At 40.5% G+C, this 63,415-nt stretch overlaps 1 protein-coding gene across 2 annotated transcripts; it reads left to right on the forward strand.

The window, feature by feature from the left end:
• Positions 1-3,914: 3,914 nt before the first annotated feature.
• Positions 3,915-60,659, forward strand: rnf19a (ring finger protein 19A, RBR E3 ubiquitin protein ligase). Of its 2 annotated transcripts, none has more exons than XM_055634859.1 (10): positions 3,915-4,063; positions 35,218-35,947; positions 40,738-41,060; positions 43,251-43,395; positions 44,825-44,987; positions 50,540-50,654; positions 54,194-54,352; positions 54,792-55,005; positions 56,127-56,270; positions 59,031-60,659. In XM_055634859.1, the coding sequence occupies exons 2-10, from the start codon at positions 35,361-35,363 to the stop codon at positions 59,692-59,694; spliced, it is 2,514 nt and encodes an 837-aa protein (XP_055490834.1). In that variant the 5' UTR covers positions 3,915-4,063; positions 35,218-35,360; the 3' UTR covers positions 59,695-60,659. The 2 variants fall into 2 exon arrangements, with proteins under 2 accessions (XP_055490834.1, XP_055490835.1); XM_055634860.1 differs by having other exon boundaries at positions 43,254-43,395.
• The last annotated feature ends 2,756 nt before the right edge of the window (positions 60,660-63,415 follow it).

Here is a 63,415-nt window from a genome sequence, read left to right on the forward strand (position 1 = left end):
TCAAAGGAATGTTAGCAAGCAAGTTGATGCCTAACCTCAAAGGCTAGATGAAGAGGAAAATAGTCATCTTAAAGAAGGAATGTCGAGGGATTACGAGGAACAACTTTAGTGTGTGAGCTTTGGCCATCTAGGCGTTTTTTTGTAACTGAAGTCAATGTTAACACTGTTAAAAGTCTGGACGATTAGAGGCTAGGAATAGATGAGAGCAGGTAGTCTGGAAATTTGGGTAAAAAAGAAAGTGCTGCATGATCTCAACAGGTCAGTTAGCATCTGTGGAGGGAAATGGACAGACAACGTTTTGGATCTGGATGCTTCTTCAGATTCACTATTCTGAATATTTGTAGTGATGATGAGCCATAGAGGCCAAGAGGAGCAAATTTGGAATTATTTCAATCAATTGCTTTGTTTTTTTTTAATTCATAAAGATCTCTATCTAATTTTTCTTCTATCTTTCTGCCCCAGGGCAGATGAACATTTTTTCCCCATGTACTGTATTTCCTCTATACTTATGGTAACACTGTTCTTTGTTTAAACAATCTATTTAAAACTCACATTTCCTTATGACGAACAAAAGATGGGCTATCACATACTGTATATGACTCATCATGTATATGACTGCCCCAGAACAACTTTAATTACATTTCCCATTATTTTCTTTTGACACAATTGTCTCCCAGATGCCCATAAAACACCCTTTTGATTGGCCTACTATCCACATACACTATGAACCGTTTATATTAGCCATTTAACAAGTCAAGAGTGTTTTATTGCCATATGTCCTGAATCCTGAAACGGTACAATGAAATTCTTATCTGCAGCAGCATAACAGATGTGTTGTTACCAATCATGTCTTTGTGATGGGGGAAGAAACCAGAGTACCCAGGAAAAAACATCATGATCACAAGGAGAATGTGAAACTCCACACAGACTGCACAAGATATCAGAACTGAGCCAGATAGAGCTGTTGTAGTTGTAAGATAGCTACACTACCATATATGTACTCTACACTATATCTCTCTCTCTATATCACCGTCTATATTTCTCGTTTCCTTTTAGCCTTAGTCTGAAGAAGAGTCCCGGCCCAAAATGTCACCTATTCCTTCTCTCCAGAGATGCTGTCTGATCCGCTGAGTTACTCCAGCTTTTTGTGTCTTCACTGCCAGCAGTGTCGCTGTCTAACCTCCCTCTTGCACCCCTGAATCTTGTATTTGTGTCTGTGATCAGAATTAGGTCACAAAGTAATTGTCTCAATATGCTGCAGTTCTTTACAGTCCAGGCATTTGGATGGATATTTCCTTGCCAAATTTATTGTATGTTTACTTCATGTTTTTTTTACCTTGCTTCTTGTTTCCTTTTTTGCATGTATTTTACTAAAAAATGATTTATTCTTCCCAGATATTTAAGCACTTCTGAAATCTTGTTTCCTCTCTGTCTCTCTCCACCAATTGATCCATTTTCAATGAATAGTTATGGTAACCAAAGTGTTCCCTGCAAATTCTCTTGTTCCTTCTTTCGTGGTTTCTGTGCAACTCTTCTTCCTGTACCAAATATTGTTATTCTGGAAGCACTCCCAGTTATTTACGAAGGTAACAGTACCTTAATACCTTGGTGTCAGCCACTTATTTATTTCCTTAATGCTTCTCCTTTTTGAACATTGGCATCATATCAAAGAACATTACTTTGCACATTCTTTGAATTTCGTGACAATCCGAATACATGTGTCTTTTCAGACATATAATTCAAACTATATTTAAGAGGGAGTTAGATGTGGCCCTTGTGGCTAAAGGGATCAGGGGGTATGGAGAGAAGGCAGGTATGGGATACTGAGTTGGATTATCAGCCATGATCATATTGAATGACAGTGCAGGTTCGAAGGGACGAATGGCCTACTCCTGCACCTATTTTCTATGTTTCAAGTCAAGTTAAGTATATGTCACATACACATATGAGATGTGCAGTGAAATGAAAGTGCACATCTCATATGTGTATGTGACCAATAAACTTGACTTGACTTGTTTCTATGTTTATACTATGCAATTTTTCCCCATGTGTGATTTCTGTTGGGTGCTCTGGTTTCCTTCATTCCCAAATAATTGTTGGCAGTGATAGAAAAACACCCCTTAGCATAGATTAGTGGCACAAAAAATTAAAGAGAAATTGATGGGTAAATGAGCGAGAATGGATTGCAGGACTATAGTAGCGAGGGAATTTTCAGATATGAAAATATCTGAGAATGTGACAAATGAGATTTCTCTGCTGTTAACTGGCTGAGAACCAAGAGGCCAAATTGCATCCTTCTGTGTCATAATAAACAAATAAGCAAGTCTTTCTTTTTTACCCATAATCTTTGGAATGTTATAAACCGTGCTTTCAAAATAACTTTTAACATTTCTTCAGCAGTTATTGGTCTAGCTAAAACAGATGGTCACATGGTAATTTACTTTTTTGAACAAGAATAATCTATCACGTGAATATTATTGTAACCTGCAAATTTAATTTCTGTCCAAAATGCACTAACATTACACGTGTAATCAACGTGGAGAATGCAAATATGAACACATGGAAAGGGCCAATACAATTTCCTGATGGACATGATTTCATCTGGAAATAATGGTAACCCAGGTGAAATTCTGTTCACATGCAATCTGTAAAGGAAAAGGCCATTTCTTCCCTGCTGTCTTTGGAATGAAATATTAAACCTACGCCCCTGTCTGTTCCCTTGGGTGGATGTAAAAGATTCCATTGCACTATTATGAAGAATTTAGAAGATTGAGGGGGGATCTTATAGAAACTTACAAAATTCTTAAGGGGTTGGACAGGCTAGATGCAGGAAGATTGTTCCCGATGTTGGGAAAGTCCAGAACAAGGGGTCAGTTTAAGGATAAGGGGGAAATGTTTTAGGACCGAGATGAGAAAAACATTTTTCACACAGAGAGTGGTGAATCTCTGGAATTCTCTGCCACAGAAGGTAGTTGAAGCCAGTTCATTGGCTATATTTAAGAGGGAGTTAGATGTGGCCCTTGTGGCTAAAGGGATCAGGGTGTATGGAGAGAAGGCAGGTACAGGATACTGAGTTGGATGATCAGCCATGATCATATTGAATGGCGGTGCAGGCTCGAAGGGCCGAATGGCCTACTCCTGCACCTATTTTCTGTGTTTCTAAGAGCTGGGAGATTATTCTCGTTTCCAGTATTTCTATTTAAATGTTTATTTAGCATCTGTTTACACATTCTTAGTCATCCATGATGAACTGACTGTAATATTCCATCAATCGTCATGTCTGGAGAAAGGTCTCGACCCGAAACGTCACCCATTCCTTCCCTCCAGAGATGCTGTCTTGTCCCACTGAGTTACTCCAGCATTTTGACCTATCTTTGGTAATGATTATCAAATAGCTCCTTTATCCTTAAACTGTGGCCCCTTGTTCTGGACTTCCCCAACATCGGGAATAAAGTACTTGAAGACATCTTTAAAGCGACATGAAAGCCACCACCGTGTTGCATGTTAATTCCTTTCTCAAATGAGTCTAACGCCATTGATTTATTGTTTTAAAGTGACCCCCCCCCCACACCACTCCAAAGATTGCTCCATTCGTGCACAGTTTTCGCTTCTCCGGCTTGAGTAAACGCAGACTAACTAACACGTTGCCCGGGGTGGTATTTACTGTTCGGTGTGCGGCCAGGCTTGATGGAGATACTGAAGTGGGGAAGGCCGCCCGCCCGCCCTCTTCATTCCAAGCTGGGGCGTTGTATGTTCTTGGCGCTGACTCGGTGCTGGCGCGGCGCTGCGTCACGTCACGTCCAGCCGGGCGCAGAAAGCGGTGACGGGGTGGGGGACGGGACGGGACGGGACGCATGCGTCAGCAGAAGGTGCGGTGGGGGGGGGTGGGAGAGAGGGAGGTGGGACGAGTGAGCGAGTGAGCTAGTGAGCAAAGATTGAGGGGGTGAGAGTGAGGGAGTCGGAGTCGGAGTCGCGCCGAGGGGTGGAGTACAGGCAATTGTCGAGGCTCGCAAACCGCCGGCAACAACAACAACAACTCGACTAATGTCCGAGGCGACAGTTGGTGAGTGTGGGAGTGGGACTGGTGGGACTGGTGGGGGTGGCCGGGCCGGGTTGTGAGGGGAGACCGGCGGTGGGGCCTTGCCTCCTGGGCTGTCTGGGTCTGACCCGCTCCCCTCGTCTCCTCTCCCCCTGGGCCAACGTGAGGACCTGGGTGCTCGGCTGATCGCAGGCCAGCTCGGGGGGTGGGGAAGCGACCACCTCCCTTTCCATGCCTCTCTGCCCCGGGCATTGCACTCGGGCTGCAATCTTCTTTTCTCTTTCTTCTCTCTCTCTCTCGTCTATTTTTATTTCGCCCTTAACAATAGATAACATTTTTTAAAAAACCCCAGATGTTGTAAAGAATCGATTGGCGGAAGCTTTTACAAGATACTCTTCTGTGGTCACTGTCCCAATCTCTACTGGACTTGAAGGCATCAGTTATGTTCGCTTCTGTTTTCGGAAAATACTTAAAAACAAAATTAGAAACTACATGGGTCAAGGGTCACTTTGCTTTTTAAAAAATAACTTGCATTGATGTAGCTCGCTTCATGTGCATTTATTGATGTTGCAAAGTATTGCACAGAATTTTTGAAGTGGAGACACGGTTGTAGGAAATATGACGATCAATTTGTGAACAAATTTCGCAAAAGAAAATGATAAAGATCTAGTAACCCATTTTAGTCTTGTTGACTGCTGTGGATGACTCCTAGTTTGGTTTAATGGTGTGATGTTTGTTTTTAAATGTACATGTGAGGGCAGAGGATCTTCATTTTAACATTTCACCCAAAAGACTGCACCTCCAAAAATGCAACAGTCCTTCCATCCTTTGCAGGGGTGTTAGCTTAGCTTTGATACTGGAGTCTCTGGAGTAGGGCTTGCATCTGGAAACTCTGACTCGAGTAAGAGTGCACCAACTGAGCCACAGCTGTCACTAATGTTTTCCTTTTCGAATGGGAAATTGTTGCGGATAGAAAATGGCAAACCTCTTTTAAATCATTTGGTTTAGTTTTAAGGAGTGAATTTATTTTATAAAAATGTATAATGGAAGACAACTGATCCTGACGTCTGTTGGGGGGAGGATGTTGTGGGAAAGGACACTTGTCCTGTTGTTAAGTTACTTTGTTGTTTTTCTATTGCTGTTTTTTACATTAGGTTGCATCTTACTTTCAGCAGATTATGTATCGTTAATGTTCACAACAATGTAATTGTGTATAGCGAGTGTTACAGTAAAAAACAGGAATAATTTAAATCTAATTAATGTGAAATTTCAAATTTAGTCTTTTCAGTCAATATAAAGTGGTGTATTACTGGAAAGATTTGAACCAGTGTTATAGTGTTGATTACATTGTACTAAAAATATAAAACCCAAAAGATCCAGCAAGGGTACTTGAACAACTTAAATCTGCTGATGTGATTATTCTGATAGTTGAGGGAAACTATGAAGATAAGCAACTCCTACTTTTGACATTAAAATGATATGAATAATTAAAATGATATTAAACAATTTTCTTTCACATCACGACCATTAATTCTCATTATAATGCAAATTGTAACAGTGGTGCAGGTTTACGTACTGTACACTGTTCTCTGCACCCTTTTTGGCAATAGTGTCCAGAAGGATGTAGCTATGACGCTTAAGGTGAGAAGCTGCAGGCCTGAGAGTTTTTGGGGCAGTGACTTCTGCAGTATTTACATTTTTTTTTTATTGGTGGAACCTGTCGGATTTAAAGAAGTTTCTAATAGTCCAGATATGGATATATGGAATGGATATCTCAAACTTTTGTCATACTGCATCAGGCCGTTATTTTCTTCATGAAAAGTATTTGGGTCTTGTACAAAGTATGGACGATAAACATTTCTTACAACATTTGGCAAGGAAGATATTTCCTTTTCCCGTCCTGCTCCTTGGTTGTTCTTGTTTATAAGCATAGCATATTTTTAGTTGGGCAGAAAAGTGGCACTGCAAATCGCAGCATTCTTTGGTTAATGCAAATAGTTTCTCAAAGAAAGAATAGCTCTGTGTAGTCAGTGTCTGCTACCGTGGCCAGCTATGGTTTTAGCAGACATTTTCAGTATGTGCAGACATCCCCATCAGTACATGACATTTTCAAAACTTGTTTCCAGTCTTAACATGAGAAAAAAGGTTCTATGAATTTAGAAAAAGTTGGAAGAAGACCACTTCAAGAAAATATGTTGGCATAGGGGTGGAATTTACTATCATCTCCCAAGATGTCTGCATGGCCATTGACTCTCCTCTCATTTTCTGATAAAATTGACCTTAGCACATGAAGCAATTGAGGAGAAAATTAAGTCCTCCTTTCTTGGAAACTATGTAGGATAAATAAACAAAGGCAAAAGTATTTCTCAACAGGTTATAGCAGAGTACTGCCATATTTGGCCTGGGAATAAATGTTGATATAAGGGAAGGCAATAAATTTGATGTTTAATTTTCAGATTTGATTTAAGTATTGGTTGGAATTATGAGTGCAGAGAAATACAAATTGTTTCCATGGTTTTACTATGTGCTGTGGATGACAAATTAGCATCCACGTTTATAGCATTAAGACACACCACAGCAATTATAGTCGTGAAGAAAGGGAGATTGGACTGGAAAGCCTCAAATACATGTTCTTGTATGCTGTGGTCTACACACTGCAGTGTTTTTCTCTGCCTTGTATATTTGGCAGGTGAGAGTTCACATCATTACAGTAACGCCATTGATGGAACAAATATTTCAGCACCTCTGTAATGTCTGTAAAACTACATTTGTCTGCCAAAACCCTTTACTGACAGTTGCAGAGATATCCAGCTGTTGCAACTATCCTTGGTTTCAGTTTCTTTAGAAAAGATTGAAACGAGATAATTACTTGGTTCCTATCGTATGGATGTAATTTTGTTCACTTCCTCTTCATTCCTCTTCTAAGAAACTGCTTTGAATAATGGAGATGTTTCAGTATTTGAGATGGGTAAATGGCATGATGATGGTAGGCAAGAGGGAAGTTAACAAGGGGTTACTGTCGTCTTTGGAAGTGAAACTGGAAACAATGGAATATTATACTGCCCTCCATAATGTTTGGGACAAAGACCAATCATTTATTTATTTCCCTATGTACTCCATAATTTGAGATTTGTGATAGAAAAAAATCACGTGGTTAAAGTGTACATTGTCAGATTTTAATAAAGGCCATTTTAATACATTTTGGTTTCACCGTGTAGAAATTACAGCAGTGTTTATACATAGACCCCCACCATTTCACGGCACCATGATGTTTGGGACACAGCAATGTCATGTAAATGAAAGTAGCCATGTTTAGTATTTTGTTGCATTTCCTTTGCATGCAATGACTGCTTGAAGTCTACAATTCATGGACATAGCCAGTTGCTGGATGTCCTCTCTGGTGCCATCTTTACCGTATGCTTGTTTTGGGAGCTAGCCCCCTTCAGTTTTCTCTTCAGCATATAAAAGGCATGCTCAATTGGGTTCAGATCAGGTGATTGATTTGGCCACTCAAAAATTTACAATTTTTTAGCTTTGGAAAAACTCCTTTGTTGCTTTAGCAGTATGTTTGGGATCATTGTCTTGCTGGAGAATGAACCGCTGGCCAATGAGTTTTGAGGCATTTGTTTGAAGTTGAGCAGATAGGCTGTGTCTATGCACTTCAGAATTCATTATGCTACTACCATCAGCAGTTGTATCATCAATGAAGATAAGCGAGCCAGTACCTTCAGCAGCCATACATGCCCAGGCCATAACGCCCCCACCACCGTGTTTCACAGATGAGGTGGTATGCTTTGGATCTTGAGCAGTCCCTTCTCTCCTCCATACTTTGCTCTTGCCATTGCTCTGATATGTTAATCTTCGTCTCATCTGTCCACAAGACCTTTTTCCAGAACTGCGGTTGTTCATTTAAGTACTTCTTGACAAACTGTAACCTGGCCATCCTATTTTTCCTGGCTAACCAGTGCTTTGCATCTTGCAGTGTAGCCTCTGTATTTCTGTTCATGAAGTCTTCTACGGACAATGGTCATTGACAAATTCACACCTGACTCCTGAAGAGTGTTTATGATCAGTGGGACAGGTGTTTGGGGATTTTTTTTTAATATAGAGAGAATTCTTCTGTCATCAGCTGTGGAGGTCTTCCTTGGCCCGCCAGTCCCTTTGCGATTAGTAAGCTCACCAGTGCTCCCTTTCTTCTTAATGATGTAATAAACAGTTGATTTTGGCAAGCCTAAGATTTGACTGATGTTTCTAACAGTTTTATTCTTGTTTCTCAGTCTCATAATGGCTTCTTTGACTTTCATTGGCACGACTTGGTCCTCATGTTGATAAACAGCAATAAAAGTTTCCAAAGGTGATGGAAAGACTTGGAGGGAAGACTAGGCGCTGAGGACTCTCTTATACCTGCATTTAGGAGGCATTTAAACACAACCTGAGCAATTACAAACACCTGTTAAAAACATGTGTTTAAACATTATGGTGCCCTGAAAAGTGGGGACTATGTATAAACACAGCTGTAATCTCTACATGGTGAAACCAAAATGTGTAAAAATACCCTTTAATAAAATCTGACAATGTGCACTTTAACCACACGTGATTTTTTTTTTCCCTTTTCTTTTACAAATTTCTCAGAGGCAAATAAATAAATGATGAGTCTTTGTCCCAAACATTATGGAGGGCACTGTACAGTGATTTAGAATATTTTTTGGATATTGCAAAACGCTATAAATTTGCAACAATGCCATGAGCAATCAGATACTATTTTGCCGGGGATGGCAAAGTCATATTGGTTGTGAAATCTGAAACGCATCTGTAGCAAAGAGCAGATTAGGAAATGCAATTTCCTTTTTAATATATTTGTTTAGTTTGAAAGAGGTATTCAACATTTTTATAGATGTGAGTACTATTTTAATATTGCTTAACTTGCATTATATGTGAAGAAATCCCAGGGAACCCTGCAACCCTTCCAGGTGAGACAGAGGCTCGTTCACGTCAGCCACCTCATCGCCTGTATCTGTTTTTTTCCTGATGTGGCCTCCTGTACATCGACCAGACCAGATGTAGACCTGGCGACTGTTTCTCTGAATACCTACGCTCGGTTCACGAGGGTTGACTGGTGCTCCGAATTGCTAACCACACTTCCCATTCCCACTCTGCCCTTTCTGTCCTCCGCTTTCCTTATTGCCCGAGTGAGGCCGCATGTAAACTGGAAGAAGATCACCTCGTATTCAACTTGGGGAGCTTACAACCCAACGCTCTCCATCTCCGTTCTCCCCCACACTGTCCCCTTTCCTTCTCTTCATTCCTTTTGTCTCACATCTTTTTTCATCTCTGGCCTTAGGCAGATGATTGGACACCACCATCCCCCCCCCCCCCCCCCCCCCCCCCCCCCCCCTCCATTTGCATATGTTCACAGTGTTGCTGTGAGTCCTGGGTGAGGTGGTGCAAAGGATGTATGCCGTCCGATGGGGCCTTGCACACCAGCCTGTGTGTGAAGTACCCTCTGCGAAGCTTGGAAGGTGTGATACCTGCGAGCACCGGCAGAAGATCCGTTGGAGTAGGGTGTAGGCAGCCGGTGATGATCCCCATGGTGTCGTTGAGGATGGTAATTATTTGGTAAAAGCACCAGCAAAGCTGCTAGTTTAAGAAAGAGCTGCAGATGCTGGAAAATCGGTAGACAAAAATGCTGGAGAAACTCGCAACATCTATGGAGCAGAGGAAATTGGTGACGTTTCAGGTCGAGACCCTTCTTCAGACTTCAGACAGCTAGTAACTTTAACCATTGTGAGCTGGAGCTACATTGTTAGCCAAAAATTAAATACTATCTGATGCAAATATGAATGTTGGACAGTTGTCTAACATCAGCAGTTATCTTTAAAACAAAATTGTAATTAAAGTACACAGCAGTTACTTTTTTCACAGATTTTGTTTTCCCAAGAAGCTTCATTACAGGATATGTGATATTCTTTGTTATGGTCTTGCATCAATTTTTGGTAAATTGAAATTGATAATGACCGGGTGTGTCATATCACTTGGAGTTTAATGGAAAATTGCCCATTATAGTTGCCACAAATGTAATGAATCCTGAGAAGAAACATGACTGCAGAAGCTGCAGAGTAGATGAAGTTACCAATAAGTGGAAACTATTTAATGAAATTGTAAGTTAATATTTGGGTTGTTGCTACCCTTGAACTGGAGGGTTTAAAGAAAAAGTCCTGAAGTGCCTTACCCAGGGTGTTAGCATTGTCTTCATCTTGGATGTAATGTCATATGACTGAGTTGGATGATCAGCCATGATCATATTGATTGGCGGTGCTGGCTCTAAGGGCCGAATGGCCTACTCCTGCACCTATTTTCTATGTTTCTATGAATATCCCTTATTTCCACCTTGGTGTCTTAATATTCACCTAAATAGCAGTAATGACTGGAGAAATTTATTAGAAGGACATTTGGACTGGACAACTAAACTTTGACTTGATAGTCTTGAGAACTCAGGATATTCATTGAAAGAAGGTACAAGTTCCTTGAAACTCAAATCGAGACACAATCAGTGAGATTTCAATTAGCCAATCTAAATTTTTTTTTTTTTTTAAGTAAGGCAGATAACCCCTGTTATGGTTGTTCAGGTAATGAAAATTCACCTTGCAGGATTCATAAATCACAGCCTAAAAATTTATGACGGGCTAAAATTCACTCTCATGCAATTTGTATGGGGAGGAGTAATTAATTATCTTTTGTTCCAACTCGCATGTCTTAATACATGAGCGGTTGTTGTAGTATTGTGTTATGAAAAACTGTGATTATGGACAGTTTTGGGTACCTGTATTGAATCTTTTAAGTCCGTGAATTCCAAATCATGAATACTTCCTTCATGAAAACATTATTGTATCAATTGTTGCCCATGGAAACAGTTTATCTTTATTCGCTCTACCTGGACCAGTAAGCTAAAGGAATTGTTCAAAATTGTCTTTACATTTTGATTTCTGGCTCTGAAAGGAACAATTCCAGCTTCTCCAGTCGCTGAAATAATTTGGTTAACTGTTTTATTTCATTACAGAATCTTTACATAATCAGAATCTGATAATGTGACATTGCCCCCTCGTTGGGAGCAAACTAGTAATTTGTAATGATTCAGCAAAGCTTCTTTTGCTCTACTGTCCAGGATCCCAGTATAGGTACTACTTAATGTCATGACCTGCGGTGATAATTTCAAAGATTTATGGATATGTAAATATGGGTCCCTGTCCCTGCACGCTCTTTAGAATTGCACCCTTTATTTCCTTGTCCTTCCTAGCAAAATGTTACTTTGCACTTGTCCATGTGATTGGAAGAAGGTAATTAACCTGTAAATTATTATTGGCTGTGAATGGTTAGGAAATAATGCTGATATGGCATTGCCGATAACAGATATTAAATTCCTATTCCGCTTCTGAATAATATTGTGTAGTTTCCTCAAATACAACTAAGTTGTGTTGAGTTAGATCTACATATAAAATTAACTTAAAGGTTGTAATATTTTAACAAAATGATTAAATATATAAATTTTAAGTTTTTTTAATCTTTTTATTATAAGCCATTTAGAAGTGGCGGCGCTGCGGTCCGTCTGCCTTTTTCTTTCTTTTTTTTTGTTTTCTTTTGTTGGATGTATGTTTTAGTTTATTTTTAGTTGTGTATGTGTGGGGGGGAGGGGAAACGTGTTTTAGTCTCTTCCTTCGGGGGATGCGACCTTTTCTTTGTCGTATCTCCGTCTCCGTCTGCGCTGAGGCCTAATCGCGGAGCTGGTGGCCTCCAACTGGGGCCGACCTCGTGGCTCCCGGAGGCAGTGCCAGGGCTCACTATCGCGAAGCTGGCCAACTTCGGGGCTGTGGTGGTGCTGCGGCGGCTCGCGCTAATTACGCCCCTTGATATATTAATATTATTCATGTGCTCCTTTCACCCCATAACCACCCTATCTACTGACGCATAACCCCCAACTTGCAGTCACATCTAGAGAGATGGGGGGGGGGGGGGGGGGGGCAAGGGTAGAAAATGAGGGCAAAGAGAGAAGGGGCAGAGCGAGAGACACACAGAGAGAGGGGCAAGAGGGATAGGGGGGTGAGAGAGGAGGGGAGGTGAGGTGAGGGGGGGGAGAGGGAATGCTGAGAGGGGGTGAGGGGAGAGGTGGGGAGCAGGGAGGGGGAGGGGGTAGGGAAGAGGTGGGGGGGGAGGGACGGGAGGGGGTTTTGAGGGGATGGAGGAGTGAAAGAGAGGGATAGGGAGAGAAAGAGAGGGATAGGGAGAGAAAGAGGTGGGGAGAGAGAGAGAGAGAGAGTGCTTTTTTACTTCAAACCAAACAACCATTTGCAGGCAGTGCTTTTTTTACTTCAAACTAACCATATATTCATTTTCAAACCACATTAAGGGTACTCACAGTGATGTAGACATTTGTTCAGTGTCATTCAGAGCTCAGAGTGACAGAGACTAATTGACAGAGCTCCATCTTGCAGAGACTAATTGAGGCACACCACTTCCTGGTTTTATAGTCCCTCCCCCTCCCTCCAGCAGGGGCTGCAGAGAGAATGGTGAATTTTGTAAAAACATTAATATCTCTGTTATTTTTCATCGACGGGAAAAATCCTCGGCACACATGCGGCGGAGGGGGGCTCTGAGCGAGGTGGCCAAAAGTGACGGTCGTAGGTGGCGGTGTTCTCTCGGAAATCGCAGCACAGACGGCCAAAAGCTGTCAAGAACAGAGATTTAGTAATATAGATAGCACCTGTATAATATTAGTTTTATCTATGCTAGCGTTTTGGGAAAGACAGTAAATATGTATTATATTGACATTGCTTTATATGATTTAAATTATTCAACTATCTGGTACAATTCCTCTCCCCCCCCCCCCCCCCCCCCCCCCCCCCCAGAAACATAATCCATGACCATTTAAGTTTAAAAAGTGATTGCAGAGCAATTTGGGAGCCCTGGCTTTTTGCTCTTGCAGTATCTGCCTTAAATTATTATGGCTTGAGTTTGGGTTATCTGTGAGACATTTATTTAGTGTCTGTCTGGAATCTGGGCAAAGAGTTTTCCCATAAGGACAAGGGGTCATCTTGAACCATTTTTGTTTTACGTTACTTGGAGTATCAACATTATAAATACTCAAAGAAACAAAAACCACTCAAAAGAAGAACTGATTTGTCTCGTCTTACTCGGCTCACAATGTTTTGTTTGCTTTGAAAATATTTTTACTTCCTGCTGCATGTTCTCCATATAAGGAACCTCAGATTTGTGTGCTACAAGTCAGTGCGTCTTAAACTGGTGAATGGTTCACTCAAGGACGAATGAAATGATTTTGGGGTGAATTAAACTGGAAGGGCAAATGACTTAATTTGTTCAGATATTTATATTATTTTTTCTATACTTAAAGGCATTGCCATTAAAGTGGTTAGTAAGCTCTTATTGGTTTTAATGGCAGTTGAGCTGAAAATTTGATATGTTTTTTTTCTCTTCCTATGGTTTTCTAATTTCAAAGTAGCAGGATATTTCCCAAATCTATTGTAATATAACCTTTTAGGGAAGACCAGACAAGCTAGTGGGATCATAAATTTAGAAATGACAACACTGACGGATCACCGCAGGCAACTGTTGAACTGAAACGTTTTGATTTACCAGCATCTACAGTTCTTTCTTAAATATATATAGAATTCTAGTGTTGCCAATTTAGTCACTTTTCTGCTAGAATTAGAATACTATATATATTTAAGAAAGTACTGCAGATGCTGGTAAATCGAAAGTAGACACAAAATGCTGGAGTAAGTCAGCGGGTGAGGCAGCATCTATGGAGAGAAGGAATTGGCGACGTTTTAGGTCGAGACGCTTCTTCAGACTCGAGAAGGAATTGGCGATGCTTCCGTTCGAGACGTTTCTTCAGACTCAGAATTTTAGACTCGGGCTATATATATTTACTGTACTTCAATCTACCAGCACTTATTTGCATCAAGCAACATGAATTCTAGCTATATTAAGGAGATTTGAGCCTCGTTTTGAACCAATAATGAAATTAGATTGTGCCATTTTCTTGTAGTGATGTTCTGCATTTTCTATTCTAGCGATTCAGTATTTTGTGAGTTTGATTTTGGTAACCCTGGTTACACCACCACTGTTGCAGACATGGCCAGGGTAGTGCGGGAACAAAGCATGTGAGTCATTGTGTTCAAACATTAAGGTCAGCATATCGGGTATATCAGTAATGACTACAAATATGACAAGTTCTTTGGTGGTATTGTGAGCGTTTGTCAGGGAGAGTTATATTAGTTGAATACTAATATAGTAAATCACATACTCCATGGTTTTTTGAGCTACTTTTCCAAGAAGAAAACTGCAGTAATCAAAGCCTGAAAGGGTAGGATGGGGCTGCAGCCCAGTGTTTAGACATTGGAATGTTTTCTTATCATTCTAATAGAATGATTTTCCAACTTCAGTGGTAATTAAAAAAAAAATGTCACTCCTTGGTTTTCTTTACATTTTTAGGATGTGCAAAAAGTTGAGTAAAACAAAATGCTTAAGAAATTAGTTAATTTATGTTTTTTGCTCATGTGACAAAATAAATGATATATAAAATTATACACACTGGAGAATAAGATGAAAATTACCAAAAATCAGAAGAGAATTTAGTCGAGAGCAATGAAATTTTGTGATAAACTCAAGGGTGAATATCACTGTAATAGTTTAAAAAGCACTGGTGTAAATTTTGCTAACCCTTTATAATTAATCTCAGCATTTAACAACTTTTATTTTTGAATTTATGTTTCACTTTTTTTCTGGTTTATTTTCCTAGTAAAACATCAGCATTAAATGTAATAGTTATTAACAAAACTAGGGTGGAAAATGCAATTAATGGGTACAATAACACTTTGCTAATACGCATAGTAGCCCTGAACACCTGGATAAAGTCCTGTCTGAAATAGTATTCATACTTAAAGCAGTTTGATTTGAAAACTGCTGGATTCCTTTACATGGAAGGTGTGCCACATTATCAGGAAGATGGCAGGAATATTAGCACCAATGCAGAATAAAATTTGTGAGCATTTTTAATCTGGAATTCGACCAGGGAATGTTTCTAAGTAGGTTTGTTTCCAGGTGATAATTTGGCTGAATAGTGAATTACTAAAGTAACTAAAATAAAAGTTTAGACAAAAGTAATTTTAACTATGTTTGAGAACTGTATGGATAGGGCACAATACAATATTTAACCCTCTTTAGCCTATTATCCAACATGGCTACTTCAGCTTTCATGGCATGCCTCCATGTTTTATTTTAATCTCACTGTCAAAATTTTTAATATTTCACTAAGTTTGAGTCTTTGAAATAAAGAGTGGAGGTTGGTTTGGGTGGTTATACAGCTGCAATATAATTAACAGATTTGGATGATGTCATGCTCCACAAGAGCAAAGCCCATCTGAATCCCGTGGCTTTAGATGATTCAAGCCAGCTGTTAAATAATGAATGACTGCTTGTATTGTAAGGGATACAGTGAGGCATATGTTAGTCTGATTTTTATTTTTGAATCCTGCTGCTTGGATTTTCCAATTTAATGTAGAGTGCCATTATAATTGACCAACCACAATTTATTTACAGTTTGAGTCACTAGCTTATTTTTACTTTTTCCACATTTCAATTGTCTTAAATACTTTTAGGTCACTCTTGATTGGAGAGGTATTGAAGGTTTGTTGACAGTTAATACAACCAGTTTATTTTGTATTCCAACTATGTATGGTGGGAGGAATTTAAGAATATTTTTGCCTAACTATTTTAGATTGGTGTTGAGGCATTCCTGCCTAAGGTCTTTGGTTTCAGTAAACAATTTTATGGAGAGGAGACTGAAGGTATTTCCCATGCAAGATCAAAATAAATTGTGTAAGAAAAGATTTCCATGTTTGATTGCATGTAACCATTTCACTTTGCTGGTTTAAAAATGATGATCAGCTGTTTACTTTTGCTGCATCATTTACAGATCACTTGAAGGCTAAGAATCTAAAATGTTTATTTTTGAACCTTGTGTTTGTAGGTCACAATACACCTATAATCCTTATTTGAACCTATTTAGTGCTGTTGAGCATTGAACCATGAAATAAGCTTCCAAGTTAATTGACTAATGAGATTTTGAGGTGGTATTATGAAGACTTTTGTGGACAAATTTATAAAGAATAAGTACAACGCTACAAACTTATGACTGTAGTTGGACATAATTTAAGAAACTCATCCACTCCCATCTTGGTTTAGGAGCTCCAGAGAAGTCATGACCAGCAGCCTAAACCTTTTTCTCCCAGAGAGTTGTGAATTTATGGAATTTCCTGCCGCAGAGGGTAGTGGAGGCCAAATCACTGGATGGATTTAAGAGAGAGTTAGATAGAGCTCTAGGGGCTAGTGGAGTCAGGGGATATGGGGAGAAGGCAGGCACGGGTTATTGATAGGGGACGATCAGCCATGATCACAATGAATGGCGGTGCTGGCTCGAAGGGCCGAATGGCCTCCTCTTGCATCTGTTTTCTATGTTTATGGTTAGATTGTGCCCCAAAATGGTCAACAACAAAGTGCCTCCCATAGCATTCTATATTGATCAATCTTTCAAGGGCTGAATACCAGGTCTGAGTTTAAGCATTTAAAACAAATCCAGGAGAATGAGCTGATTAGCAGTCATCACTTCCATCTAAAATTTGCTAATCCTTCCTATTACCAGGATGTAACCTGCATTGTAGAGAACAATGTTCATGCTTCACAAACCCCTTGGAGTTTGCCAAATTGACTAAAATGCAGCCCGACATTAATATATGTTAAACCCTTGTTTTTATTGCTTTTTACAATGGACGCTTCCCTGGCCCGCCACCACTTACAGGCCGCACCTACTGCCGCCGCCACCGGCTGACACAGCTTCTTCTGCCATGTCTGCCATTGCCACTGCCCTGACCTTTACCTGCACTTTTGGCAAGCCATGACCAATGATTCTGTCGCCCCCTTGCCTCTCCACTGGCTGGCAGCAGGCCGGGGCTGTCAACTCACCTGGATTCTAGGCCCAGTACCAGAACGAGTGTCTGAAGAAGGGTCTCGACCCGAAACATCACCCATTCCTTATCTCCAGAGATACTGCCTTCTCTGCTGAGTTACTCCAGCATTATGTGTCTATCTTCGATTTAAACCAGCATCTGCATTTCTTTCCTACACAGTAATCTTAAGTTATCTGCCCAAATATCGACACAACAGATATATTTAAAAAAAAAATTATGTGCCTGGCACTGTTTTCAAAGTGAAAATGAGAATTGTACCTACCTTGGAAAATCAGTTGCTTGTGAACTAGATCAAAGGGAACATCAGAAATATAAATGAGTTCATGGAACATGGGAGTTTCTGCATGCTGGGAAGAATGCCTGTTGTCTTGCTGAACCTGTTTGAAGGACATTTGAGTGTCTTAATTATGCAAGCATGAGTCATTTTTGTGCAGTTTTGTTCACATGAACTTTGAAAGTGAATGTTAGTAGACTACCCTTCATTTCTGTAGCTTGGAATCCTTTCCAAATTGTGCTCATTCAGCTATGTTGCAAATTTCTTTATTATTAGCATGCTTTTAGTGGGTTGAACTACAATCGCCTTGTTCTGCTCTCATTATTCCAGTTTCTTGGCTTTATTTATTTCATCTATAATGTTTATATACAAGGTCGGATATCAGTTTTTCAGGCAAAGGTAGATTAGTGCTTAATTACAATGCTTAAAATATCTTCTTCTCCGTGATCAAAATTGGATCTGCATATGATGTGAGGACTAACTATTTACAGCTTGATCTTCTGGTCATAATTTCCTCTAACCTGCTCTCTGAGATGATCACATAATTGGATTTTGATTTCTGCTCTGAATTGGTTGAATGCACATGTTCAGATCATCCAAACTCTTGTCTTTGAACCGTATCCATGACAATTTCACATCTGATGTTGTTCAGCCAATTACTGCAGGAGATTGATGTTGTTTTCAGCAACTTCCTTGTAGTTGCGTTATCATTTTGGCTGATGGGTAGCAGGCAGGTGTGGGAACCCTGAGCATTTTATTCATCTTTCCTACACCAGGAACACTGGTGTCAGTTGGAGTTACTTTTATCTTTTGGATGAGAATTGTGTACAAACTTTGGTTGTTTAGATCTATGATATTCAGAGACTGAATAACCAAACTTTCAATTTTAATGAATGGCATTTTAATTTAGTTTATAGCATATTAATGCATTAATGACTAAATTTTATTCATGATATGGACCTATGCCTGTGGATTATTTGGGATAGCCTTGTTTCTAAATAAATTTGATTAATTATAGTATATCTTACAGCATTGAGATCAAGTTGTTTTTTTATCCCTTCACATAATTTCTGTGCTGCACAGGTCTAAATTAATGTGTTAGCTCTGACTGCAGTTTTAAATTCCACCTGTTTTATAGATGCTGTTATGTGGGAGGCATATCTAACCTTTCACCACCTGCATAAACTGCCAGGCAATAAAAGGAACCAAGTGCTGAAAATGTTTCTTGGGAGAAAAGATTAAATGGCAAAAATATAAATGAAAATATTGAGCCGTGTGTATATTAACAGATAATTCAAAATCTAAGCCTATAATTCCACCTCACAATCATGCTGGCCCTTGGTGGATTTGGAGTAAGAAATTACAAGGTGTAAGAATGAAGCAAATAACTTATTTTTTTATAAACATGAACCATTATTGTATCTTTTGAAATTAACGTATATAAACATATTAAAATGATTCTAATCGGAATAAATCTTCCCACTGATTATAGGTGTGTAAGAGCATGCAGTGTATATCATTGCATTAAAAAAAATGCCCAAATTGTATTTTATGGTCCGAATAATGGAACAGAAATGAGCTAACTGCATAATTACTTTGATTTATCCTGCAACTGACTGAACTATAAGTATTGAATAGATTGAAGGCGAGCCCATTCTCTTTGCAAATAGAGATGGCAATTGGAGTGCTGCAGTTTGGCTCATTCTCCCTGGGTGATTTATTTTTAAGGTTTGTGTAAAATTGGCAATAAGATCTTTGTATGCACAGAAAGGTGCAGGGGTTGACTCTCCTAACAGTAAACATTTGATTCCTGCTGAAAGTGAGGATGTGAATGAATAGCTTGAAACTGATGCTGACTAGTTTGTAAGAAGGAACTGTAGATGCTGGATAAAATCGAAGGTAGACACCAGATGCCGGAGTAACTCAGCAGGTGAGGCAACATCTATAGAGAGAAGGAATGGATGATGTTTCAGGTCTCGACCCATTCCTTCTCTCCATAGATGCTGCCTCACCCACTGACTGTAGTTTATTCACATATGGAAAAACTGTGTGTTTACTGGGGGATGGTTGGTTTCATTTGAAACAAATTCAAGGAGGAGGGAATGACAAAAATCAACTGAAATATTAACAAAAGATTGGTTGGCATGTTGAAGTAGAATAAGGATTATTTGTGGGATGTCCTGATTTGACTTTATCCTGTTATATGGAAAAGATTGCCAAGTTAAACTATCGCTGAGATTTGTAATCTTTCATTCGGCTTCTGGTCAATGGTCTTTCTGTTTTAAGGTGTGCAATTGATTTGGATGCACCTCAAAATGATAACACTTGTGGAGAGGAGTAGGTGTGGCCAAAGCAAATTTTATTTCATTCTTGTCGTCGTCCTTTTGAAATTCTTAAGTCAAAGGGGGACTGCAAGTAAAATTGTAACATGTATTTGAAAAGTGTTGATTCAAAGAAACCATCCAAGTGAATACAATACCTGTAAGTAATAATTTGCACTGAGGACGATATTTACTGCTTGGTATGGTGATGTAGTAATTTGTGGCCCAAGGAATGGAGAATGGTTTAACAAGCCGTAAAATTTATACCAAGAAAATAATTTAATAGTGGTGTCTGCGTAGAAACTAATTCTTCAATTGTCATTTGACGTAAATTGCGCTTAATGCTGATGTCTTTATATTTTTCCATGTCAATAATTTGACTGCTTTGTGAAAGCCCAAGAAAAGGCAACAGATACCACAATAGTACATCCTCCAAATGCAGAATAAAGTGAGGGTTATGGAAGCCATGACAACAGACTGGATAGACTTGGTTTATACTCTCTAGAGTTTAGGCGATTGAGAGGGGATCTTATAGAAACTTACAAAATTCTTAAGGGGTTGGACAGGCTAGATGCAGGAAGATTGTTTCCGATGTTGGGGAAGTCCAGGACAAGGGGTCACAGCTTAAGGATAAGGGGGAAATCCTTTAGAACCGAGATGAGGAGAACTTTTTTCACACAAGAGTGGTGAATCTCTGGAACTCTCTGCCACAGAAGGTAGTTGATCCAGTTCATTGGCTATATTTAAGAGGGAGTTAGATGTGGCCCTTGTGGCCAAGGGGATCAGCAGGTACGGGATACTGAGTTGGATGATCAGGATCATTTAAATGGCGGTGCAAAGGGCCGAATGGCCTACCTGCACCTAGTTTTGTTTTGAACATCATCGTTCAGTGGATCTTTGCTAAAATTGTGCATTGATGTATGCCTAGTTAACAATCCTGTTCAGTAGTGTTTACCCCCACCCAGTGAAGTATGTTGCTTCTTGTCCAGATTTGATTGTGAATAATAGCTGATTCGATGAGATGGGTGTAGCTAGGCAAGGCCAATGACAGCCTGGCCTCGGGCAAGGCCCCAGGCAGCGACGGGATTCCCCCTGACCTGATCAAGCATTGCAAGACTACCATACTGCTTCCTTTGTATGAAGTCCTCTGCTAGTGCTGGCAAGAAGGAGCTGTACCGCAGGACATGAGTGATGCCCTCTACAAGAACAAGGGCGAGAGAAGCAACTTGCAACAACTACAGAGGCATCTCCCTCCTCAATATCGTCGGCAAGGTCTTTGCTCGGGTCATCTTGATCCGCCTGCAGAAGCTGGCAGAACGTGTCTACCCAGAGTCACAGTGCGGTTTCCCAGCTGGAAGGTCAACAGTAGACATGGTCTTCTCCTTTCGCCAGTTCCAGGAGAAGTGTAGAGAACAGCGGATGCCCCTGTATGTTGCTTTCTTTGACCTCACCAAGGCGTTCGACCTCATCAACAGATATGGCCTATTTAAGGCTCTGCCAAAGATCGGCTGCCCACCAAAACGGCAGAGCATGATAGAATCCTTCCACATCAACATGATGGGGATAGTGCTGTTCAATGGCAGCTTCTCTGAGCCCTTCGACATCCACAGTGCTCCCACGCTCTTTGGGATTTTCTTTGCTCTGCTCCTGAAACATGCCTTCGGCACTGCAACAGAGGGAGATCTACCTGCGTACTAGATCAGATGGCAGGCTCTCCAACCTGACCCACCTCAGAGCAAAGACAAAAGTACGTGAAGCTCTCATCAGAGACGTGTTGTTTGCCAACGATGCCGCAGTTGTGTCCCACACCCAGCAGGAACTACAGTCACGGATGGTCTGCTTCTATCGGGCATGCAAGGACTTCGGGCTGACCATCAGCCTGAAGAAGACGAATGTCCTGGGGCAGGATACAGAGACGCCGCCTGTCATCACCATCGACGACTACGAACTCGACGCCGTCCATCAGTTCACGTATCTTGGCTCCACCATCACCGACAAACTCTCCTTGGACACAGATTGATAAGATGATCGGGAAGGCAGCTACAACTCTCGCTCGCCACACAACTCGAGTGTGGACCAACCCAAAGCTGACAGTGAAGACAAAGATAGCAGTCTACAACGCCTGTGTCAACAGCACGCTGCTGTACGGCAGTGAGACATGGACTACATATGCCAGACAGGAGAGAAGACTCAACACCTTCCACCTTGGAAGCATCTGCTGTATCCTGGACATATCATGGCAAGACAGAGTGTCCAACGTCGAGATCCTGTCTCACGCTGGCCTTCCCAGTATGTACACTCTACTAAGGCAGCGCAGACTGCGGTGGCTGGGCCATGTCCACCGCATGGAGGATGGCCGTATTCCAAAAGACACCTTCTATGGAGAGCTGACATCTGGGAGGAGAACCATCGGCCGCCCCCAGCTACGTTACAAGAATGTCTGCAAGAGAAATGAAGGCGCTCGATATCAATGTGTAGTCCAGGGAGAGCCTTGCCGCTGACCGCACGAGGTGGAGAGGCACCCTGAACCAACATCTCAAAACGGGGAAGAGGAACTGTTAAATGCAGCGGCAGATAAGCGGGCACGCAGAAAGGAGCGCAGCAACTTCAACAGACCAGAGACCACACACAAATGTGACCTTTGCCACAGAGACTGTCACTCCCGCATTGGTCTCTTCAGCCACAAGCGACGTTGCCCCAGCTGAGGTTTGGAGCAAGCAGCCAACAACTAGGATGCATCACCCATGGTCAGTCATGACCGAGGGGGGCCCACAAAGCTGGTCTATCTAACAACATCCTAAAGCCAAGGAAAATGATGTGCTACTAACTGTAATTGTTTGTGTAGATAACAGAACCAACCCCACCCCGTTCGCCTCGTGGATACATATATGCTGTTAATGGCAACCTTTCAGGACCCCATCCAAGTGCGCTCTTAAACTTTGAGCCCAGTTTGCAGGAATTAATTGTGCAGCTTTTCTTTTCAGATGAGCTCATTATATTGAATTGGGAGTGAATATCCTAAATTAAAGCGTTCCATTGCATATGCTACAAAACATTCCATGTTGCTTCACAAACATTTTCAAATAAAATTAACTCTGAGCAAATAGGAAATATTAGAGCATATAACCAGAATCTTGGTGAAATAGTTTTAGTCTTTGAGGAAAAAAGCGTGGTAAACTTTTCATTGTGTTACTGATCATTAACTGATGTAAGAATATGGTTTATGTTGGTTTGATATTGTATTTTTACCGTTAATGGGGCTGAAGGGGTTCAGTGGCTACAGGGGTGGTGTTGTGGGACATGTTGTTTGCAAGGATGGATAACATGGTGAAGAAGGTGCAAGTTGATGGAGTGCATTTTTGTGGTTGAGATTGTTACAATCAGCAATTAGGAAGCAAACTATCATGGGATTAACCACTCTGTAACTAATGTGCGGCACTGTGATTCAGCCATGGAATTGCTGTCTTACAGCACCAGCGACCCAGGTTCGATCCTGACTAGAGGTTGCCGTCTGTATGGAATTTATGTTCCCCCTGTAACTGCATTGGTTTTCCGCGGGTGCTCCATTTCTTTCCAGACTCCAAAGACGCGCAGGCTGTAGGTTAATTATTTTTGGTAAAATTGTCCCTATTGTGTAGGATAGTGCTAGAGTATGGGGTGATCCCTGGTTGGCGTGGACTCAGTAGGCCCGTGGCCCCGTATCTCTAAAATCAATGAAAAATAAGGTGTAAATTCCAGACCTGAACATTGCCGTTTGCCGATTCTGTATTGACGGCTTTTTGATCCAACCGGATGTCTTGCATGTGTCGGGAAGAACTGCAGATGCTGATTTAAATCAAGGATAGGCACAAAATGCTGAAGTAACTCAGCGGGACAGACAGCATCTCTGGAAAGAAATGTGTAAGAAGGAACTGCAGATGCTGGTTTAAACTGAAGATAGACACAAAAAGCTGGATTAATTCAGCGGGACAGGCAGCATATCTGGAGAGAAGGAATGGGTGACATTTTGTGCCGGGACCCTTCAGACTGATCAAATGTTTTGCATAGTCTGCAACTATCCTTTCATTACTTAGATATTTTTAGGATGAACCATTTGAGATTATTGCCTAGGAGCCAAGTATAAAAGTATTTAATAACATTTTTACGAACCACTTTATTTTTATTCTTGACATTGCTGAAATGCAACACTTGTTCATTTCTGGTCAGTGTTCGAGAGTATCTTAAACCTCATGTTTACAGTGCTCCTGTTGTGCCCTTCAATGGCTAATCATATTTAATCATTCTCAAATGCTACCAGAACCTCACCTGAAGAAAGCAAAAAGCTTTTAAGTTTGTCAAGAAATACATTGTAATCCCCAGAGAGGAATATTTACAAAGTAAACCCTTTAACATGCTATTATAATTAGCCTGATGGATGAATAGTGCAAGCAGCTGTGGAAGAAGCGACATTTCAAGCCTAACCTCATTCATTTGACAACTGTCCGAAGAATTGTTTGCTAACAGAACAATCTCTGAGCAGTTGTGCTATTTGACATAACTTGGAAATAAACAATCCAAAACTAGGTCTTGTTCTCTAGTGCTGTATTGTGAGAAACATCTTTGCCATCTTTCTTGGGTAAGATCTCATTGCACAATTTAAAAAAAGAGCATGGCATATTCTGTAGTGGTCTTTGCAATATTAAAACTATTAGTACAAGGCAGCACCTTAGTACAGTAAACCCCAGTATTGCACGAGAATTGGCCTAAAACGTTTTGCTCAACCCTCGAGGGTAGATTTGGCAGTCGAGTGTTTTCTCTACAATGTTGGATGGGTGTTTTTCAGCATTGGGTCCCACTTGAGCAAACAACCTTCACGTCTAGTTTTATTTTTTTAATTGTGTTAGGTGCACAGGTTCTTGCATAATATTTGCACTTTTGTATCGCATTAGTGGTCTGCATGAGTATAATGTACAGTGTAAACCCAAACACGAAGAGTTTAAATTCTGTCCCTTGTATGCATAGTGGGGTCCTGGTGGGCATGGGCTGTACTTGTAGCTTCGGGCTGCTCCTCATTGGGAAATACAAACTACCTCCTCTACAATACAACAATTAGTGTAGGAAAGAACTGCAGATGCTGGTTTAAATCGAAGATAGACACAAAATGCTGTTCCATTGCAGCAGATGCATTCAATGCAAGATTCTATCCTTGTCAGTAGGTGCTTTGTGTGGGGCCTGTCTTTGCTGTGGGGTCACAGTCGGTCTGGTTCATTCATTTTTTCAGGTTGTGTTCATGGTTTGCTGTCTGGAAACTGGGTGAGAAGAGCTGTTACCTTGGGGCCAAGGCAATTCAGTAGCAGCTTGTGGGTTTTTCTATGGATGATATGCTTTGTTCCCCTGTAATAAGTGCTCCTCCCATTCATGCTTATTTCATTTTCTCAAAGTCTTTGATTCCTTTTGTTTGCTCCCACCTTGTCAGTCCACCATGTCCCTTCCTTGACTGTCACGTGGACACAACTATCCAACAGACTGAATACTCTATCATTCCACATTCAGATCCTGGTGTGTTTGATGGACACATAATGAGTTGTCACTGTTAGAACTAAGACTCTGTGATTTTAGCAACCTCATCAATGCTCATGTCATTGCCCTGACTTCCAGCCACTTGCTCATTGTCATGAGGCACTGAAACCTCATCAGCTCCAGTTTAGCCATGTGCATTCTATCTGGATCTACAGTACCATACACCATCCAGTGGGATCAAGGATCTGAAGGGAGCACATCAGTCTTGGTACAATCTGGGTTTTGTGGGACCGTAGTCCAGTGGGTGAGTGATTAGGGATGGAGGGGCATGGTGCAATTTGCACTTTACAAAGGTATCAATGTTTATCAAGGATGTCAAAAAGTGGTAATTGAAGTTTGCAAGTGTCGGGTCTAACTTGAACCCATCATAGGAGTGTCCTGTCATGCTTCAGTTTAGTAGTTGGGATCTTGTTATGGCTTTGTATTGGGAAGGTTCTGAATACAGATCAATACTTTCAAAGATAAATTTGTGTGTTACGCTGGGGTCTTGCCAATAGGTCAACTCTACCCTCGACAGGATGATCAAGATAGGTAGAGGAAGCTAATTTAAAAAAAAAAACTGTTATTTCGTAAACAATTGCATTAAATTCCAGTAAAGGATATTCTGGGAAACTAGCAGGAATGATGACTCACAGGTTTAGGTCACACACTTTAGAAATCCTGCAATGTTTTGTCATTGCCCAGTTTTTGCCAACTTTTTGCTGTATTCTGACTGAAGGTTGAGAGTTCAGTTCTGCGGGTGAATAAACAAAATACCACCCCAACATGCATTTGTGCAGATCAAGGCAGAGCTGTCCTTGGAGTTCTTAACTGTTATAAAAGAGTAAAAACACAAAAGCTGGTTCTAATGGAGTTTGGGTATTACAGTTGTCTTTAATCACTTCTGCATTTTGTGGTTGTCTGGCATTGCAAATTGTGGTGAAGAATGATCAGCTGTATCCTGTAACTTCCATTACTTCTTGGCTTAACTATGTTTGATTCTTAATGGTTGTCTATAGCTTGTATGATTCGAATTGAATCGCCATTTTTTCTGTTTTTTACTCTCAGAGAGAAAATTGCCGGACGCTATTTTAGCTTAATTGATACTTTAAACTAAACGACAGAATTCTAGAACACTAGATCTCCCTCACTATCTCTCCCTTTACTTTTTTTAAATGCTCTCCTTAAAACTACGTTTTTTTTAAAAAGCTTTTAATCACCTCTTCTGATCTCCTTTTAATGGATTAACATTGTTTTTGGTCTAGTCATGACTTTGGGTGCTGTGATTTTCACAATCAATTTTTCTTGCATCTTGCAATTTTTCTTGCAAAGAACTGCAGATAATCCATAGCATCTTACGAATTTGGAAACAGTTGAAATCAACCCTTAAATTGAGAAATTTCTCTCTCTTTGACGTGGATAAGCTTTTCCCACTGAGAGTAGGGAAGATTCAAACAAGGGGACATGACTTGAGAATTAAGGGGCAGAAGTTTAGGGGTAACATGAGGGGGAACTTCTTTACTCAGAGAGTAGTGGCTGTGTGGAATGAGCTTCCAGTGAAGGTGGTGGAGGCAGGTTCGTTTTTATCATTTAAAAATAAATTGGATAGTTATATGGACGGGAAAGGTATGGAGGGTTATGGTCTGAACGCAGGTGTATGGGACTAGGGGAGAATACGTGTTCGGCACGGACTAGAAGGGTCGAGATGGCCTGTTTCCGTGCTGTAATGGTTATATGGTTACCAATCCGCAGATGCGGCATAGACGGAAGAATTGGGAGTAGGGGACAGAGTCCTTACAGGAAACAGGGTGGAACACATCTTGGGATCAGATGTGGCGGAGAAATTGAGAGTAAGAAATTGGGTCATGCAAGAGGTCGGGTGGTGAGGTTTAGTCAAAGTAACCGTGGGAGCTGGTGGGTTTGAAGTAGATGTCAGTCGATAGTCTGTCCCCTTGTGATGGAGACAGAGATCAAGAAAGGGGAGAGAGGTGCCAGAGAGCAGGGTGGAAATTAGTCAGAAAGTTGATAACATATAGAGTTCTGCACTTGACCTGAGTCTCTCCAGCAGTTTTATGTTTGATGAATGGTTGGTGTTGATAATGGAACTGGATTACTTAAGTTTTGTATGTCTGCGTCCATTGGGGAAAATCATATTAAATGCCACCTTGAGAATATTTGATCTACTGCTCCTTAAATAGATGTTGAAAAGTTGGAATGGGTTTCTCAATTTAAAAATAACCCAGGAGATTAGCCAAGATCTTTAGCTCATGACAGGGCATTAATACACAGAATCTACAGCACAGAAATAGGGCATTCAGCCCAGTCTCTGTTGGAGGTACACAAAAATGCTGGAGAAACTCAGCGGGTGCAGCAGCATCTATGGAGCGAAGGAAATGGGTAACGTCTAAACCCTTCTGCAGTTCCTTCTTGAACACAGTCTCTGTTGGAGTTTGTTTCAAGAGCCTTCTCACATAAAACAGAACTACCAACCCTGTTTGTGCGTCCTTTACCAAAATAGAGAAGATGACAAGCTATATGTGTCAGCACAGTGATTTGTTGCTAATCGGATATCGTTTTACACTCCCAAATATATTGTAAAACAGTATTCTGTCCAAGTTGATCAGAGTTAATGCTGAGTAATCAAAATGATCTAGTTGTCTAACCACAACTTGAGAGTAAAGGGCCTGTCCCACTGTAGGAGGTAATTCAAGAGTTCTCCCAAATTTCCCTGATTCAAACTCGGAGAATTACGGTAATAGCCACTCATAGGTACTCGGGCTCTCGTGGACATTTTTCAACATGTTGAAAAAACTTCACAAGCTTACCGCGTTTCCCGAGTACCTGCCGTTAGCGTTACGAGCCGCTAAGCGACGTCCCGAGCTCCGACGTACCCGCTACGTACATTCTACGTATTTACCACGAGTTTGATTATTTAACTCGGGAGAGCTCTTGGGTAAACTCGTATAGTGGGACAGGCCCTTTAAGTTTGATTTCAATTGCTCAGGTGTTCTGCAGAGAACTGAAAGAAACAGACCAGGACATTTGAATGCCTTTATGACTTAATGCTTGGTATGCTCAAATCGGAATTCCTTTTTGTTTCACTATGTTACAAGCTTGAGTAATAAATTACTATTCCGTAGTTCATTTCTAATCATGTTTTATTCTTGACTGATTTTGGAATTTGTAAAGAGGAAATATCCTGCACCCCTATAACTTGGATTGGTAATGCCTTTGATGCAGTCTGATTCATTTTTAATTTAAGGAAAGAGATGGAAAAGATTCCCATAGCTATCAAGACAACACTTCGGCCCGAAACGTCGCCCATTTCCTTCGCTCCATAGATGCTGCTGCACCCGCTGAGTTTCTCCAGCAATTTTGTGTACCTTCAATCTTCCAGCATCTGCAGTTCCTTCTTGAACACTTCTTCCCACTCTGCTTCCTGTAAAGACTATCCCCTACTCCCAATTCCTCCCTCTACGCCGCATCTGCACCCAAGATGAGGAGTTCCATATCAGGTCATCGGAGATGTCCTCATTCGTTAGGGAATGAGGGTTCCCCTCTTCCATCATAGATGAGGCCCTCACTGGGGTCTCCTCGATATCCCGCAGTTCCGCTCTTGCTCCCCCTCTCCACATTTATAATATGGTCAGAGTCCTCCTTATCCTCACCTTCCACCCAATCAGCTATCACATACAGCACATAATCCTCCGACATTTTTGCCACCTCCACTCCCTTGCGGAGGGTACGCAGAGACCCGTACCCTCAGCAACTCCCTGGTTAAAACCTTTCAACTAAAAACCACCCCCTCCCCAGGCACTTTCCCCTGCAACCGCAGGAGATGCAACACCTGTCCCTATACCTTCCCACTTGACTCTAAGGACTCCGACAGTCTTTAGTGGTGAGGCAGATATTCACTTGCATCTCCTCCAACCTCATCTACTGTATTTGCTGTTCCAGTTGTGGACTCCTGTATATCGGCAAGACAAAGTGCAGGCTCGGCGATCGATTCGCTGAACACCTCCGCTCTGCCTGCCTAAACCTACCTGATCTCTTGGTTGCTCAACACTTTAACTCCCCCTCTCATTCCCACACTGACCTTTCTGTCCTGGGCCTCCTCCATTGTCAGAGTGAGCACCTCATATTTCGCTTGCTCAGCGTATACCCCCGCGGTATGAACATTGACTGCTCAAACTTCAAGTAGCCCTTACTTTCCTCTCTCCATCCCTCCCCCTTCCCAGTTCTCTGACCGTCTCACTGTCTCCGACTACATGTTACCTTCTCCCAACTAACAATGATCTATTCTACATTGTCCTTGATCTCCATTCCCTTTGACCTGTTTTCACACCGTGCACTTCCTTATCTATACACTTCCTTATCTATGTACCACCCACTCCCCTGACATCAGTCTGAAGAAGGGCCTTGACACGAAACGTCACCCATCCCTTCTCTCTAGAGATGCTGCCTGTCCCGCTGAGTTACTTCAGCATTTTGTGTCTTATCTTTGATGGAAAAAAGTTGTTCAGAGGAACTTGGGTAAATCAATAAGGTTAACATGCAAGTAATGTAAGCAATGGAATGTTATCCTTTATTGCAAGAGAAATCGAGTACAAGAGTAGAGGTGTCTTATCCCAATTATTTAGGCATTGAGTTAAAAGAGCAGCCATTTTATTTAATGGTGAAGAAATCATGAACGACTAAAAGATCTATTATGTTAAATTTGCAAAACCAATTTTATCAATTCATAAAGTGAGATCGGGAGATGTTGAGAATAACTGAGAGAACTATATCGAGAGTGAGTTTTAGATCTTTGTACAGTTTTCATTCAGTTACTTTTAGAAAGTGACAAGTGATTTTACTTTGCATTATTTTCATGAATTAGATTGCGATGCTTGCTTAATTGTTCCTGTACAACATACACACACACAAAGTGTAATGATTAATTTCCCAAAGGGATTTACACAATGTTAATCTAATCGGGTAATCTGGGACCGTACAGTTAAAGGTACGTTCTCCGAAATTAATCAAAATACTGTTTAAGCATATTTGCAATAAAGTCTGTGTTGATAAGGGGATATTCTGCTTGCATTTTGTAACAAACATTACTTCACAGGAAGAAGTTTTTAATCGGGTTCTGGCAATGTTTTTTTGCTTTGAGCCTCTGTTCCTTTTTCATACAAATGACTGTTAGCTTGGCTCAGTGGCCTCACTCTGACTTTGAGGTTGCAGATTCAATTTCGTCCTGCAAAGCACTTTTATGCAGACTTGTTAGAGGTGGACAAGATATTAAACTGATCAACTGTTCTGTACAGATATCTCATGTTTTAAAGAGATTATGTAACTAGGCCGATATTGTTCTCTTAATCCCATTAAGACAAATTCATTGTTTATTCCTTACAATGAAGTAACTGCTACATTTGCATCTCCCCCACCCCACCCCAAATCCAATTCCCACCACATCAACACACATTTTTTCCACTTCCCCTGCGCCTGCCACCCAGTTCCCCTTCCCCTTATTCTCCATGTGCTCATCATCCACCCTCCCCTACTCTGGATATTTCAATTTTCTTCCATAAACTTAATGTGTGTAATGCAAAGATAGACACAAAGCTGGAGTCTCAGCGGGACAGGCAGCATTTCAGGAGAAAAGGAATGGGTGACGGTTTGAGACCCTACTTCAGGCTGGTTAGGGTTAAGGGAAACGAGATGTAGACTGTGATGTGGAGAGATAAAGAACTATGTTTGAATAACAGGCAAAAATGTAACCATGATAAAGGAAACAGGCCATTTGTAAGCTGTTAGTCGGGTGAAAATGAGAAGCTAGTGTGACTTGGGTGGGGGAGGGGTAGAGAGAGAATGCCGGGGCTACCTGAAGTGAGAGAAATCAATATTCATACCACTGGCATGTAAGCTGCTGCCCCCCCCACCCTCAGCTGTTTCAAACTTGCCTTTGTCCTCAAATATAATATCAAGGTTTGGATTTAACAAAGGGAGAATCAAACACCAAGGTTTTGGATTTGGCGAAGGCAAGCTTTGAAGAGAAAAGAAAAATCAACCATAGTAAATAAGATTTGAACCTCTTTGCCAGAAACTTTTCACGTGAAGTTCTCTTTTTAGATTGCCCTCTGAATTTGAGGATGACTTGCATCCTCTACAGCTCTGAGGGGTATAAGGTGCTCTGTCAGGTTAGTGTGATTGCTGGTACACATAGAAACATAGAAAATAGGTGCAGGAGTAGGCCATTCGGTCCTTCGAGCCTGCACCGCCATTCAATATGATCATGGCTGATCATCCAACTCAGTATCCTGCACCTGCCTTCTCTCCATACCCCCTGATCCCTTTAGCCACAAGGGCCACATCTAACTCCCTCTACACGCCTGTTATCAAGAGCAAGAGATCCCCACGATGATTGGGGTTAAGTAGATATAGTGAACAATTTGGGTAAAATTCGAGCCCGAGGAAAAAAAATCACAAATAAACAGAAATCAATGAACTAGGACAGCTATTAAAAGTCACACTTAAAGGACATTTATGTGGAGCACTTCACAAGATCAGGATGTTCTGGAGCACATCATGTTCAATGAAGTGACGTTACCTTTTAAAGTATAATTGCTTCCCTAATGTAAGCAATTTATACACAAATACTAATAGGAATAGAACAAACTAGATCATCTGTTGAATTATTTGAGGTGTTTGTTGAAAGATATTTTGATGAATCCTCTGCAATTCTTCAGATATGACCACATTACATTATCCTTGCTATTTCACAGAAGTCCCTGTCCTCCAGAGTTGGCCAAGCTGTTCCAATACAATGACAATCTTGATATATGCCTTATGATACTGAAAAATTGCCTGATATTCCCAAAAATAGGCCAGGGTTGTCAAACTCACGGGCCACGGGCCACAACCGATCCGTGAAGGAGTCCGATCGGCCCGTGGGATAATTTCCCCGATGCCAGAGCGGGCATGAAATAGCATTTTGCCTGTGACCTAAAATGAGTTTAACACACCTGTTTCGGCCTCCAGGAGGTAATTTTTCGGGCCTTACTTTAGAGTATAAAAATAGCGTCTTCATTACTAGGAAATACGGTAGATAGTAGTTCACGACTGCTCTCTAGTTGTTAGCTGATAACAGCTGGCAAAAAACTGTTGCTGAATCTGGAGGTGTGCGTTTTCACACTTCTATACTCTCATTGCTTTTCGATAATCTGCTCACCGATGTGCTTTTTTTGCCAGTACTATTGGGTTCCAGGCATCATCAGGACCTTGAGGTGTAAAGAGATATTTAGAGGTTTTGGAGAATTTTGGAGAATTTCACAGGAGTGGATATGGGTCGAATGCAGGCAAATGGGACTATTTTGGATGGACATTTTGGTTAGCATGGACAAGTTAAGTAGAGGACCCATTTCCATGCTGTATGACTCTGACTCTGAGATGAGGCAAAAGTGAAGGGCAGCATATGACAATACTCCCAAGAGTGATATCAAGGAATCCTAGGAAAACAAGGGGAAATTGTTTTGATGTTTCTGCATGAGTATGGTGAGATGGTTGTGATGGTGACGGTAAGACATGGCAGCAGAATTAAGCCATTTGGCCCATCGAGTCTGCACCGCCATTTCATCATGGCTGATCTATTTTTCCTCCTCAACCCCATTCTCCTGCCTTCTCCCTGTAAATCTTTGACGTCTTTACAAATCAAGAACCTATCAATCTCCACTTTAAAAATACCTAACGACTTGGCCTTCACCGCTAAAGAAACTTCTCCTGATGGTCAATCGCGCCAAAAACAAGTACAAGCAGATGTTTTTGGGGTAATGTGCTTGACCCAAACAATTGCCACTTCAGCAAAGACCTTCCATTAATTGTCAGGTTAGAAGTGGGATGTTCATTGATGTAATATATATAATTTCCCATGAACCTGCCCTGCCAACAGACAATATTATGGATAATCTTCTACTTCAGCACCTTTCTAACCCTATGCCTTGATTTCTGTAAGATATTGAAATCTGTTCCCAATTTTGAATGAAGTCAATCACTGATCTTCCACGGACAAATGAGGCAGAGAATTGCAGAGTCACTGTTCATTGAAGAAATCTCTGCTCATTTCAGCCTAAATGATTTTGAAATGTGATTCTTAATTCTTGACAACAATATTCTTCTTATGTCTTGCTGGTCAAGCCTTGAAGAAACGTGTATGTTTCAATGAAGTCACCATTCATTCTTCTAAACTCTCAAACTTTAGAAGGCTGCATTTAGAAAGTGGAATTGGTCTACTCTGTCTATAAAGTAGGTCTACCATTTCCAGAATTATCGATTTTGGTGAATTATTGCTGCAGTTCCTCCAAAGCAAGTATATTGCCTTTGAAACGGAGACTAACATTGTACAACATATTCTTAAGTGTGTTCTTAGCAAAGTTCTATATAATTGCAGTAAGTCATCTTGATTTCTGCATTCAAATCCTCTTGTAATACTGGCCAATGTGGCATTTGCGTTCCCATCTTCCAGTAACTTGTGTACAAAAACGTCCACCTTCTTAAGTAATTAGGGATTGTCAATAGCTGCTAAATCGCCAGTGATGCGCAGATTTCAATACCCAAAAATGAAATGTCTTTTTTTCTCCAAGTGAAGTCAAAGTTACAGATCTTGAAATATTAGAGAAATGGTTGAGAGTCCATAAAAAGATATGTGCAAGGTAGGACTAAAATGGATAATAAAGAAAATGAAAATAAGTATTTTATGACACACCAGACGCACAGCAGACCAGGGATCATTAATAGAAAGAAAAACAATCAACACTTCAGGTCCAAGATCATTTATCAGATTTTCCACATAATGTTTTGTAATTGGGCTTTGTACGACAGTAAGGAACCAAAATATCAGATGTATAAGAAACCCCAAAATAATGAAAGTAATGAAACTTTGTGAATCAATGTAATCTTGAAAAGAGATGAAGGTAAGTGCCATCTGATCTATCAATTGAAAAAAATTCATCTGTTTACAAACATGACTTTCGGAGAAGAGGTGGGAATATTTTTTTTTGTCTGGTCATCCAGAAATCATTTGATTCTGCACAGATAATGTGTGGAGAAATGGCTCTCCTGACTTCAATTGGGAATGAGGTGTTTGGAAATGGCTGAAAGTGACTTTCTGACTACGACAAGCAAAATAGAAATTTGAATATACTTTTGCTGAGTGCATCAAAGGCATCTCTGCGCCAAAACTCACCACAATGTTAATCCATCTGCTGTATACAGATGACACCTACTTGAGAGACTTGATCAGTCAGAGCCTTAAAATATTACCTATTGCCCAGCTTGATATACCAGACATCAGCGTTTTTGTTTTCTTGCCTTCCTCTCTGTTCCAGAGAAAATAGATTGCCAACCGCCAGCACTTCAAAACATAAATTGCCACCACACCATTTCCACAAAATCCTCCAAATCCACTGGCAGAATGTACAGGCCATCATCAATGCTCTTTCACAATTCAATATCAAGGCTCTAATAATGTTCAGCCAGATCCCATGGATGAGTTACAATCTCTGCACGCCTAACGGGTGGTGAATCTGTGGAATTCTTTGCCACAGAAGGCTGGGGCCAAGTCCATGGATATTTTTAAGGCCGAGATAGATAGATTCTTGATTACTGCGGGTGTCAGGGGTTTTGGGGAGAAAGCGGGAGAGTGGGGTAGGGAGGGAGAGATAGATCAGATATGATTGAGTAGCGGAGTAGACTTGATGGGCCAATTAGTCTAATTCTCCTCCTATCTCATATGGCCTAACACAATCTTTCAAAAGGGTCACTCCAACGTTTTCTAAGGGGACAAAAGATGTTCCCAAAGCCCCTCTAGAAATCAAGCCCCTTTGTTACTTATTTTCCCTTGTGTATTTGTTCATTCTAAACTGGTATATATTTTAACAAATCTTGTTCTGTCGCAAATAATTATTTTAATACCATTTGTTGACAGAGTATGAAAGATTTTAATTGTCCTATTCTTTTTCATTACAGAAATTCTTGAAATTGCATACTGATCTCGCGTGGATAGTTGCATTTGAATGTGAAATTTATATAGGATGGATTAGGAGTTGGAAGAGCTCTGGTTTATATCAAGTTTCCAGGGTCGGAACCTCTGAAAGAGAGTTTGAGGAGAGATGAGCTTGCATCGCAATCAGACGGTGGACTCGGACCGTGATCTGCAGTCCTCCGCATCTTCAGTGAGTTTGCCTTCAGTTAAAAAGGCACCAAAGAAGCGTCGCCTTTCACTTGGGTCTCTATTTCGAAGGAAAAAGGAGTCAAAACGAAAGTCCAGAGACTTAAATGGGGGAGTCGATGGAATTGCAAGTATTGAAAGCATTCATTCAGAACTTTGTAATGACAAGAACTCGATATTGTCAACCTGTGGCTCTTCTGAAAGTGCGACAGCATCCACCGACAAACAAAGTGGCGACTTTCTTGAATGCCCTCTGTGCCTTTCGCATCAAACTAAGGACAAATTCCCAGACATCATGACTTGCCAGCACAGGTCGTGTGGCGATTGCTTGCGGCAGTACTTGAGAATTGAGATCTCAGAAAGTAGGGTGAATATCAGCTGCCCAGAGTGTACTGAAAGATTCAATCCCCATGATATCCAGCTGATTTTAAATGATGATTTGCTGATGGAAAAATATGAGGAATTTATGCTGCGCCGTTGGTTGGTGGCAGATCCAGACTGCAGATGGTGCCCTGCTCCAGATTGTGGGTAAGGACATTTTTAAAGATCTCATTTGAAAGGACATTAAATGAGTAATAGTGATCTTCATACATTCTTCTTTCATTTTGAGGTGTTTTAATATGATTCCTATTAGATGTCATTGCTGTGACAATTTTATACAATTTAGTAGTTTTTTTCGCTTTTGTCTTAATGATTTAACATATACTTTTGCATGCTCCGAACACTGCTATTGCATTAAAATATTTTTTGTCAGTTGTTAATTTAAACCTTTGGCTAAAACATCAGTAAACAAATATAAAATATTAACAGCAAGATATGAGACCAGGTATTTGGTCAAACATGCCCACCTTGCATAAAAACGGAATTGATTTGAAAATTCAAATTTGAATGGAATATCGTAAAATATTTGTTCTAGCCCACATGTCTTTCGAATTTTTGATCAAATTAGATACCCAGGTTTAACTCCTAACTACGGGTGCTCTCTGTATGGAGTTTATACTTTCTCCCTGTGTCCACGTGGGATTTCCCTGGGCGCTCCAGTTTCTTCCCACAATCCAAAGACTAAGAGATTTGTAGGTTAATTGGCTTTGATAAAAAATTGTAAATTGTCCTTGGTGTGTTGGATAGTGATAGAGTGCAGGGATCGCTGGTTGGAGCGGACTTGATGGGCCAAAAGGCCCATTTCCGCACTGTATCTCCTAACTGAACTAAAATATGTTCTCATAATTTTAGTGTAAAAGTTGAGCTCCCAAGTTGTATAGTTGCTGACAAATTGGATTGCGCTTCTCTGTTAAAAGTGCTTTCAAGGTAATTGAAAGTGTTCAGTGACTGAGAAGCTGTAACCGAACAAGGATGCAGCTAATCTATTTAAATAGGATGCAACAGAATATGGTCATTGTGACTAATTTTAGGTTAGCTTTAAGTTCCATGTACACACAAATTGTTTTAGTACTGACTTTTCAAAATAGCAGCATTCTTGTTGCATTGATTCTTGCTACAAATCTCAGTCTCAAGAGTATGCTGTGAGTCAAGTCAAGAGAGTTTATTGTCATATGTCCCAGATAGGACAATTAAATTCTTGCTTTGCATCAGCACAACAGAATATAGTAGGCACGATAACAGAACATATATCAGTGAGTCCATATACCATTTATAGTCATTTATGAAGTGAGTTTTTTAATCAGAGAATATTTCAAAAAGCAATTGAGCATGATTTAACTGTTCTAGGAGTTGGTCTATGACGTTTGAGTAAAACTAGTTTAGATCATTTGAATAGCAGATTTCTGGCAGATGGAATAGGACTTGTTATTGGACTCAGAGCCAGAATTCATTTTTTTTAAACTGTTGATATCCTACTTAGAAAGTCTTGAGAATTATAAAATATTTAAGCCAATTCTTCCATTCAAGATTACAGCTAATCCCCCAACCTTAATCCATATTCACCTATAACCCTATTATAAATCTCTCTCTCTTCGCGTGGCCCCTTGGGTTTTCTTCGTGTGATCTGGTTTCCTCCCACAATGTCTTTGGGATGTGGGAGGAAACTGGAGCACCCGGGAAACCCATGCAACGTGCTAACTCCACGCAGACAGCACCTGATGTCATGATTGAACTTGTGTCTGTGGCACTGAGGCAGCAGCTCCACCAGCTGCGCCTCTATGCTGCCTAAAATGCTTTCAAAAATTACAAGTGCTTTAAGTATTAATTGCATTAGTTTGCATTTATTCATAAGGGCGATCAACATCAATTCCCCCTCCCCCCCTCCCCCCCTAAGTGTACAGGCTTCAACAACTGAAGAGTAGAATTATTGATTCATTTATTTATTTATTATTATTTATTTATTTTTGGAAGCCGACAGCCTTTTAGTTTTGTTTGCTCTGTGATCATAAACTGAGCTTCAAGAAGAGTTGGTTAAGATGTAGGCATTGAATTTATGTCCAATATTATGTCCAATATTAGTTCCTTAATATGTTCTGTGGTTAAATGCATATGGAGATTTTAAAAAATAGAATATTGATCTCGTCATCAATATTCTATGTTTTGGCTGACCTGAGTTTCTATTTTGAGGCTCATAGGTAATTTTGTGCCCACATGACAATATTTCATTTAGAACATCACTGGTGACATGAATGTTATTTCATTACTATTGTGAGTGCCGTGAGTCCAGTCCCTTGGAATGCATTTATGGTAGTTGATTTAGATACATATAAACATAGAAAATAGGTGCAGGAGTAGGCCATTCAGCCCTTCGAGCCAGCACCGCCAATCAATATGATCATGGCAGATCATCCAAAATCAGTACCCTGCTTTCTCCCCATATTCCTTGTTTCCGTTAGCCATAAGCTAAATCTAACTCTCGCTTGAAAACATCTAGTGAATAGGCCTCCACTGCCGTCTGGCAGAGAATTCCACAGATTCACAACCCTCTGGGTGAAAACGTTTTTCCTCATCTCAGTCCTAAATGGCCTACCCCTTATTCTTAAACCGTGAACCCTGTTTCTGGACTCCCCAAAGTAGGGACCATTTTTTCTGCATTTAGCCTGTTCAATCCCTTAAGAATTGTATGTTTCTATAAGATTTCCTCTCATCCTTCGAAGTTCCAGTGAATACAAACTCAGTCGACCCATTCTTTTTTCAATTTTAAGGGGCAAATTGCCTTCTGATTTTTATTTTTGTGCACATCATGTTTCTGATTCAAAACCTTAGCATTGTTTTTTGAATTTTTTTTTCTCTATTTTGTAATGTTTCAGCATTAATATAATTTTCACCCAGACAAATGTAGAGTTTGCATGAGCATGTGGTTGCTTAGGATTATGGCTCTAAAGAGTAATGGAAATTGGATAGTTGGATTGCACATAATTGCTGGGAATGAAACCTTCTTCGCAAGTGAAGCCAGCATGGCCTTTAACATAAATGTTGGTATTTCCTGCCTCATTGATTTAAATTCATAATTACCAACATTCGTTCAGCTTAAACGGATTTCTGACGATTTCAGAAATATGACTAACCTGTAGCTTTCGAAAGGCAGCTTTCAATTCCATGGCTCCATGTTGTTTGAGATACCAGTGAATCTTTCAAGGCTGGCCAAATTACATAATCATTCTCTGCAAATGTTTATACTGCTGTTTTTCTGTGTAGTTATAGATTTTGGCATTTCTATTAAATTTCACCTACACAGCATTTTGAGCAACGTGAACATGTTTTGAACTAATAACACTCATCCATCACATCAGTTATTTGTCCCATCTGCCATTAGGAAGATTGGAGATGCATGCATAAAAGATGTAGCTATCTAGTTCAATTTGCAATAGCATGCAAATGGTTTGGGCCAGGCTATAGTGTGTAGATTTAGGACGGTAGAAGTAAAAACCTATAAAATAGGATGTTTAAGCTGTTCAATAGACAATTGACAATAGACAATAGGTGCAGGAGTAGGTCATTTGGCCCTTCGAGCCTGCACCACCACCATTCAATGTGATCATGACTGATCATCCTCAATCAGTACCCCGTTCCTGCCCACTCCCCATATCCCCTGACTCCGCTATCTTTAAGACCCCTATCTAGCTCTCTCTTTAAAGTATCCAGAGAACTGGCCTCCATCGCCCTCCGAGGCAGAGAATTCCATAGACTTACAACTACGTGAGAAAAAGTATTTCCTCGTCTCCAATCCAAATGGCTTGCCCCTTAGTCTTAAACTGTGGCCCCTGGTTCTGGCCCCCCCATAACATCTGGAACATGTTTCCTGCCTCTAGCATGTCCAATCCCTTAACAATCTTATATGTTTCAACAAGATCTCCTCCCATCCGTCTAATCTCAAGAGTGTACAAGCCTAGCCGCTCCATTCTCTCAGCAAATGACAGTCCCGCCATCCCGGGAATTAACCTTGTGAACCTACGCTGCACTCCCTCAATAGCAAGAATGTCCTTCCTCAAATTAGGGGACCAAAACTGCACACAATACTCCAGATGTGGTCTCACTAGGGCGCTGTACAACTGCAGAAGGACCTCTTTGCTCCTACACTTGACTCCACTTGTTACAAATGCCATTTGCTTTCTTCACTGCCTGCTGTACCTGCATGCTTACTTTCATAGACAGATGAACAAGGACCCCCAGATCCCATTGTACTTCCCCCTTTCCCAACTTGATGCCATTTAGATAGTAATCTGCCTTCCTGTTTTTTATACCAAAGTGGATAACCTCACATTTATCCACATTAAACTTTATCTGCCATGCGTCTGCCCACTCCCCCAACCTGTCCAAGTCACCCTGCATTCTCATAGCATCCTCCTCACCGTTCATATTGCCACCCAGCTTTGTGTCATCTGCAAATTTGCCAATGTTACTTTAAATCCCTTCATCCAATTCATTGATGTATATTGTAAATAGCTGCGGTCCAAGCACCGAACCTTGCGGTACCCCACTAATCACTGCCTGCCATTCTGAAAGGGACCCGTTAACCCCTACTCTTTGCTTCCTGCCTGCCAACCACTTCTCTATCCATGTCGGCACTCTACCCCCAATACCATGTGCCCTAATTTTGCCCACTAATCTCCTATGTGGGACCTTATCAAATGCGTTCACAATGGTGAAACGTCCAAATGTGAGAAGAAATCTATTGCTGATGCATCTTGCTGGCATTAATTGTGGAAATTGTGGAAAATGTACTTGGAGGTTTATATGATTTTGCTGAATGAATTATCTGAAGTCTACGAAACGTTTCGGGGATAATTAATTTTGTCAAATCTTTGGTCCAGTGCAAGCTAGAAAGTGTTTACACTAAATTTATCATACAAATAATATATTTTTGTATTTTGCAGTTATGCAGTGATAGCATTTGGTTGTGCCAGCTGTCCAAAACTCACCTGCGCAAGGGACGGATGTGGCACCGAGTTCTGTTACCACTGTAAGCAAATATGGCATCCAAATCAGACTTGCGATGCAGCACGGCAACAGAGAGCACATAGTTTACGGTTAAGAACAATACGTTCTTCGTCAATCAGCTACAGTCAAGAATCGGGTGCAGCAGGTACAGAAAATTGGACACTTCGGCGATATGTTCAGGACGAGATTACAGGAAGAAAGGGGTTACCCGAAATAAACAGCCTCCTGGTCAATCAGTTTTTACCGTCTCGCTCAACAGGTAATGGCAACAATGTGGTTTCCGGAATTGTTTGTTTATTTCCCAGTTTAAGAATTGTCACAAATTATATACATTTTAACATTCTCGATCCCAACTTGTCCATGAGCCCAGCTGAACATTTTGCAATCCTGACTGACTGCTGAGAGAGTTTCCCTGTCTTTGTTTTTTTTGATAAGGAAGACACCAGTATTTCACATTGAACCTCTTTGCTTTCTTTGAAATTATCCCAATTTACAATCTTTCAGAGAAAGATGAATTAATCATTGTATGTGCACAATACCTTGTAAAATGCTACAGTGGCTTTCTGGGTTTAAAAGAATAAGTTTACATTTGAGCTGAGAAACAGATTCACTCCAGATTCTATCCTGCAAGTTTTGGAATCTGGTATTTGTATTTTTTATATTGCTTTTTAAACATTCTCTCTCTCTACTGACAGCTCCATCAAAATAGAAAATTGTAGATAATACAGATTAATATTCTTGACGTATACTAGTTGTCTCAATTTACAAATGTTTTTGTTGAATGACAGAATATGTCCAAGTAATAACAACAAAATTCATTATGAACTTCAGATGGTGTGTTTCTGCCATTACCCAGTGACCAGGTGGGTAGGAGATCCAGACAATTTGATTGACAAGTTGTTGGAATGAGTGGTTAATCTGATGACTTTTCAATAGAGCTCAGCTGGAAATACCGAGTTAAGACACATTGGGAGTGGGAAGCAGAGGTGAGGAGGGTGAATGGCAAAGCGAGGGTGGATGAAAAGATTCTTGTGGAATTATAAGTACCATGATAAATCTTTTTCTAATTAAGTTTGTTTTGCAACAAGTCAAGTCAAGTTGAGTTTATTATCATGTGTACAAGTACAGTGGTTGGCCTGAGGCAATGGGTGTAAAGGCAATCTCGGGGCTCTCACTTAACTTTTTTTTCTCTGTTGCTAGCCGGGCAACCTAGGCAGCTTTTTAGGTTGCCAAATGACAGTTTAGGTGGTCGTCTAAGACGGCTTGCATGACGCATGCGATAATGTGCTCGGACGAAGTGTGTAGTTGCCAGTCAGTATTATGCTCAATGAAACATCACATATTATTTCTGCTTCAAATAAAGTCACAAACTAAACACATTCACCAATCAAGACATGATATATACCACAATGACATGCAGCAAAATTATAATACAGTATCTCAACTCTTTTTAAATTCCATTTGGAACATTTTTGGAGTAACCTTTGCTCCCTGAAGCAAGAGTTACTCCAAGGAGTTACTCCAGCTCCAGGGAGTGATTCTGCGTTGGTTTTATGCGGTCGCGGCGAGGCGGTGACCGGACAACAATGGTGGCCAGATCTCCCACAAGGGAGGGAGAAAGTGCCCGGTGCCGACCAGTTGCTGTGGCAGTGCGCATGTGCAGGGCGGCCGATGTACTGGCCGTGGTTGTGCACACGTGCAGTGGGAGGATGTGCAGGCCGTGGCAGTGCGCATGTGCATGGTGGCTGGCTGTGCCGGCGGATGAGGAGAGAGCGGAGACCCAGCGGCCCGGCCAAATATCATAGAGCGGAGCCCGGTGGCCCGGAGACGGAGAGTGACAGAGAAAGACAGAAAGGGGGGGCCCGCTCAGAGTTGAACGGCAGGTGTCCTGGGTGCTTGCCAAGCCGGGAAAAATAGCACAGCCTTTAGGTTGCCATTGGCACCCAGGCAACCGCTAATTTCGAGCCCTGATACCGCTGTGCATGTTCTTGGTATCTATTGAAACTTTACAGCGTAGAATATGGTCATTCAACTCAATTGTACATTTTAGTGTTGATAGCTACACATGTCATCTGCCACACTTGCTTCATCTTGCACTGATTTTAAAGTTATCTGTTCTACCGGTGTCAATCTACCTGTGCTGTCTGCTTTATTTCAGGAAAAAAATATTCTGTGATAATGCTTCCTGTTGTTAAAGCCAATGGTTATTAATATGGTTAATAATACTTGTTTATGTGGCACTTTATGTGGACAAATTCTGAAATGTTCATGTTAAATTCTTGTTAGTAACTAATGAAAACAATGCTTGACACGTGAAAATAAGTGATGTCATTAGAACATGCAGTTCTGGTTATACAACTGTTTGATTCCACTCGCAATGCACTGAATCATTACCATCTTGCCTACTCATTTTGCATTTGTTAAAAATGTAATTCGTTCATTTTTGCAGCAGATGATATTAAACCTTGTCCACGATGTGCAGCATATATAATAAAAATGAATGATGGAAGCTGTAATCATATGACTTGTGCTGTATGTGGTTGCGAGTTCTGTTGGCTTTGTATGAAAGAAATCTCCGACCTACACTATTTAAGGTAAGATTTGAACAATTATATTTTGAAAATCTGATGATTAGAGAATTGTGTTATATTAGGATTGAGTGCCTTTAACGAGGTGTTTTAAAGGAATTATAAATTTGATCTAACTTATACTAACATTAGAAAAGATGAGGACAAACCCGAGTCGAAATTTTAAGAAACGTTTTGAAGGGGGGGAGGGGGGAGGGGGAAGAAAGGGTTCATGGGTGCAATTCAGATTTGCGCCTAAATGGCTGGTAAATGGCTACTTGTGGCGTAGTGAAGAAAATCAAGGCCTCATATCTGGTGATCAGTAGGCTGGATGTGGTTTAGTGAGAGGCCAGATGAAAGAATATTTAAGATTAAAACATTTTAGATCATGAAATATTATGCCCTGCATTTGTGGTAAAATGACAGGCCACAGCTGTTCACTGATTATTTTGAACAAGGAAATCAGCTAGAATGTTTTTAATGTTAAATAGTTGGCCACAAAGTTGTCTACATTAAAGTATGTAAAATGTCCAGTGGTGCAATGTATGCTTGTGCAAACATATAACTGAGGAAATTGGAAGATATTTCCTACCCTACTTGGTAGGAGAAAAAAAAAAGTGAATGGGAAGCCTGCAAAAATAAAGTCTTGACCCGTCGGGTGTCACCTACCCAGTAGGGAAACCTCGTTTGAAATGTTTGAGCAAAAGCATGGAAACGTGACAGTTTTACTTGTTATTAACTTCTGGGATCCAACTTTCCCCCAATCCCAGATTGTTGCCAGCTGTAACTGATTGGCAGAGCAACCAATATTCACGTTTCTAATTATATGAATCCAAATCTTTATAATAAACTAGACCAAGGGGGTCCCATCCCCTCAATACGCAGGGGGGGGGGGGGTGGTGCCGGCCCCGCCCTCCAGTGGCCCACACGCACGCGCACACACACACACACGATTTCTAAAGCATTTTATAACTATCAGAATTTAGCCTGTCTAGAAGAGGCATGAAGACCTTGTTTCAGTTGACAACTCTATAGATGCCATTAATATGACAGTTCTTTGCTGGATAGAAAAGTTACTGGAATACTTTACTTGTTCACTTTAGTTGCTATACTTAGATACCATGATTAGCTTATTTTGTTTGCATCCTAAATTCAAGAATTAGTTGTCCAATCTATAATTCTTTTTATTGAAACACTTTGAGGAATCAATTTTTTATTTCTCCTGGTGCAAATTGCAATAACTGAATTTCAAATGTCAAATGATCTTGCTAGTTTATTATAAAGATTTGTGTGGGAATTTGTTATTTTGAGAACCTGTTCCATTGTCTGCTATTCTTTGAGTGGTAGGCTTTAAGGAAACATTGTTATTTTTGAGATTTGTATTTTAATAAACACTGTTTACTGAATTAATTTGTCCTTCAAATTGTTTTTAACATCTTGTATGTTCTCTCTACAGTCCTTCTGGCTGCACATTTTGGGGAAAGAAACCTTGGAGTCGTAAAAAGAAGATCCTGTGGCAGCTTGGCACGTTAGTAGGAGCTCCAGTAGGAATAGCACTCATTGCAGGGATTGCCATTCCAGCCATGATAATTGGGATTCCTGTATATGTGGGCCGCAAGGTACTATATGTTGATGTTTAAAATGCTTTAATACATGTTCATTTAGAAAACGTATACTTAATGGCAAATGTATTTTCCTATTGGCAATAATGGTTGCATTGATGCTGATACAAAATGTTTTGTACAAATTACATGGAACCCTTGCAGTATTAAGCAATACTTAAAATTTCTCTCATTTTTGCACAGTAAGCGAGATTTACATTGTTCCATTTTCAGCCAATCTCATACTTTTGGCTGCAAGAAAAGTAGCACTGCTAGCAGTTCAGAATTATTGTAACGCAATGACACAATTATTTATATAGCCGTTTAAAAATATTCAAAGCTCATTCTGAATTTGAATCAAAAATAAATTCCTTGATAAAGATCTCGGAAAGTTATTGTGCTCAGCTACCGCAGTGAGGAGCATATACACAGGTATTTGTAGGTCTTGCCTTTAGGTTGCATAAAAGAGTGCCACACAAACATTGTGGTGATTCATTTAGCCGGTTGGATCTCCAAAAAACTTTAACTGTATTTTGCAAGCATTTATGTGGACTAGTCTATTTCTACATGCATGTACAATTGGCCTCAACAAATCGTCTCCAGTCAGCATGGATCCCTATCCACGATCCCTTGAGAACTTGCCCCTGAATGGCTTGATGCTATTCACAACAGGAAATGCACTCTTGAGGGAGAATTGAACTTTATTGAAGTTGAAGTGCTTACGGTGTAGGCTTTGGGATTGTAAACGCCTAACATTGCTTACACAGTGATTTACAGGGCACACACATCCACTGTATAAATTGCAAGCTGGATAGTTATTTTAATTCATTCATCTTTTAGGATTGCCAGCAAGTAGCGCTGGTCTTGCTATTTCAACCTGCCCTTGCAACGAGTGGCTTGCCAAGCCATTTCAGAGGATATAAGAATCAGCCATATTGTAGTTGGGCTTGTAGTTGCGCATAGGCCAGATCGGAGAGAATAGCAGATTTCCTCTAAAAAGCATGTCAGCGAGTCTTGACAGCCTGATAGTTTTGTGTTCATTACTACAACTTTTTGAATTCCAAATAAATTGCAAAACTTTGTTGAAATTTGAACTTTGTTCTTTGGAATGTTATTCCAGGCTTAGATAATTTAACTGCTATATCACCACTACAGTTGCTGATGCCATTTGATCACAATTGGCAGTAAGTGCATACGAATGAAAAAATGTAATCGTTTTTGAAACCAAGGTTCCGTTTTAAGGCTCCAGGGGGAATTGATACATTTGTGGTGGTGTACTTATGATGGAGTTGACGATCATTAGTCCACAGATATGTAGGAGGAGACTACCCTGTCTGGGAATTGATTGAGGGCATGATAAAAATGGCTGCTCATAATGAATGAGAAATGTTCCTATAATGGGTAATGTGGATTGTTTTGAAGGAGTTTGGTATTGGGCCAGAAAATAGCAGGGGCATGATCAACTCCATTTTAAAAGCTTTTTTTTTTAATATTTAAAAGCTTTGAAACTATCCGATTTCATATGTACAACCCTGGCTGTTAATCAGTTGTTGCCCAGTTAGAAAAATCTTCCAAGAAGAAATACAATACTGTAAATGTTGGAACTTCATTAAAATATTGGAAATACTTTGGTCAGGCAGCAGTGGTGAATAATGGGATATTGTAGAAACAAGGGAAATTGTGCACCATTTGGCAGTGACCTTTATATTATTGGTTTTCATAACTTGGTTAATCTCGCTCATGTTTTCCCAACAAATTCTAAACCATCTTTCAAATTTAAGTTTAATAGAAATAAAAACACTTTACAGGTCTTCCCCAGGTTTACAACAGGGCCCTGTTCCTGTAACCTGTTCGTTACCCAATCTGCCAGCCTTGTCAACACTTGTTCATACATATGGGGCTGTACATAAATCGGGCGTTCTTAACCCAGAGAGGACCGATCTAAGGTTTATGCAGGATATTGTAATTAGAAGTGAGATCTGTATTGTAACATTGCTGAAGCCAAAACATTGGCCAGCACCCACATCTCCACTCACTACCCTGAACTTACAAGGAAACGTCCTGATGTTCACTTGCACATTGTTTTCAGTATTGCTTTATGTTGATTTATTAAAGGACTAACTTTTGGCTTTCTGAACACAATGTTTATTCTACACTGAGAGTGTAGAAAACATATCAGCAGTGAAAACTGTCATAAATGTTTTTTTTCTGTGACTAAAGTGGCTTTAATTTTTGGAAAGGAAGCGTAGCATTGACAACAACAATGCTGCTGGAGTTCAGCGGGTCAGGCAGCATCTGTGGTGGAAATTGACAGATGACGATTTGAGTCGGCCCTTCAGACTGATTGCACATTTTAACATTGATAATAAATTTGGGGAACAAATATCATTGTTGCCTCTGAAAAATAAACCTTTGCAGTGGGAAGGGGAAAACAAAATCAGTAAATGGATGCTGGCAGTTGTGGAACTTTATGCAATATCCATTGTGTTTTAGCCCTAGTTTAATATTTTGTATGCTGCTATGCTTTCTGATTTATTTCTTCTGCAACATGTATTTTATCCCACATGTTTCTGCTGAAATGGAATTAGCGTCATACAGCATGGAAACAGACCCTTCAGTCAAACTCCACCATGCGGACAAAAATGTCCCATCTGAGCTCATTCCATTTGCCCACATTTGGCCCATATCCTTCTCAACTTTAGACACAGAATGCTGGAGTAACTCAGCGGGACAAGCAGCATCTCTGGAGAGAAGCAGTGTAGAAAAAGAAACTCCTTAGGCCCCCTTTACATCTTTCTTCACTCACCTTATACCCTATGCTCTCTAGTTGTTGATTCTGTTAACCTAGGAAAAAATTGTATTCAATTTATCTGTTCCTTTCATGGATTTTATACGGTACTATGAGATTACTTCTCAGTCTCCTGTGCCCCAAGGAATAGAATCCTAGCCTTCACATCCTCCCCATAGCTCAAGGTCCTGGCAGCATCGTCATAAACCTTCTCTGCACCCTATCCACCTTAATGGCATCATTCATATATGTCCAAAACTGAACACAAGTGTGTCAAGTGCAACCTCACCAGAGTCTGGTACAATTGTAATGTCATAACCTCTATACTCAATTCCTGACTGATGAAGGCCAGTGTGCCAATGACCAGTTGTTTTATACCATAACCCATACTTGTTGTAAAGTGTTGTGAATACCGAGGAGCTCCAAATGTGTTGATCAGTAGTAGAGAATAATAGAACCTAAGTTGCCACAACAGTGATACATTTGTTGTGAAAGCAGCTGTGGTCATTTGGTTACCTAGCATACACTTAATTAAAATGGAAAATTTGTTCAGTGTAACATGGTAATAAAACTTAATATTTCACCTTGTAAAACCAATCCAACCAGCTGATACATTTTCCATGTTGTGAATTATAAGATGATTTTGCAAGGCAGGCACAAGTCCTCAAATTGAATCGAGACTCTCCCCTGACTCTCAGTCTGAATAAGGGTCTCTACCCAAAATGTCACCAATTCCTTCACTCCAGAGATGCTGCCTGTTCCGCAGAGCTACTCCAGCTATTTTGTGCCTATCTTCCTGTAAATGGCGATGTTCACTGTTTGTATCAGAGCAGATAAAACCTCCAGTAAAACAAAGTTGACTTTCCTATTGGATAATTTAATAGAATGTGCCATGTGTTATAGAGCCTTTGTGGAGGGAACTTGTTTCTATTTACTTTGTTAGAACCAAAGTTGTGTTATTCCTTTGGAATTGAATTTTAAAATTGACCATAAGTCTTTGTTAATCAAGTAGAGTCCCTTCATACATATCATTGATGTACTTTGTAAATAGCTGCGGTCCCAGCACCGAGCCTTGCGGCACCCCACTAGTCACTGGCTGCCATTCTGAAAGAGACCCGATAATCCCTACTCTTTCTATCCATGTCAGCACTCTACCCCCAATACCATGTGCCCTAATTTTGCCCACTAATCTCCTATGTGGAACCTTATCAAATCATTTCTGTAAGTCTAGGTACACTACATTCACTGGCTCTCCCTTGGCCATTTTCCTAGTTACATCCTCAACAAATTCCAGAAGATTAGTCGAGCATGATTTCAACTTCGTAAATCCATGCTGACTCGGACCGATCCTGTTACTGCTATCCAAATGTGCTGCTATTTCATCTTTTATAATTGACTCCAGCATCTTCCCCACCACTGATGTCAGGCTAACTGGTCTATAATTCCCTCTCCTGCCTTTCTTAAAAAGTGGGATAACATTAGCTACCCTCCAATCCAGAGGAACTGATCTTGAATCTATAGAACATTGGAAAATGATCACCATTGCATCCACGATTTCTAGAGCCACTTCCTTAAGTACCCTGGAATGCAGACTATCAGGCCCTGGGATTTATCAGCCATCAGTCTACCCAACACCATTTCCTGCCTAATGTGGATTTCCTTCCGTTCCTCCGCCACCCCAGATCCTCTGGCCACTACTATATCAGGAAGATTGTTTGTGTCCTCCTTAGTGAAGACTGATCCAAAGTACCTCTTCAACTCATCTGCTATTTCCTTGTTCCCCATAATAAATTCACTTTTTTCAGTCTTCAAGGGTCCAACTTTGGTCTTAACTAATTTTTGTAACATTCCGAGATCTCATTTATCAAGGAATTTAATCTATTTTTGTGGCTAACCAGTGGTTTGCATCTTGCAGTGTAGCGTCTGCATTTCTATTCATGAAGTCTTCTGGTCATTGACAAATCCACACCTGATTCATGAAGAGTGTTTCTGATCTGTCCGACAGGCGTTTGGGGATTTTTCTTAATTACAGAGAGAATTCTTCTGTCATCAGCTGTGGAGGCCTTCCTTGGTCTGCCAGTCCCTTTGCGATTAGTAAGCTCACCAGTGCTCTCTTTCTTCTCAATGATGTTCCAAACAGTTGATTTTGGTAAGCCTAAGGTTTGGCTGATGTCTCTTACAGTTTTATTCTTGTTTCTCGGTCTCATAATGGCTTCTTTGACTTTCATTGGCCCAACTTTGGTCCTCATGTTGATAAACAGCAATAAAAGTTTCCAAAAGTGATGGAAAGACTGGAGGGAAGACTAGGTGCTGAGAGCTCTCTTACACCTGCATTAAGGAGGCAATTAAACACACCTGAGCAATTACATACATCTGTGAAGCCATGTGTCCTAAACATTATGGTGCCCTGAAATGGGGGGACTATGTGTAAACACAGCTGTAATTTCTACACAATAAAACCAAAATGTATAAAAAATACCCTTTAATTAAAATCTGATAATGTGCACTTTAACCACATGTTTTTTTCTATTACAAATCTCAAATTGTGGAGTACAGAGGCAAATAAATAAATGATGGGTCTTTGTCCCAAACATTATGGAGGGCACTGTATAATACATGCATTTAAGAATCATTTTGTGTTGTAATATACACCAAGGTATTTCGTAATAAACAAATGAATAGGGAAGTCCCTTTTTTCCCCACTTCCTCCTCCTTCTGGGAATATGATTAATAAGAAAAGGATTGTGACACACCTGTTTAAAGTTTCAATTTTGTGTTCCAGATACATAATCGCTATGAAGGAAAAGACATTTCAAAGCACAAGCGGAACTTGGCAATCACTGGAGGAGTAACATTGTCGGTCATTGTTTCACCTGTTGTTGCTGCAGTAACTGTAGGTAAGGAAACAATCAGACTTATAACGTCACAAATTTCCATTCAATCATTGGATAAAAGCTGGGATTGTAGCTGCGATTGCAACTTGTAAATGTATTATCCTGTACAATGTAAGAGCACAGACAATAGAAAAATACAGTGCAGCATTTTAGACATTAAATTGGCCAGAATGCCAATGCCATTCTTGCATCCTGACCTTCCTGCATTGATTTTTGTTGAGCAAGTAGAAGTGAACGTTTTTGCATTCGATTTGATTCAGATTTTAGTATTTTTATTTTTAAAAGTAATCTTTGTTTTACTATTGATATTTTATATCTGACAGCATTCAAACTATCTGATTGTCATTTTAACAGAAAGGATATTGCTTGGGAAATTTTTCATTGAGCTAGAATTAGATGGAGGTCAAGAAATGCTCAGCATGAGATCCCACTGAGGCCCAGTTATCCGAGTGTGTAAGGAAAGTGCATGCACCATCTATAGTTCCAGCGAGAGGGCTTGGAGGATTATATGCTGTATGTGACGGCTGATGGAGTTGAAAGTGAGGACAAGGGGGGAACTCTGTCCTTGTTACGAATGGGGGGAAGAGGAGCAAGAGCGGAGCTGTGGGATCTCAAGGAGACCCTAGTGAAAAAAAAAAATGAAATGATTCAATTTATTGTCATTGTCAGTGTACAGTACTGAGAGCCTCATCTATAATTGAAGGGGGTAACGGACCCCTGTTTCCTAAAGAGTGAGTATGTCCTGGTGTTGAACATCTCACCCTGGGCGCAGATGCGGTGTGGAGGGAGGAATTGGGAGTAGGGGATGGAGTCTTTACAGGAAACGGGGTGGGAAGAAGTGTAGTCAAGATAGCTAGGGGAATCAGTAGGTTTGTAGTAGATGTCGGTCAAAAGCCTGTTTCCTGTGATGGAGACAGTGAGATCTAGAAACGGTGAAGTTGATGAAGTCAGTGAGTTCTGCATGGATGCAGGAGGTAGCACCAATGTAGCAGAGGTAGAGTTCAGGGATGGGCCAGTGTACGCCTGGAACAGGGATTGTTCGAACTACCCTACAAAGTGGCAGGCATAGCTCGGGCGCATGCAAGTTCCTTGGATTTGGAGGAAGTGGGAGGAGTGGAAGAAGAAGTTGTTGCGGGTAAGGAATAGCTCTGCTAGGCGGAGGAGAGTATTGGTTGACACAAATTGGCTGGTTTAATTTCTTTCCTTTGCATATATCAAGATGGGATGCGTTGACAGAGTTGTGATCTTGTATTAATGCAGTTTGTTTTTTTTCCTTTACAAATAGCATTGAAATTTATTCTTGCACAAAGCACAGTCTAGCCAGTTTAGTCATGGGTTGTTTTCAACTCTTTTACTGTAAAGCCATTATATCATTCACCCTTTATTCAGAACATTGAGAAATGGCGCATTAGAAGAAATTGATTGGATTGTGGTGCAAAAGATTCTTATAATTGGATATGATCTCATTTTTCTTCTGTTCTGTGTATTGAATGTCAATGTTTTGGCTTCATTGTGGAGCTTGAGCATAATGCATTTCACTCATCCAAATTATTTTCTTCATGGAATTCAATTCACAGCAGTGACTTGTAATGCACTAGCACCTTAAGTAGCTGTCCTTCCATTAGTTCCTCTTTATCATACATTGGGGTGAGGCAGCAATTCACTTGCACTTCCCACTTATTCTAGTACTTTCAGTGTTTGCATCGTGGTGAGAGGTTAGCGGGAGAAATGGGTGTGGGGTGGAGGCTGGAGAAAGAAATTGTGTATGAGGAGAGTGGTGGGTATTATTTGAAATGATGAAATGTTCATACTGTTGGATCGTTAGTTACCCAAGTGGAATACAAGGTTGTGTAACTGGGGACATTCTCTGATGCCAAATTGCTTTTCCAATTCATAAGCAAATGAAGCAGCCCACACTTGCAGACAGAGAGACCAGGCAACATTTAGGCATGGTCAATAAGTAACAATTCTACCTCAAAAGTGACGGATAGTCATTATCTCCAATAAGAGTAAATCTAGCTACCTGTCCTTGGCATTCAGTGGTACTACCATCACCGTGTCTCCCACCAATATCCTGATGAATTATCATTGACCAGGAACTCAATTGGATCGACCGCATATATATTGCAGTCCCAGCAGGAGGTGGCCATATCCTTTAGTAAATGAATCGCCTCTCAACACCCTACAGCCTTTCCACCATCAACAAGGACAAGAGAGGAGTGTGGTGGAATATTCTCCATCTGCCTGGATGAGTGTAGTAGCAACACTCAAGAACCTCAATACTATCCAGGACAAAGCAACCCACCTTATTGCCATTCCGTTTAGTCACGCCACCATTGGCACATGGTGGTGGCTGTAGCAATCCCATCTACAACAGGACTGTAGTTACTTGCTCAGGTTATATTGACAGCACTGCTGTGACCCATGGTCTTTATTTCCAAGGAGAACCAGGGTAGCAGCCGCATGGGGTTGCTGTCTCAGCACTGTGGTTCAACTCTGCCCTGGATGATTATGTCATCTATATCCAAGCAGCTGTGTTCAATAAGAACAGGAAACAAAACGTGGTGCTAACATATGAGTAAAATGCAATGTGACATTTTCATATTGTGCCTATTTCAACTGTGGAAATAACCAGCTCAATGCAATAATAGATTTATGCCCTGAAAATATGGGTTGTCGGAAAGCATTCTTAGCTATGTTACGGCAATGTACTGAAGTTCTAAGTGTTAAATATGGTCAGAACACCCAATATGGTAGATCAGGAGGCTAAAACTGGCAAACAGATTTCTTTTCTGGTTTTATTGCTTTGTTGAATAAATTATTGTTGAAATCTGGCAGTCTGCATTTTGAGTTCATGTCTTTGGCTATCTGCCTTGCACTGACACTGAAATTCATTCCATGCAACTGTCAATTATCTTTTATAATTGACACTTATTAGAAATGAATGTTGAACTCAAGGATGTTTTCGGCAAAGTGTTAGAAATCCTATTACTATTTTCGTTTTCTGACAAGAGAATTGTATAAATTTGAGCGTAATCTGGATGTATTTAGGAAAATGGCAAATCTGGATGTATTTAAACCCTGAAAATGGCAATATAAAACAAGATGGTTAGTGAAGAATTACATTTATTAAGATAAACCTGGACTACCGGAAGGTACCCGGTTCAGGGAGTATACTGACACTTCAGATATAATTACAGGCACACCGATGGTTAAGGGAGATGCTAAGAATTAGTTGTCTCTGTACTGTCAATAAATTGAATCATTTCATTTCATCATTTCATTTCATTTGCTTCACCGGTAGGAAATAGCAGCTTACCCAGGTGGAGTTGGTACTTTAAGGTGATTTAAGGTTGTCAGCCTTGCTTGAATTTACCAAAGACTGGTAAATGGCGTTAGATTCTTTTTATCGCTAGCATCACATTTCAAATGAACAGTGTGAATCAGTGGAGTGTAGCACATTAATATCCTGCAGCAACTCTTGTGGATATTCTATGTTCTGCCTTTTAAATGGCATTCTTTTTTATTTTTTATCTTAACAGGCATTGGAGTGCCCATTATGTTAGCGTATGTATACGGAGTGGTTCCTATCTCCCTCTGCCGCAGTGGCGGCTGTGGTGTTTCTGCCGGCACAGGAAAGGGTGTGCGAATAGAATTTGATGATGAAAATGATAATGTTGGCAGAGGAAATACAGCATTGGGTAAGCACATGTTTTATCTGTCGCCAGGTTCCCTGCTACCTTCAGTATGTTTAATTACTATTTAAAACGTATACATTTTCACGGCTGAAGTTAGTTGACAACATCTTAAAACTGTTGTGTTCTCAGCAATCATGTTTCTGCATATCATCTATTGTGTTATTTAAAAAGAAAAAGATCGCAGACCTGTGGAATAATTTATTTGATGCTACATTATCTGCAGATTTACAATTTTATTTTCGATACTACATGATTCTTTGAATGTTGTGCAGGATGCAAGTGTATTCAACAAATGTAGACATTTTAAAATATAATGGGTTATTAAGCAAATGTATTTGGAAGCTCTATTAGAGGCTTTATGTGTTATATCTATCCAAAGTGTTATCTGCTTTCAAGTGAAATCAACCAAAGTGATACTATTGGGTGTTTTGTGTGCATCTAGATACCACTTTTGTAGTTGAAGCTCGCAATAACCCCAGCATTGGAGAGGGAAGTGTCGGAGGCTTAACAGGCAGTTTGAGTGCCAGTGGCAGTCACATGGACAGAATAGGTGTCATACGAGACAACTTGAGTGAAACAGCCAGCACAATGGCACTAGCTGGAGCCAGTATCACCGGCAGTCTCTCTGGGAGTGCAATGGTCAACTGTTTCAATAGGTAAGTCTTGGAAATTAGTTTTCATTGCAGCTTTTTTTTAAAACAGATACTTAATAATGAAAACTAACTTGGAGTTAACAACAGTTCCGTGCAAGGCAAGAGAAGATGACTGCATGCAAATGCAGAGATCCAGCTGTTGACCAGAAACATACAATGTTATGGCATTGGAATAGGTCACCTGGTTGCTACCATTGCTGCGCGCCACACAATCACATCCCACGCTTTCTCTTAAACCCCATGCCTTTAATGTTCCTACTTTTCCAAATGATTTAATTTCTGTGCTCTTTCAGCAGTGATTTTGCGATTGTCATGTATTCAGATTCTGCTGGGGAAATGTTTAACCATTTGCAGTACCATCTTTAATATTAACTCCATAATCTTGATTCTGTCACAGTGCCTCTTAACCTCCCCAGTGGCAGTGTAAAACATGGCGGCTGTTGCTCACTCTTCCTTCATTACAGCTCTTTTAATAGAAAAACAATGCAAATTTTACATAGAAACATAGAAAATAAGTGCAGGAAGAGGCCATTCAGCCCTTTGAGCCAGCACCGCCATTCATTGTGATCATGGCTGATCGTCCCCTATCAATAACCCGTGCCTGCCTTCTCCCCATATCCCTTGACTCCAGTAGCCCCTAGAGCTCTATCTAACTCGCTCTTAAATCCATCCAGTGACTTGTCCTCCACTGCCCTCTGTGGCAGGGAATTCCATAAATTCACAACTCTCTGGGTGAAAAAGTTTTTTCTCACCTCAGGCTTAAATGGCCTCCCCTTTATTCTAAGACTGTGGCGCCTGGTTCTGGACTCGCCCAACATAGGGAACATTTTTCCTGCATCTAGCTTGTCCTGTCCTTTTATAATTTTATATATTTCTATAAGATTCCCCCTCATCCTTCTAAACTCCAGTGAATACAAGCCTAGTCTTTTCAATCTTTCCTCATATGACAGTCCCGCCATCCCAGGGATCAATCTATGAAAGATGTAAATACATAAATGTGAAATTCATAAATACTGAAATATGTTTTTTATTCCTAATAAATGATTGAGACATCATTTTGTTAAAATTACTTTCTATGTTTTGTTATTTTATCTTTAATTTTATTTTAATCCAATTTATTGTAGATTAGAAGTGCAAGCAGATATCCAGAAGGAACAATATAGTCTCAGTGGCGAGTCTGGCACAGTCAGCATTGGAACCATCAGTGATAATGCCAGCACGAGGGCCATGGCAGGATCCATTATCAATTCCTACTACCCACAGGACAGGTCAGTTATATTGCTGACATTTTTAATGCATTGAAAAAATTAACTTGCTTTTTAATGAATTAAAAAACATGTTAGGCATTAATTAACTCTAACTTAAAGTTAGTTATCTTTAACTGAGACATTAGTTGAAACTGTATCTTAAGTACATTTTAAGGTATTTAAAATGTACTTAAACTATTATTGATTTTTTGAATTGTTAAGTCACTGGAAAAATCCAGCAGATTAATAAAAATGTTATTTATAAAAAGAAATCTGGGGATTTTGCATCTTCCATTTGGCTTCTATGTAGTTAGTTGTCTAATAGTACATTGCGGTTCACCATACTAATGCAGAAACGAACCATGAAAGACCATGAAATCATATGCTGCTGCTTAGGGCCTCAAATCCTATCAATGTTCTATACCCTAAATAAGTACCTTTATAAAGTACTACGGTAATGCAGGATTTTTGGTGGCTAAATTGTACTAAATGTTTTGCATGTGTCCAGTGGCAGCTTACAATTCTTGGTACAATATCAGAACTTTTGTCTATGAAATTTGATTAGAAATTACTTTTCTGTCTTCTGTCTGTACAACCAATGCAAGTTGCATCACAATTCCACATGGTACGGCCAGCTGTGGTCTTGCACATACTGACATTTACAAAATACCCATGAGTTTAATCCTTAAATTGCTGAACTTTTGCACTCTGTTGCTTTACTAATGGAGGAGGTAATAAAACTTCTAAAAAGGGTCCATTCTAAAAAACATGAATCCATAGAAGTTAGGTGCAGGAGTAGGCCATTCGGCCCAAAGATGGGTTTATCTGCATCTTTGGGCAGGTGTTCAATTCCAACTGTAAACATGAATGTAAATGTAATTGATTTAAATAGAAACATTCAAAATAGGTGCTATTGCATGGCATTTCACCGCCATTCAATATTCATCATTGGTATCCTGTACCTCTTTCCATCCCCCACTGCTAATCTAACTCCGGTTTCACAATCTAACTCCATAGCCAATTAATGGTTCAACTGCCCTCTGTGGCAGAGAGTTCCCACACCACTCTCTGTGTGAAAAAAGTTCTTTGATCTCTTTTCCCCCTTAGTGGAGACCCCTTGTATGTTCTAGACATTCAAATTCTTTGCATATTTCTTTTTGATTGGACCATCTTTCCTCCATGCTAATGGAGACTTCAATAGTTGTTTACTCTCGATACTTTTCCAGGTGGAAATGTGTCTTTTATAATCTCTTAGTGTATAAAAACATGAAAGGAGACTTCACATAGTCTCTCGAGAAGGGAAATCGAGAAGCATAGGTTTAAGGTGAAGGGGGGGAAATGTATAGGGGTCTGAGAGGTAACCTTTTTCACACGGAGGGCGTGGGTGTATGGAAGGAGTTGTGGCAGGAACTATCGCAATGTTTAAGAAGCAATTAGACCGGTACATGATAGGACAGGTTTGGAGGGATATGGGCTAACCGCAGGCGGGTGGGACTAGTGTAGATGGGATATATATGTTGGTCAGAGTGTGGGGAAGTTGGGTTGAGGGGCCTGTTTCCACACACTATTACTGTGATATTTTTGTAAATACAGAACTCGTCCACTGCATGACCAACCTGATGGTATTTCGATTTTGAGCTAGTAGAATGCATCTCGCCACTCTGAACAATCCAGGGTACTTCTATTTGATGCACAGTAACTGGGATGGAAAGTGTACCTGTTCATTTGGCCCTCTGATTATGTCAAGTATAGACATCATAGTGAAATCTTCATTCTAAATGCCTGTTAGGAGGGAATAATTCTGTTTGGATTAAAAATGCACAGAATAAAGATTTCCTCCATTGAAAGCACCAAAATTGGTCTTTTCAATGGGCGTACCTGGATCATTTCCGAGTGTCCTAATATCTTCATTGGTTTAAAAGGTCTGTTACAAAGAGGATTCATTATGCTTGAGTGTAGGTCGTGCTTTGCAAGATACATAATTATAAGATATAGATATAGATAGATATGCCATTTATTGTCATTATACATGTACAATGAAATTAAAAGCTGCTCGTACTCAGTGCATACATATAATTTAGTACAAGAAACAGAAAACAAAAACAGAAGGGAGAAGGGGGGGGGGGGATAGGTGCACAATTCTGCGGCGCAATATACATATATACAGATGGAAGTCCGGGTGTTGGGCTGTGAAGTCAGTGCATGTGTGAATTAAGAGTAGTTATAATTTTCGGAAAGCAACTATTCCTGAGTCTATTTGTCCTGGATTTGATGCACCTATAGCGCCTTCCAGAGGGCAGCAGGTCGAACAGTCCAAACGCAGGATGGGAGCTGTCCTTGGGTAATTGTAATAAACATGTCTCAAACTGTGCATAAATTATGCATTTTAATGATTTCATTTGTTCACAAGAGAGCATACATCTCCTGTCCTGCTGCCAGCTTTTTTATTCATAGGGATATGGATTGTTACTGGCAAGATCAGCAAAGTTGGCCATGCCAAATAGTCCTTTAAGTTGGCAGCATTTTTGTACCCCTGACGTTCTCATGATCCCCTGACACAAAGAAATCCAAGATCCTGCATCAGTGACAATGAAATGCAGTACAGCATTCCTGTTCAAACTGTTACTAGTTGTAAGACCAACATTTATATCAACCTTCATATGAATGAATGCCTGCAGTTTGATTGTTGACTATTTAATATCCAAAATGGTTGAACTACAATTAGGTTTAGCGTTTTAATTGTATTACCAAGTAAACTTCATTTTATTTCTCTCCTATTAGAGATGGAAACAGTCTGGAGGTGCAAGTTGACATTGAATCCAAGCCCGCAAAGTTTCGGCACAATAGTGGAAGCAGTAGTGTGGATGACGGCAGTCGTAACGTAGCCACTTTAACCTCGGCCCCTCTTCCAGATAACCGAAGCAATGCTTCCAAATGGTCCAAAGAAACAACGACTAAAAAATGCAAAGGCAAATTGCAGAAAAAAGGCAGTATGAAGATAAATGAAACTCGGGAAGAAATGGATGCACAGTTACTAGAACAGAGAAGCACTAATTCAAGTGAATTTGATTCTCCGTCACTTAGTGACAGTATTCCATCGGTAGCAGACTCTCACTCCAGCCATTTCTCAGAATTTAGTGGATCGGATATGGAGAGCATGAAAACGTCTTGCAGCCATGGTTCCAGTGACTATCACAGTCGGTTTTCAGCAGTCAGTCCCCTACCCGAGGTGGAGAACGATCGCCTGGAGACATGTCCATCACAATGTAGCCATCTTGCATCTGTTGCAACTGGACCGAGTTGTGCAGAAGTTTTGCAGCTGAGCTTCATCGCGGAGGAGAATGGTGCTGCAACTTCAGTGCCAAATAATGCCAATGAGGAAACAGAAAATGCAACTAATAATAATCAGCAGCAACAGAACAATGCAATTCATACGGAAATTTAACCTTTCAGTGCTGCTGCAGTTTGTATCATCAATGTCATTAATCAGTTCTGCTAACAGTTGTTATATACCGATGAAAACTAATAACATGAGGGCTGAAACTGGTGATTACCCAGCAAGATCATGGAATTTGAAGGTCAAAGTATAGGTGTCGGGGTTAAACGTTAGATCTGCTTAACAGTTGTCCAGTTCAATTTTTAAAGGCTGGGAGAACAAGCAGCAGAATGTTTTGAAATGCATTTATTGGGCAATAAATGATGGTCTATTTTTCTGCCATGTGCTAAGAATATGTAACTGAACTTGGAGAAATCCCAAAATGCAAGCAGAAATCAGCTGACAGATATATGAAAAAAAAACTGCATTCTTGTCTGTGGTTATTCTCTAATTGAAGATCGACCCATTCTCCTTCACTGTTTCCTGGTGCCTTTGGAAAAGACTGTTTAAAACCTGCTTTATTTGAGGATATATTTATACTTCTCAAAAAATACATGGTGACTACATTATACCACGCAAGAATACTAACAAAATGGATGAAAATTGTGTATAATGAATGAATTATCTTAAGATATAACCGTATATTAGCCTACCAAAGACAGTACTCAGGCTTTAGAAAATTTTGCGTAACCATTTGTTTTGACAAAGTATTCATAGCAGATGATTGCTGCTAGTGCAGTTTGTCACAGATTGAAAGCACAGTGCAGAATTTGCACATTGCTTCGAAGCATTAAAGAGCGGTAAAGACTATGGCCTTTTATACCCCCTTATGGACCGAGACAGACACTAATAAAACTCACAAAGGCTATCCTCGGCCTAAAAGGTGCACTGTTGAACTTCACTTAAATGCAAAATTGAGTTATTCCAATATGTTTTGCGCATTACGCAGTGTGTATTTGGTTTATGTTGCCATGTTGATAATGCTTGAAATTTTATCCTTATGAACGGAAGAATAAAAAAAATTAACAAGTTGCAATCTTTTTAATTTTCTTTAAGCTTTAGAACACTAGTGCCAGTTCCAATGTGTTGCCTATGCCTGGTTTGGTATTTATATATTTGCAAGCTGGTTTGCCTAACAGGGTGACTGTAAGAAGCGTATCTTAAAAATAAATATAATAAAATCCTTCACTTTGAGTAGTATTCTTATAGTCTGCAAACATTTGAAATATTAAATGCATTTTTTTAAAAGAATATTCTAACTCAGTGCCATCCACTGGCTCAGTAACAGACTTCATGCATACAGACTGGGAAGATGCCACGGTTGTATGAACAAAGGAAATGTATTTTTGATGGTGGTAACTGGATTAGAGAGAGGAAGGCCTGTCCGTGTTACAGCATTGGTTATTTTGGGATCCCTGGTGGGAATATAGCACCAGTCATCTGACTGGGATAAGAACTGACTTTTCCTATCAAGTTACTTGGTCTAATTTGAAAAGCAAATGATTGTAGATTGATAGCATAGTCTGACCAGTGCAGCTACACCAGGTTGCAAAAGACAAGGAATAAATTATGACCTTTCTAAAATTGGTTTGAATTTGGAGTTCAGACTTTTAACCAGCCAGTCCTTGAGTGCCAGCCAACAAACTATCAGATAAGTCTTCAACTGGAAGTGGTTACTTGAATAGGTGTCAATTGGTAATCTCTGCTGAGAAATGTACTTGGAATTTGGGTGGGGTTGGGTGGGGTTGCAAGACTGAGTCACCTTTGCACGAGTAATTTAGCAGAGTGCAGCGTACAGCTCAGCTGCAAGACAAACAGGGTTATCATAGGGGATTTTAACTTTCCCAATATACACTAGGACTGTCATAGTGCAAAGGGCGTTTGTCAAATGTGTTCAAGAAACTACCTGGCAATTTTAGAGGGCCCTACAAGGGAGAGGGCAAAGCTTGATCTACTCTTAGGAAATTAAGAAAGGCAAGTTTAGTTTGGAGATCCAACGTGGATACAGGCCATTCGGCCCATCGAGTCTGCACCAACCAGCAATCCCAACACACTTATACTATCTTACCCACATACGGGACAATTTACAATTTTACCAAATTAATTAACCTAACAGCCTGTACATCATTGCAGTGGGAGGAAACTAAAGATATTAGAGAAAATCCACACAGGTCGTGGGGAGAACGTACAAACTGTACAGGCAAGCCCCTGTAGTCAGGATCAAATCTGCATCTTTGGCGCTGTAAGGCAGCAACTCTACTGTTGTGCCATGCTACCACAAGTAACTGAAAGACCTGTGGATGAGCCTTTTGGGTCCAATGACCACAGCTCTAGTGGTTTTAAAATAGTTGTGGATAAAGGCAGGGTGGGTCCACGTTAAAATTCAGAATGGGGCAAGGCCAACTTTGAATGTATTATCCCTTTGAATCACTAGACACAGGTGAGATGCCAGAAGACTGTTGGATAGCTAATAGTGCTTTTTTTAAAGAAGGGCTGCAAAGGAATGCCGAGGAACTATAAACTGGTGACCCTGTCTTCTGTGATAGACAAGGTACTGGACAAAATTCTGAGGGATAAGATGTATATGTGTTTGGATAGACCGGCGCTGATTAGAGATAGTATAGTTATGAGAGACGGTGTCTTACGAATCTGTATTTTTGAAGAAATAACCAAAAAGATTGATGAGGGCAAAGCTGTAGACCTTGTCTATATGGACTTCAGCGAGGCATTTAATGGAGTAGGATCTGGATCAGCTGGGCAAGTGGAGAAGCAGGATCTGGATCAACTGGGCAAGTGGGTGGAGATATGGATGATGGAGTCAAATGGTGATGTAGATGGTTTATGCACGCAACCTATAATGTAGCTACCTCATCACCATTAACACGCCCCATCATATCAGTATAACTATGATATCCTCCCCGTTCTTCCTCCCATTTTGTCCTGGTACGCCTGAAGGCCGGATGCAGCCAGTGCTGGGACATGTGTGCCATGTGCTATAATAAAGGCTCTAGTAAAGGCTACAGTGTGTCAGACTAAGCTCCTTTACAGGTGACAAGTGCAAAGTGTTGCAATTTGGGAAGTAAAACCAGGGCAGGCCCTTCATAGGGAATAGCAGGGCCCTACAGAGTGTTGTTGAACAGAGGGATCTAGGAGTGCATGTACATAGTTCCCTAAAAATTACATCATATGTAGATAAAGTGGTCAAGAGGCTTTTGGTGTATAGTCCATCATCAGTCAAAGTATTGAGTATAGTGGGATGTTCTGTTGCAGTTGTACAAGACATTTATGAGGCTGCACTTAGATTATTATTCCGTTTTGGGTTGCCCTGCTACAGGAAGGGTGTAAGCTGGGCAGAGTGCAGAGAGGATGTACAAGGATATTGCCAGGATTTGAAGGCCTGAGATTTGGCAAGCTAGGACTTTATTCCTTGGAGCGCTGGGGGCTGTGGGGTGAGCTTATAGGTGTATACGATCATGTGGGGAATAGATAGGGTGAATGCACTGTCTTTTTACCCAGAGTTGGGCAATTGGGAATCAAGAACTAGAAACATGGGTTCAAGGTGAGGGGGGAATGATTTGATAGGAACCTGAAGGGGGCATTTTTTTCACACAGAATGGTGGGTATATGGAACGAACTGCCAGAGGAAGATGTTGAGGCAGGTACCATAATAACATTTATAAGACATTTGGACAGGTACGTGGATAGGAAAGGGTTTAGAGGTAAGGTAGAAACAAAATGCAGGAGTAACTCAGCGGGTGAGGCAGCATCTCTGGAGAGAAGGAATGGGTGA

The sequence above is a fragment of the Leucoraja erinacea genome, chromosome 4, assembly GCF_028641065.1.
Source record: "Leucoraja erinacea ecotype New England chromosome 4, Leri_hhj_1, whole genome shotgun sequence".
In the NCBI taxonomy this organism is placed as follows: Eukaryota; Metazoa; Chordata; class Chondrichthyes; order Rajiformes; family Rajidae; genus Leucoraja; species Leucoraja erinaceus.

What these genes read in the sequence shown, in the direction of transcription:
- rnf19a (XM_055634859.1), top strand. Translation starts at nt 35,361, where the DNA reads ATGAGCTTGCATCGCAATCAGACGGTGGACTCGGACCGTGATCTGCAG. An exon ending in TGCCCTGCTCCAGATTGTGG is followed by an intron (nt 35,948 to 40,737) that starts GTAAGGACATTT and finishes TGTATTTTGCAG; the next exon opens with TTATGCAGTGATAGCATTTG. An exon ending in TTTACCGTCTCGCTCAACAG is followed by an intron (nt 41,061 to 43,250) that starts GTAATGGCAACA and finishes TCATTTTTGCAG; the next exon opens with CAGATGATATTAAACCTTGT.